General features: G+C 46.6%; 2 protein-coding genes across 4 annotated transcripts; one reads left to right on the forward strand and one right to left on the reverse strand.

The window, feature by feature from the left end:
• The first annotated feature begins 202 nt into the window (after positions 1-202).
• Positions 203-33,374, forward strand: TTLL9 (tubulin tyrosine ligase like 9). Of its 3 annotated transcripts, XM_069751020.1 has the most exons (15): positions 203-322; positions 6,430-6,476; positions 8,672-8,764; positions 10,515-10,626; positions 10,711-10,896; positions 15,881-15,949; positions 16,030-16,120; positions 16,292-16,332; positions 16,461-16,548; positions 16,641-16,699; positions 17,749-17,945; positions 19,048-19,161; positions 23,535-23,659; positions 23,743-27,825; positions 32,192-33,374. In XM_069751020.1, the coding sequence occupies exons 1-14, from the start codon at positions 308-310 to the stop codon at positions 23,817-23,819; spliced, it is 1,314 nt and encodes a 437-aa protein (XP_069607121.1). In that variant the 5' UTR covers positions 203-307; the 3' UTR covers positions 23,820-27,825; positions 32,192-33,374. The 3 variants fall into 3 exon arrangements, with proteins under 3 accessions (XP_069607121.1, XP_069607122.1, XP_069607120.1); XM_069751021.1 differs by lacking the exon at positions 32,192-33,374 and having other exon boundaries at positions 8,672-8,769; positions 23,743-24,053; XM_069751019.1 differs by lacking the exons at positions 203-322; positions 32,192-33,374 and adding an exon at positions 4,662-5,139 and having other exon boundaries at positions 8,672-8,769; positions 23,743-24,055.
• On the reverse strand, positions 17,041-41,418 carry PDRG1 (p53 and DNA damage regulated 1). Its single transcript, XM_069751022.1, has 6 exons — positions 41,233-41,418; positions 24,826-24,901; positions 24,529-24,603; positions 24,253-24,333; positions 24,054-24,161; positions 17,041-19,135 (listed from the first exon to the last, which is right to left on the reverse strand). The coding sequence occupies exons 1-5, from the start codon at positions 41,320-41,322 to the stop codon at positions 24,079-24,081; spliced, it is 405 nt and encodes a 134-aa protein (XP_069607123.1). The 5' UTR covers positions 41,323-41,418; the 3' UTR covers positions 17,041-19,135; positions 24,054-24,078.
• Positions 41,419-72,089: the final 30,671 nt, after the last annotated feature.

Genomic DNA, 72,089 nt, shown 5'->3' on the forward strand with positions numbered 1-72,089 from the left:
GGTAGAACCTCTGTGGTGTGCGGCTGCAGAGTGCTCCCAGTGTGTACAGGTAGAACCTCTGTGGTGTGCGGCCGCAGAGTGCTCCCAGTGTGTACAGGCGCTGACTACACAACTACGCACTGCCCACCAACACAATGTCTGCCACTGCCGGGCGGCGACACATTTCCGGGCAAAGCGCGCACTTCCTGTTTCGCAGGCACCTACACGTCACGTGTTCTTCTCCAGTCGTCATGGGAACAACTAAACCTCTGCTGTGTTTTGCGTCTGTTTACAGTCCCGTAGTTGCGGTCAGCGCCAGCAGCCAGCAATGTCCAGAGGAAAGGTCAGTGCGGACAGGTGGGCCTGCGGGGTCTCGGTGCCCCTACTATAGGTGATGCGGCACCTGTATAACGCTCCAGCACGATGTGTGTCCGCCGCTCCTGCTCACGTGACCATATGTTAGGTCTGGGGAGCGGAATAATGCGATCAGCCATAGAATCCCCAATAGTGGAGCGGATGTGATAGATAATAGTGTCACCGACAGTGCCCCCAAAACAGAGTCAGCCACAGTGCCCCCCCAACAGTGACATCCACAGTACCCACATAAGTGACAATCACAGCGCCCCCATAACATTGACAGCTACATCGCTCCATAACAATGACAGCTACAGCGCCCCCATAACAATGACAGCTACAGCGCCCCCATAACATTGACAGCTACATCGCTCCATAACAATGACAGCTACAGCGCCCCCATAACAATGACAGCTACAGCGCCCCCATAACAATGACAGCTACAGCGCCCCCATAACAATGACAGCTACAGCGCCCCCATAAAAATGACAGCCACAGCGCCCCCATAACAATGACAGCTACAGCACCCCCATAACATTGACAGCTACATCGCTCCATAACAATGACAGCTACAGCGCCCCCATAAAAATGACAGCCACAGCGCCCCCATAACAATGACAGCCACAGCGCCCCCATAAAAATGACAGCCACAGCGCCCCCATAACAATGACAGCTACAGCGCCCCATAACAATGACAGCTACAGCGCCCCATAACAATGACAGCTACAGCGCCCCATAACAATGACAGCTACAGCGCCCCCATAACAATGACAGCTACATCGCTCCATAACAATGACAGCTACAGCGCCCTATAACAATGACAGCTACAGCGCCCCCATAACAATGACAGCTACAGCGCCCCATAACAATGACAGCTACAGCGCCCCATAACAATGACAGCTATATTGCCCCATAACAATAACAGCTACAGCGCCCCCATAACAATGACAGCTACATCGCCCCATAACAATGACAGCTACATCGCCCCATAACAATGACAGCTACGGCGCCTCCATAACAATGACAGCTACGGCGCCCCCATAACAATGACAGCTACGGCGCCCCCATAACAATGACAGCTACGGCGCCCCCATAACAATGACAGCTACGGCGCCCCCATAACAATGACAGCTACAGCACCCCATAACAATGACAGCTACAGCGCGTCCATAACATAGTAACATAGTAACATAGTTAGTAAGGCCGAAAAAAGACATTTGTCCATCCAGTTCAGCCTATATTCCATCATAATAAATCCCCAGATCTACGTCCTTCTACAGAACCTAATAATTGTATGATACAATATTGTTCTGCTCCAGGAAGACATCCAGGCCTCTCTTGAACCCCTCGACTGAGTTCGCCATCACCACCTCCTCAGGCAAGGAATTCCAGATTCTCACTGCCCTAACAGTAAAGAATCCTCTTCTATGTTGGTGGAAAAATCTTCTCTCCTCCAGACGCAAAGAATGCCCCCTTGTACCCGTCACCTTCCTTGGTATAAACAGATCCTCAGCGAGATATTTGTATTGTCCCCTTATATACTTATACATGGTTATTAGATCGCCCCTCAGTCGTCTTTTTTCTAGACTAAATAATCCTAATTTCGCTAATCTATCTGGGTATTGTAGTTCTCCCATCCCCTTTATTAATTTTGTTGCCCTCCTTTGTACTCTCTCTAGTTCCATTATATCCTTCATGAGCACCGGTGCCCAAAACTGGACACAGTACTCCATGTGCGGTCTAACTAGGGATTTGTACAGAGGCAGTATAATGCTCTCATCATGTGTATCCAGACCTCTTTTAATGCACCCCATGATCCTGTTTGCCTTGGCAGCTGCTGCCTGGCACTGGCTGCTCCAGGTAAGTTTATCATTAACTAGGATCCCCAAGTCCTTCTCCCTGTCAGATTTACCCAGTGGTTTCCCATTCAGTGTGTAATGGTGATATTGATTCCTTCTTCCCATGTGTATAACCTTACATTTATCAAACAGGTCCCAATACTGACCCCTGCGGTACCCCACTGGTCACAGCGACCCAGTTAGAGACTATACCATTTATAACCACCCTCTGCTTTCTATCACTAAGTCAGTTACTAACCCATTTACACACATTTTCCCCCAGACCAAGCATTCTCATTTTGTGTACCAACCTCTTGTGCGGCACGGTATCAAACGCTTTGGAAAAATCGAGATATACCACGTCCAATGACTCACCGTGGTCCAGCCTATAGCTTACCTCTTCATAAAAACTGATTAGATTGGTTTGACAGGAGCGATTTCTCATAAACCCATGCTGATATGGAGTTAAACAGTTATTCTCATTGAGATAATCCAGAATAACATCCCTCAGAAACCCTTCAAATATTTTACCAACAATAGAGGTTAGACTTACTGGCCTATAATTTCCAGGTTCACTTTTAGAGCCCTTTTTGAATATTGGCACCACATTTGCTATGCGCCAGTCCTGCGGAACAGATCCTGTCGCTATAGAGTCCCTAAAAATAAGAAATAATGGTTTATCTATTACATTACTTAGTTTCCTTAGTACTCGTGGGTGTATGCCATCCGGACCCGGAGATATATCTATTTTAATCTTATTTAGCCGGTTTCGCACCTCTTCTTGGGTTAGATTGGTGACCCTTAATATAGGGTTTTCATTGTTTCTTGGGATTTCACCTAGCATTTCATTTTCCACCGTGAATACCGTGGAGAAGAAGGTGTTTAATATGTTAGCTTTTTCCTCGTCATCTACAACCATTCTTTCCTCACTATTTTTTAAGGGGCCTACATTTTCAGTTTTTATTCTTTTACTATTGATATAGTTGAAGAACAGTTTGGGATTAGTTTTACTCTCCATAGCAATGTGCTTCTCTGTTTCCTTTTTGGCAGCTTTAATTAGTTTTTTAGATAAAGTATTTTTCTCCCTATAGTTTTTTAGAGCTTCAATGGTGCCATCCTGCTTTAGTAGTGCAAATGCTTTCTTTTTACTGTTAATTGCCTGTCTTACTTCTTTGTTTAGCCACATTGGGTTTTTCCTATTTCTAGTCCTTTTATTCCCACAAGGTATAAACCGCTTACACTGCCTATTTAGGATGTTCTTAAACATTTCCCATTTATTATCTGTATTCTTATTTCTGACGATATTGTCCCAGTCTACCAGATTAAGGGCATCTCTAAGTCTAAGTTCACATTAGCGTTGCGCCGCTGTTGCGTCGGCGACGCGCCCCTATGTTTAACATAGGGGACGCGTGCGTCTTTTTGGTTGCGTTTTTCGCCACGTGCGTCGTTTCCGACGCTGGCGTCGGACGCACGAAAACGCTACAAGTTGCATTTTCTGTGCGTCCGATTTTGGTAAAAAACGACGCACGCGTCGCAAAACGCGCGCGTTTTTGCGCGCGTTTGCGCGCGTTTTTCGATGCGTCGCGCGTTGCGTCGCCGACGCAGGGCAGCGCAACGCTAGTGTGAACGTACCCTAAGCTGGTCAAACTTTGCCTTCCTAAAGTTCAGTGTTTTTGTGACTCCCTGACAAGTCCCCCTAGTGAAAGACAGGTGAAACTGTACAATATTGTGGTCGCTATTTCCTAGATGCCCGGCCACCTGCAGATTTGTTATTCTGTCAGGTCTATTAGATAGTATTAGGTCTAAAAGTGCTGCTCCTCTGGTTGGAGTCTGCACCAATTGTGAAAGATAATTTTTCTTGGTTATTAGCAGAAACCTGTTGCCTTTATGGGTTTCACAGGTTTCTGTTTCCCAGTTAATATCCGGGTAGTTAAAGTCCCCCATAACCAGGACCTCATTATGGGTTGCAGCTTCATCTATCTGCTTTAGAAGTAGACTTTCCATGGTTTCTGTTATATTTGGGGGTTTGTAACAGACCCCAATGAGAATTTTGTTACCATTTTTCCCTCCATGAATTTCGACCCATATGGACTCGACATCCTCATTTCCTTCGCTAATATCCTCCCTTAAAGTGGACTTTAGACAAGACTTTACATAGAGACAAACCCCTCCTCCTCTCCGATTTTTACGATCCTTTCTAAACAGACTGTAACCCTGTAAGTTAACTGCCCAGTCATAGCTTTCATCTAACCATGTCTCGGTTATTCCCACTATGTCAAAGTTACCTGTAGATATTTCTGCTTCTAGTTCTTCCATCTTGTTTGTCAGGCTTCTGGCGTTTGCGAGCATGCAGTTTAGAGGATTTTGTTTTGTTCCAATCTCCTCACTGTGGATTGTTTTAGAAATGTTCTTACCTCCCTTCTGAGTATGTTTTCCTGGGTCTTCTTTGTTCAAGTCTAATGTTTTTCTTCCCGTCCCCTCTTCTTCTAGTTTAACGCCCTCCTGATGAGTGTAGCGAGTCTTCTGGCGAATGTGTGTTTCCCAGGTTTGTTGAGGTGTAGTCCATCTCTGGCGAGGAGTCCATCGTACCAGTAATTCACACCGTGGTCCAGGAATCCGAATCCTTGTTGTCTGCACCATCGTCTTAGCCAGTTGTTTGCATCAAGGATCCTGTTCCATCTCCTGGTGCCATGCCCGTCTACTGGAAGGATAGAAGAAAAAACTACCTGTGCATCCAGTTCCTTTACTTTCTTCCCCAACTCTTCAAAGTCTTTGCAGATTGTCGGTAGGTCTTTCCTTGCCGTGTCATTGGTGCCAACATGTATCAGAAGAAATGGGTGGACGTCCTTGGAGCTGAAGAGCTTTGGTATCCTATCGGTCACATCCTTGATCATCGCACCTGGAAGGCAGCATACTTCTCTTGCAGTTATGTCCGGTCTGCAGATGGCTGCTTCTGTGCCTCTCAGTAGTGAGTCTCCCACCACCACCACTCTTCGTTGCTTCTTGGCTGTACTTTTTGCTGTCACTTGTTGCTGTATGCCCTTTTGTTTTTTGCTTGCTGGTATTGCTTCATCCTTAGGTGTGCCATCTTCATCCTCTACAAAGATTTGATATCGGTTCTTCAGTAGTGTGGTTGGTGATTTCTCCATGGTCTTCTTGCTTCTTTTGGTCACATGCTTCCACTCATCTGCTTTTGGAGGTTCTCTGACACTTTTTTCACCTTCTGTGACCAGTAGAGATGCTTCTGTTCTGTCTAGAAAGTCTTCATTCTCTTTGATGAGTTTCAAAGTTGCTATTCTTTCTTCCAGACCCCGCACCTTTTCTTCTAAAAGGGCCACTAGTCTACACTTCTAACAATGACAGCTACAGCGCCCCCATAACAATGACAGCTACAGCGCCTCCATAACAATGACAGCTACAGCGCCCCATAACAATGACAGCTACAGCGCCTCCATAACAATGACAGCTACAGCGCCCCATAACAATGACAGCTACAGCGCCCCCATAAAAATGACAGCCACAGCGCCCCCATAACAATGACAGCTACATCGCCCCATAACAATGACAGCTACAGCGCCTCCATAACAATGACAGCTACAGTGCCCCCATAACAATGACACCTACAGCGCCCCCATAACAATGACAGCTACATCGCCCCCATAACATTGATAACCACAGAGCCCCCATAACAGTGAAAGCCACTGAACCCATATAATGGTGCTTGCAATAGTGCCCCCATAACAGAAATATGTGCACTACCCCATACCAAGCACAGCCACATTACTCCCTTGACAGAGGTAACCATAGTGCCCCCATAACAGAGCCCGAACAGAGAATGAAGGGCAGCAGCTTTCTTGTATATACTAATTCAGTTTTTCATCATTCTCGGATCTCTGCCTACTGTCAGTGAATAGGAACACACTTGTGAATAACTCTTCTGATCTAGTCCTTCCCTCACAGCTGATGGACTCGTTACAGTGTCTCAGGGTCCGGAGCAGCGTGGAGCCGGGCTTCCAGGAGAGGATTTGGGCTTGTGCTGCTGTGTTTAGCACAGACCTTTACCTGTTCTGATACACTGTATAAACCCCATCACTCTGTTATCAGGACACAGCAGAACGTCCTGCACACTGACAGCAAGCAGTGATCCTGAAAATGGCGAAGAAATGATACAGCAAGTCTATGAAAAACCTTCTTTATACAATGGCTATGAGACCGAACCGGTTCTTTCTGACGTCCTTTTACTTTTCATTTGCATCAGGTCCCTACAAACAAGAATCAATATGGCTACCAGCGGCAGAAGGAGCGGTGAGGATGGAAAAATGCTGTAATCCTTCCATATCAGGGGGAACACAACTCTCACCATCACATCAGTCCATATCAGGGGGAACACAACTCTCACCATCACATCAGTCCATATCAGGGGGAACACAACTCTCACCATCACATCAGTCCATATCAGAGGGAACACACTCTCACCATCACATCAGTCCATATCAGAGGGAACACACCTCTCACCATCACATCAGTCCATATCAGAGGGAGCACAACTCTCACCATCACATCAGTCCATATCAGAGGGAGCACAACTCTCACCATCACATCAGTCCATATCAGAGGGAACACAACTCTCACCATCACATCAGTCCATATCAGGGGGAACACAACTCTCACCATCACATCAGTCCATATCAGAGGGAACACAACTCTCACCATCACATCAGTCCATATCAGAGGGAACACACTCTCACCATCACATCAGTCCATATCAGAGGGAACACACCTCTCACCATCACATCAGTCCATATCAGAGGGAACACACCTCTCACCATCACATCAGTCCATATCAGAGGGAACACAACTCTCACCATCACATCAGTCCATATCAGAGGGAACACACTCTCACCATCACATCAGTCCATATCAGAGGGAACACAACTCTCACCATCACATCAGTCCATATCAGAGGGAACACAACTCTCACCATCACATCAGTCCATATCAGAGGGAGCACACTCTCACCATCACATCAGTCCATATCAGGGGGAACACAACTCTCACCATCACATCAGTCCATATCAGAGGGAACACACTCTCACCATCACATCAGTCCATATCAGAGGGAACACAACTCTCACCATCACATCAGTCCATATCAGAGGGAACACACCTCTCACCATCACATTAGTCCATATCAGAGGGAACACAACTCTCACCATCACATCAGCTTGCCCTTGTGACAACCTTGTAGGACGGCAGTTTTATCTCCGTGATGCATCATGTAAAAGCTCCATATCTTCCCCTTCAGGCTGGAGCTGATGTACGAGGAAGACTAAATTCACACATCTGTATTCATGATCCGAGTTTCAGCCATAATTTCTGGCCCGGCTCAAGATTTCCAGGCCTATCAAGCTTTAGGCTGCCGTCACACTATCAGTATTTTACCTCTGTATTTGTAGCCAAAACCAGCAGTGGGTGATAAATACAGAAGTGGGGCATATGTTTCTATTATACTTTTCCTCTGATTGTTCCACTCCTGATTTTGGCTACAAATACTGAGGTAAAAAACTCACCAAACACTGATAGTGTGACCGTGGCATTAAGTTCAGCTTAGGAGACCAGCGATTGGGATGGAAACTGAGGCTCGATCACCTGATAATACAGAGCTATAAATCTATAATAGGCGCCATTATAACTTTAGTGGTCGGAAACGGGCCCCTCACCTCTTGGGCCCCTGGGTGGCTGCACCAATGATATGTCTGCCTCTGCCTAAGATGTATGGAGAGGACAGGTTACGGACTCTAGGGGGAAAGGTGAATGAATCAGGCAGCAGATTGGAGGGGGTAAAAGTGTTAGGAGGTCGACCACAGAGGAGGAAGTTGCAGTAATCTAGGCGGGAGATGATGAGTGCTTGCACAGGCAATCTTTGCAGATTTGAGAAATGTTTTTAGACAGCAGTAGGTGGTAAGGGTCTGGTTGTGCATTCCCAGGTCACCGTGAACAACGGACTTGTGAAACTGAGAAAATGTGAAGCCATTTAAGGGGCTTTTCCCTTTTCAGAAAATCCCAATCCCAGTCAGTTAGCAGCTTATAACTAAGCTCAGCGACTCTGCTAGTGTACACAGAATGCCCCCATTATAGGCGATGGGCTCACTGATTGGCGGCCATGCTGTCTTCATGATGTCAGCACTGCGGCCAAATCCAGACATCAGGAGCAGTGGCAGAGACTCAGCGCAGAACATGGGGAGGGTGAGGAAGGCACTTTTTTTAATAGAACAAACTTCACACAGTTAGTTAGGGGAAAGATGCATTGTAACAAATCCTCAGCAGTGAGATAGAAGCAACACTGTTCCCTTTGAATGACAGCAAGCATAGATCTTGAAAAGTGTGAAGAATTGAGAAACATAGTGTAAATTTGCAGAACCTCCATTATACACCGATGACACTCTAGAGAAAACTGGAACAACCCTTTAAGGTCCAAAAATGTGTCTGTTTTCGTGCAGAGAGCCCAGATCCTGCATCCGGTACAAGTGTGGCCTCATCAACACCATCGCGGATGTGCTGAGACAGAGGCCTGGATGGACGGAGGTGAAGGAGTAAGGTTTGGGTGTACTCTGCTGTAGTCTGTCATTGCTCACATTAGGCTTGTGTGAAGCCTTCAGAAAGCTCCATGTAGAGTGGATAGTCTGGCATTGTCTTATGCTGAGTATGCTGGATTAACCCTTTACCTACATAGGACCAGTGCGGACTACTACTGCTGCTGGGTTTAGTACGAGATTGTCATTTTTACTTTGTGCAAAAATCCTGAAGTATTGTAGCACATAGAGCAAGCAATCGTAAGATCGCAGGCTCAAGTCCCCTAGGAGAACTAAAAAAAGGCAACATAGAAATATCCTCATGTGAAGAACATGGGGGAATATAATTTCATGCCAATCGACTGCATCATATCCGGTCTGAGATTTTATAGACCTCCTTCAAAGTGTGAAGCTGAGTGAGACAAGACACCTTGCTCAGCAAGTGGTCTAGCTTAAAAAACTCCAAGTGGAAAAGCTCACCCTCCCCCTACCCCCACCCCCCCAGCAGACCAGCTGGTACTGAGGCCTTTCTGACAGGATGAACCCCTGCTAGGAGCCCAAGCTGCTTAACTGCTTCAAAGACCCCCCATACATAAGGGAGCTGTAATTTCATAAGATGTTATGGAGTTATCATACGTCCTAGTCATATACCTTTTTTTTAGATCTCGGGAACAAGCCGAACGCCTGCCGGGGTCTCGACCCATTTTAGTACCCTAGGGTGGGGAGGTTAGTAGAATGGCTAGTAGAAGCCAGGTAGCAAAGTCATGTTGGTATCCAAACGTAAAGGGGGCCTGGACGGATCCTATGACCCGTTGAGAAGTTATGATCCATGATTGGTTTTGGAGTTTCGGCTACCAGACCTAAGAGGAGGGAAACTAGGACCATCCCAGAGGCAGGAGTGACAGACCAAGGGGTTAATTGCGCGTGGGAGGCTGTGGCCCTTGGTCTCTTCTAAGGAAGGTCACGCCATGTGTATCGTGTTGGAAAAAACCAGAAACCTTTGCCGCCCTACACTTCCCAAGTGGCTGACCTTTGTATCATCTGCTTATACTTATTGTACTACCTCCTCTATTTGCTTTTCTTGACCGCTGTATATGTATATCCGTTGTGTGCATTGTCTCTAGATCCCAGCAGGTGAGAACAATCTGCAGATGCAGGGTGGTGTATCACAGGTAACGCTATCCCCCAGTAGATATGAAACCATGCGAAGTCGCCGCTGCTGTGGGCTAAGAGGGAGGTATGCGCAGTCAGCCTGATGAGTGGAGGGAGCACGTGAGATTGTTCTCACCTGCTGGGATCTATATACCTTCAGGCCTCTTTTCTGATAGCACCATCTGGGCCATATTCCCCTGTGTCCATGGACCGATACTATCACCTGAATTTCATATAGCTCCAGGCTTTTTTCTGATGCAATGTAGTTTCAATTATTGGGGCTCCTTCAACATACTAGTTATCTAGCACACTGATGAAGGTCCAGTTATGACCGTAACGTTTGTGTTACTGTATGTATAATAAACCCCAATTTTGCATCACAACACGTCCGGAGTGTGCCAGTCACTTATTATCTATATACTGTGCTGTAACATAATCGCATGTTTCATGTGCAGTTAATAAATGTGCTTGATGTTTTCCTGAGTATATAACATTTTTTTTTCAAAAATGGCACCCGCTGCACCTGCGCAGTAGCAGCTATCGGTGTCTATAGAGGTGATCCGATAGCAATATCTCTGTATATCTCTCATTTTGCTGCACTTCACAATCCATTTTACAGCGATGGAGAGTGGGATTTCTACTGGTGTGATGTCGGCTGGCTGCGCGAGAACTTCGACCACATTTACATGGAGGAACACGTGCGCATCTGCCACTTCCGCAACCACTACGAGGTGACGGTCTGACTCTGCAGTGTCGCAAATTTGCCCATGAGCACGACAGCCGCCATATTCACATTCTGCCGTCTCTTCTACTAGCTGACCAGGAAGAACTTTATGGTGAAAAATCTCAAGCGCTTCCGGAAGCAGCTGGAACGAGAATCCGGTCGCCTTGAGGCCTTAAAATGCGACTTCTTCCCCAAGACCTTTGAGCTTCCAGCAGAATATCATCTGTTTGTAGAAGAGTTCCGCAGAAACCCCGGCATCACGTGGATTATGAAGCCTGTAAGTGGGGCAGTAAAGGGGTCCTCACACACAAACCCCACCCATTCAGATCCACGGGACAGTCTCAGAAACGTCTCCAGTAAACTGCTGCATGTAAATATTTCTTTAAATGGAATCTCACCATCTTTTTGCCACCTAATCTGAGAGCAGCACAATATAGAGACAGACCTTGATTCCAGCAATGTGTCGCTAACTGGGGTGCTTGCTGCAGTCTTGATAAAACGACATCAGATTATTATTAGAGGACTAGTAAACCTGCTGCCATGTAGTCCAACCACAACCACCCAAAGATTGGCAGTTTCTGCCTATGCACAGTGTAAACAGAAAGCTGTTAATCAGTGTTTGTTTTTTTATCTTTTGCCCTGTGAGCATCCAGGTTTACATAGCTGAATGGGTGGTCCTATTCTTATCTGCTAAAACTACATTTCCCAGAAGCACCCTGCTTCTCCTCAGTGCTGCAGGCCCCTCCATGCTTCCTGATAGAGATGGATCTCCACATGGGCAATTTTTTATTTATATGAATGAAGTGACCATTAACCCCTTTACCCCCAAGGGTGGTTTGCACGTTAATGACCAGGCCAATTTTTACAATTCTGACCACTGTCCCTTTATGAGGTTATAACTCCGAAACGCTTCAACGGATCCTGGCGATTCTGACATTGTTTTCTCGTGACATATTGTACTTCATGATAGTGGTAAAATTTCTTTGATAGTACCTGCGTTTATTTGTGAAAAAAACGGAAATTTGGCGAAAATTTCGCAATTTTCAAACTTTGAATTTTTATGCAATTAAATCACAGAGATATGTCACACAAAATACTTAATAAATAACATTTCCCACATGTCTCCTTTACATCAGCATAATTTTGGAACCAATTTTTTTTTTTGTTAGGGAGTTATAAGGGTTAAAAGTTGACCAGCAATTTCTCATTTTTACAACACCATTTTTTTTTAGGGACCACGTCTCATTTGAAGTCATTTTGAGGGGTCTATATGATAGAAAATGCCCAAGTGTGACACCATTCTAAAAACTGCACCCCTCAAGGTGCTCAAAACCACATTCAAGAAGTTTATTAACCCTTCAGGTGTTTAATAGGAATTTTTGGAATGTTTAAATAAAAATGAACATTTAACTTTTTTACACAAAAAATTTACTTCAGCTCCAATTTGTTTTATTTTACCAAGGGTAACAGGAGAAATTGGACCCAAAAAGTTGTTGTCCAATTTGTCCTGAGTACGCTGATACCCCATATGTGGCAGTAAACCACTGTTTGGGCGCATGGGAGAGCTCGGAAGGGAAGGAGCGCTATTTGACTTTTCAATGCAAAATTGACAGGAATTGAGATGGGACGCCATGTTGCGTTTGGAGAGCCACTGATGTGCCTAAACATTGAAACCCCCACAAGTGACACCATTTTGGAAAGTAGACCCCCTAAGGAACTTATCTGGATGTGTGGTGAGCACTTTGACCCACCAAGTGCTTCACAGAAGTTTATAATGCAGAACCGTAAAAATAAAAAATCATATTTTTTCACAAAAATTATATTTTTGCCCCCAATTTTTTATTTTTCCAAGGGTAAGAGAAGAAATTGGACCTCAAAAGTTGTTGTCCAATTTGTCCTGAGTACGCTGATACCCCATATGTGGCAGTAAACCACTGTTTGGGCGCATGGGAGAGCTCGGAAGGGAAGGAGCGCAGTTTGACTTTTCAATGCAAAATTGACAGAAATTGAGATGGGACGCCATGTTGCGTTTGGAGAGCCACTGATGTGCCTAAACATTGAAACCCCCCACAAGTGACACCATTTTGGAAAGTAGACCCCCTAAGGAACTTATCTAGAGGTGTGGTGAGCACTTTGACCCACCAAGTGCTTCACAGAAGTTTATAATGCAGAACCGTAAAAATAAATCATATTTTTTCACAAAAATTATATTTTTGCCCCCAATTTTTTATTTTTCCAAGGGTAAGAGAAGAAATTGGACCTCAAAAGTTGTTGTCCAATTTGTCCCGAGTACGCTGATACCCCATATGTGGCAGTAAACCACTGTTTGGGCGCATGGGAGAGCTCGGAAGGGAAGGAGCGCCGTTTGACTTTTCAATGCAAAATTGACAGGAATTGAGATGGGACGCCATGTTGCGTTTGGAGAGCCACTGATGTGCCTAAACATTGAAACCCCCCACAAGTGACACCATTTTGGAAAGTAGACCCCCTAAGGAACTTATCTGGATGTGTGGTGAGCACTTTGACCCACCAAGGGCTTCACAGAAGTTTATAATGCAGAGCCATAAAAATAAAACAAAATTTTTTTCCCACAAAAATTATTTTTTAGCCCCCAGTTTTGTATTTTCCCTAGGGTAACAGGAGAAATTGGACCCCAAAAGTTGTTGTCCAATTTGTCCTGAGTACGCTGATACCCCATATGTGGGGGGGAACCACCGTTTGGGCGCATGGGAGGGTTCGGAAGGGAAGGAGCGCCATTTGGAATGCAGACTTAGATGGATTGGTCTGCAGGCGTCACATTGCGTTTGCAGAGCCCCTAATGTACCTAAACAGTAGAAACCCCCCACAAGTGACCCCATATTGGAAACTAGACCCCTCAATGAACTTATCTAGATGTGTTGTGAGAACTTTGAACCCCCAAGTGTTTCACTACAGTTTATAACGCAGAGCCGTGAAAATAAAAAATCTTTTTGTTTTCCCACAAAAATTATTTTTTAGCCCCCAGTTTTGTATTTTCCCAAGGGTAACAGGAGAAATTGGTCCACAAAAGTTGTTGTCCAATTTGTCCTGAGTACGCTGATACCCCATATGTTGGGGTAAACCCCTGTTTGGGCACACAGGAGAGCTCGGAAGGGAAGGAGCACTGTTTTACTTTTTCAACGCAGAATTGGCTGGAATTGAGATCTGACGCCATGTCGTGTTTGGAGAGCCCCTGATGTGCCGAAACAGTGGAAACCCCCCAATTATAACTGAAACCCTAATCTAAACACACCCCTAACCCTAATTCCAACGGTAACCCTAACCACACCTCTAACCCTGACACACCCCTAACCCTAATCCCAATCCTATTCCCAACTGTAAATGTAATCTAAACCCTAACCCTAACTGTAGCCCCAACCCTAACCCTAACCCTAGCCCTAACCCTAGCCCTAACCCTAGCCCTAACCCTAGCCCTAACCCTAGCCCTAATCCTAGCCCTAATGGTAAAATGGAAATAAATACATTTTTTTTATTTTTCCCTAACTAAGGGGGTGATGAAGGGGGGTTTGATTTACTTTTATAGCGAGTTTTTTAGCGGATTTTTATGATTGGCAGCCGTCACACACTGAAAGACCCTTTTTATTGCAAAAAATATTTTTTGCAATACCACATTTTGAGAGCTATAATTTTTCCATATTTTGGTCCACAGAGTCATGTGAGGTCTTGTTTTTTGCGGGACGAGTTGACGTTTTTATTGAAAACATTTTTGGGCACGTGACATTTTTTTATCGCTTTTTATTCCGATTTTTGTGAGGAAGAATGACCAAAAGCCAGCTATTCATGAATTTCTATTGGGGGAGGCGTTTATACCGTTCCGCGTTTGGTAAAATTGATAAATCAGTTTTATTCTTCGGGTCAGTACGATTACAGCGATACCTCATTTATATCATTTTTTTATGGTTTGGTGCTTTTATACGATAAAAACTATTTTACAGAAAAAATAATTATTTTTGCATCGCTTTATTCTCAGGACTATAACTTTTTTATTTTTTTGCTGATGATGCTGTATGGCGGCTCTTTTTTTGCGGGACAATATGACGCTTTCAGCGGTACCATGGTTATTTATATCTGTCCTTTTGATCGCGTGTTATTCCACTTTTTGTTCGGCGGTATGATAATAAAGCGTTGTTTTTTGCCTCGTTTTTTTTTTTTTTTTTCTTACGGTGTTTACTGAAGGGGTTAACTAGTGGGACAGTTTTATAGGTCGGGTCGTTACGGACGCGGCGATACTAAATATGTGTACTTTTATTGTTTTTTTTTTTTTATTTAGATGAAGAAATGTATTTATGGGAATAATATTTTTTTTTTTTTTTCATTATTTTGGAATATTTTTTTTTATTTTTTTTACACATTTGGAAAAATTTTTTTCTACTTTTTTACTTTGTCCCAGGGGGGGACATCACAGATCAGTGATCTGACAGTTTGCACAGCACTCTGTCAGATCACTGATCTGACATGCAGCGCTGCAGCCTTCACAGTGCCTGCTCTGAGCAGGCTCTGTGAAGCCACCTCCCTCCCTGCAGGACCCGGATCCGCGGCCATCTTGGATCCGGGGCTCGAGCAGGGAGGGAGGTGAGGAGACCCTCGCAGCAACGCGATCACATCGCGTTGCTGCGGGGGGCTCAGAGAAGCCCGCAGGGAGCCCCCTCCCTGCGCGGTGCTTCCCTGCACCGCCGGCACATCGCGATCATCTTTGATCGCGGTGTGCCAGGGGTTAATGTGCCGGGGGCGGTCCGTGACCGCTCCTGGCACATAGTGCCGGATGTCAGCTGCGATAAGCAGCTGACACCCGGCCGCGATCGGCCGCGCTCCCCCCGTGAGCGCGGCCGATCGGCTATGACGTACTATCCCGTCCAGGGTCAGATAAGCCCAGGGCACCTCGACGGGATAGTACGTCTAAGGTCACAGAGGGGTTAAATAGATAAGATCACCCTAAATGGTAAGATTAGTGTTCGTGTCCTATCTGTGGACGTATTTAAAGAGGTTCTCGACTTTGGACAATACCTACCTACTGGAGACCTTTAGTAATATACAGTATATGGAACCCTGTGAATAAGTGGTAATTTCTGTGCAGCTCCAGGGTATGAGGCTTTACACAGTGCCATTCAATCAGTAGACTGTCAGGGTAATGCGGGACAGACAAGGCTTCCAAGAGATGGGCTGAACTGCTGATATTGCCATACTGTCTCATGAGACGCATGTATAATTGTCTTTTCCCATAGGTGGCCAGGTCACAGGGGAAGGGGATTTTCCTTTTCCGGAAGCTGAAGGACATCATGGACTGGAGGAAGGTGATTGTGGGATCCTGTAGACAGGGAAGATGATTTTTACTTCGTAAAATGTGATATCCACTCATTTCTGTATTATTCAGGATGGCAGCCGCTCAGATGAGCAGAAAGACGAGCTTCCTGTAGAAAATTATGTGGCTCAGCGCTATATCGAGAATCCATATTTAATAGGAGGCGAGTTATGCTTCTGCTTGTAGCGTGGACCCTTACTGCTCCCCACCATACCGGACGTGTGCCTACTTACCATTGGGGTCTGCCGCACATACACGAGATCTTCTGCATACAGTCTACTGGAAATTACATAGGCTGTTGTACACACTACATATGTGTCTGCTTCATTTACAGGGAGAAAATTTGACCTGCGGGTATATGTCTTGGTGACATCGGTAAGATCTGTTCCTTGGCATAAGATTTCTTCTAACTATTGTGCAGACATGATGTGTTTTCTGTAAACTGCGGTCCAGAACATAGATGGAGAGCGATTTTTGGTAATATGGCGTCTCTTTCCCTGCAGTACATCCCCCTCCGGGCCTGGCTTTACCGAGACGGTTTCGCCCGATTCTCGAACACGCGCTTTACACTCAGCAGCATCGACGACCAGTGTATCCTTATACTGAGATCGTCTTACCGGATTTATGTTCCATACCATGAGTTAGCTACTTGCCTTTATTAACTTTTTAACTACCCGATATAGATATTCACTTGACCAATGTGGCAATCCAGAAAACTGCTCCAGATTATGATCCAGAGAAGGTAAGAAAAGCTATTACCTACACATTTAAAGGGAATCGATCACCAGATTTGCCACCTAATCTCAGGGCATAATGTAGAAACAGACCCTGATTCCAGTGATGTAATCACTTAATTGGCTGCTTAGTGTAGTTTTGATAAAATCACTGTTATCAGCAGGAAATCATTAGCGGACTAGTAAGCCTACTGTCAGGTAGTCGTCCATATTAATGAGCTCTGTATAACACTGCCTCCAACACAGATTCTCAGCTTTCTGTGTACCCTGTACATAGGCAGTAAGCTGCCAATCAGTGGTGTGGGCAGAGTTATACAGAGTAAATTTAGATAAATGGTAGATAAGCAACAGATAAAACGGATTTTATTAAAATGACAGCAAGAAGCCTAGCAAGTAATACAAGATAAAAGAGCGTTCAGAGTTACATAAAGGAGTTTATTTTATTAAAAAAAAAAAACAAAAAACCCTTTTTTGTTATTACTTTATTCACCTTCACCGGGTCCAGTGCAGAGTCTCTGCTGCTATGCCCAGTGTCCGTTATTGACTGCAGCACTGACGTCACATTGATAGCGTTGCAGCCTATGTGGATGGCACAAGCCACTGAGATCACTGATTGGCTGCAGCGGTTTCAGTGCCGCAGAGAATATCAGACATCAGGAGCAATGCTGGACCCAGAGAGTGTGAGTAATTTTTTTTTTTTTAAAAGAACAAACTACGCCTGCGGACAGGTGTTGCCCAGGCACGCCATACTCATAGGATAGGTTATCAATATCAGGCAGGGATTCCATGTGATCAGCTGTTATATACTGCCCGATGTAAACACCTTGGTGCAGGTCATGTTCAAAAGAAGAGAAACTGATCTGCAGTATGCGGCAGCTACTTTCGAAGTGTTTACATATGGAGCAAATAACAGCTGATCGGTGGGGTTGCCATATCCCAGTATTCCTTTTAAGTTGCACTTGTTTGTTGCATGCTGAGACCTGTAGTTTCACAAGGAAGAGAGAGTGAGTGGGGTAATGATTGACCTATTACAGAAGCCATGACCTATCCCTCTTAGGGCTGTAAATGGATGATACAGCAGCTGCGGCAGTACCTGACGGCCAAACACGGTCCTACAGCGGTGGAGACTCTCTTTCAGAGCATGGACAATATATTCATCAAGAGCCTACAGAGCGTCCAGAAAATCATCATCAACGACAAGCACTGCTTTGAATTGTATGGATACGACATTCTGCTGGACGAGGACCTGAAACCGTGAGTAACAGCTGCTTCTTCTATGTAATGGTGTGTGTAAAAAAAAAAAAAAAAATTATATATATCTATATATATATTTTCGCTCTGGGGCAGAGCTCGCTCTCTATACTACGGATGCCAGCTGTATTATACCTGTATTATCCTCTAAGGCCACGTTCAGTATTTGGTGAGTTTTTTACCTCAGTATTTGTAGCAAAAACCAGGGGAGGAACAGTCAGAGGAAAAGTGTGCACACGTTGCGGATTTTGCTGCGGATCCGCAGCAGTTTCCCATGAGTTTACAGTACAATGTAAACCTATGGAAAACGAAATCCGCAGTGCACATGCTACGGGAAAAAAACGCGCGGAAACGCAGCGTTTTATTTTCCACAGCATGTCAATTCTTTGTGCGGGATCCGCAGCGTTTTTACACCTGCTCCAATAGAAAACTGCAGATGTAAAACCGCAGCGGAATCCGCAATAGAAAACGCGATAAATCCGCAGGAAAAACCGCAGCGGTTTTGCACTGCGGATTTATCAAATCCGCTGCAGAAAAATCCGCAGAGGACCATTCTACGCGTGCACATAGCCTAATAGAAACATATGCACCACTTCTGCATTTATCACCCACTCCTGGTTGTGGCTTACAAATACTGAGGTAAAATACTGACCAAATACTGAGGACCAAATACTGAGGTAAAATACTGACCAAACACTCAATGTGTGCACATGGCCTAACAGCAGCGACCAGAGCTAGCTTTGATTGCTGCTTTTTAACCAATTAGATGCTACTGTCAATTTCTGAAGATTAAAAAATAGGAATGGGTTCAAAACTAAGACACAGAAATGAAAAATGGTGGAAGCAGCCATTATGTAAGGGAAGAAAAAGACAAGGCAGGACCCCACACCTACCCCAAATATAGTGCTGCAATAGGATACAAGGAGGGGCAGACATCACTTTGTATGAGAAAACATATAGCTATATTGTCACATACATTATATTACATGTAAACATCCGTTCTGCGGTTCCCTTAGACAAAGTGACTGCACATACTGCTCTTGTATAGTGCTGCCTTCAGATCCTGCTTCCCGCCATCTTCTCACGTTCTTCCTGTACTTTGCAGGTGGCTGCTGGAAGTTAATGCTTCTCCCTCTTTGACCGCCAGCAGTCAAGAAGATTATGACCTCAAATGTCGTCTCTTGGAAGACACCCTGCATGTGGTAGACATGGAAGGCAGGTAAAGAAGCAAGTCACAAAATATTCTGCGCAGGAAAGATCTCTGCTTGCTGTCGGTGACTAAAAAGACATTATACAGGCCGAAAATCCATCTCTATGGCCTGCTCACACAGCAACACTTTCTTACAATGTATCAGTAGAGAGCTGAACTTTAGCTGCAATGTTACACTGTAACAAACCCTGAGCTTGTGACAGCACTGGTTGTTCAAAAAGTTTGACAAGTTGAGAAATTCCCTAAAACACTGAAAACTTCTGAACTGACAAAATGAAAATAAATTGTTTACTTGTGCGTTAGGTTCCACTTAAGGGGTTAATATCAGAAGCTTCTACACACCCAAACCTATATATCTGTGTAGCCCTTTAAAAAGAAAAGCAAGTTGATCTCTTTATGGCCCCAAAACGATGCTCCAGCATTGAGAAATCATTCTGAGGTTCTGTATATTCGTACACTGGGGCATGACGATGCACTTACAGCTCCTTGGCCTGCCTAGCGCCACTCTCCTGTGGCTGACAGGTCCCTGGCTCCGATCCTCTGCAAGAATACAGGATGAGGCCGAGGCGCTGTAAGTGCATCATCACACCCCAGTGCACTTCCAGGCAGCTATAACACCACAGAACTTTACTGTGTGATTTCTCGCTGCTGAATCATGGTTTTGAGGTCATAAAGGGATCAACTTGCTTATCTTTTAAATGGCTACACAATCATATGGTTTAGGGTATAGAAGTTTCCTTTGAAAAGAAAAAGTCTGCAGTGAATACTCTCTGGCCCCAAAAAGTCATGTGACTGCAAATATGCAATTTGCATACTTCCGACAAGACATGTGCAGCCTCGCTCGTCTAGTTGGCACATAACCGCACATATGCAAATCGATTACTTGTGGTCACACACTCACCGCCAGCACCAGAGAATCCTCACAGCATGCAGGGTGCACACTGTGGGAATTCAGAAGTCTACAAATACAATGACTGCAGATTTGGAGCCTAACATTGGACACCCCCTTTAACGCCTTTCTGACACCAGGCATAATGATACGCCGATGTCGGATACCCTCCCTTTGATGTTTGCTCCAGTGTTGAGCCCACATCTTTCTGGCACATGTCAGCTGTTTTGAGTCGCCACCGCCAGAGCTGCCGCCTCACCAACCACCCGAGCTGCCGCCTCACCAACCACCCGAGCTGCCACCTCACCAACCACCTGAGCTGCAGCACCCCCGACCTCCTGTCTCCTCCCCATTATCCCGTAGAATGTAAGTCTGCAAGGACAGGGTCCTCTCCCCTCTGTACCAGTCTGTCATTGTAAATTTGTTTACTGTTAACGACATCTATAACTCTGTATGTAACCCTTTTCTCATGTACAGCACCATGGAATTAATGGTGCTATATAAATAAATATAATAATAATAAAACAGCTGACATGTGTCACTAACAGCTGCGGGAGGAATTGCGATCCTCCCGCAGCTGAAAACTCATTAAATGCCGCCGTCAAACTCTGACAGCAGCATTTAACATGTGCTCCCGGCAAGTGCGCCGGAAATCCGCCCATCGGTGACCCCCATCACGTGATCGCGGGTCACCGATGGGTTGGCATGACAACCAGAGGTCTCCTGCAGACCTCTATGGTTGTCACCGCCAGATTGCTATGAGTGCCGCCCGGTGGACGGCACTCATAGCAAGTGAGGTATTCTGCTACATACAAGTGATCTGATCATTGCCTGTATATAGCAGAGCCGATCGGGTTATGGCAGCTCCCATGGAGTCTATTGAAGCATGCCAAAAGTTTTTAAAAATATAAAAGTTCAAATCACCCCCCTTTCGCCACATTAAAAAAAAAAAAAAACTACACATATTTAGTATCACCGTGTTCAGAATCGCCCGATCTATCAATAAAAAAAGGATTAACCTGATCGCTAAACGGCGTAGCTAGAAAAAAAGTCAGAATTATGTTTTTTTGGTCGCCACAACATTGCATTAAAATGCAATCCCAGGCAATCAAAAGAACGTATCTGCACCAAAATGGTATTATTAAACTTGGTACACGCAAAAAATAAGCCCTCACCCAACCCGAGATCACAAAAAATGGCGGATTTTTTTTTTTTTTACACCACTCAGATAAAAAAAAAGAACCTAGACATGTTTTTCCCCTTATCTTCCAGTACATGATATGTTAAAACCAATGGGGTCGTTCCAAAGTACAACTCGTCCCACAAAAAAACAAGCCCTCACATGGCCATATTGGCGGAAAAATAAAAAAGTTATGGCTCTGGGAAGGAGAGCAAAAAACGAAAACGCGAAACCAAAAATACCTGATCATGAAGAAGTTAAGTAGAGCTTAGGCGCATATGTATAAAAGTCCATTCCATACGAGGCAGATGCCAGCCCAAAAAATGATACCAATAAAAACTACAGCTCATGACACATAAAAAAACAAACAAACAAGCCCTCATATAGAAATAGAAACTATACACGTTTAGCTGTAATTATACGCACCCGGAGAATCCCGTTACGGCACAGCAAGTTCCATATAAACGATACATAATGGTGGAATTGCATTATCTATTTATTTTTTTAACATTTCACCACACTTGGAATTTTTTCCCTGCTTTGCAGTACATTGTGGGGTCAAATATGTTTAGCATTACAACTCGTCTTACAAAAAACAAGCCCTCATATGGCGGTGTAGATTGGAAAAAAAATAAAATAAAATGGTTGCATTGTTAAAGGGATATTCTCAAGGTGTCTCTTGAGCAGTTCAATGCAATCTCCTCCATACAAGTTCCTCACTTGATGGTTCCTAGCAGGATAGGCTCTCCTGTTTGTTGTGAATAGTAGAGCTGTAGTATTAGTAGAACTATAAAGCTCAGCACAACCTGTACGATCAGTGGTTCTTTCTAAAGGTACCTTCACACTGAACAAAATTACAACGATAACGATAGCGATCCGTGACGTTGCAGTGTCCTGGATAGCGATATTGTTGTGTTTGACAGCAGCAGCGATCTGGATCCTGCTGTGACATCGCTGGTCGGAGCTAGAAGGCCAGAACTTTATTTCGTCGCTGGATCACCCACTGACATCCCTGGATCGGCGTGTGTGACGCCGATTCAGCGATGTCTTCACTTGTAACCAGGGTAAACATCGGGTTACTAAGCGCAGGGCCGTGCTTAGTAACCCGATATTTACCCTGGTTACCATTGTAAATGTAAAAAAAACCCAAACACATACTCACATTCCGGTGCCTGTCACGTCCCCCGCCGTCAGCTTCCCTGCACTCCTCCTGCATCCTGTGTCAGCGCCGGCCGGCCGTAAAGCAGAGCACAGCGGTGACGTCACCACTCTGCTTTACGGCCGGCGCTTACACAGGATGCAGGAGAAGTGCAGGGAAGCGGACGCCGGGGGACGTGACAGGCACCGGAATGTGAGTATGTGTTTTTTTTTTTACATTTACAATGGTAACCAGGGTAAACATCGGGTTACTAAGCGCGGCCCTGCGCTTAGTAACCCGATGTTTACCCTGGTTACCCGGGGACTTCGGCATCGTTGGTCGCTGGAGAGCTGTCTGTGTGACAGCTCTCCAGCGACCACACAAGGACTTTCCAACGATCACGGCCAAGTCGTATCGCTGGTCGTGATCGTTGGAAAGTTGCGGAGTGTGACGGTACCTTAAGTCTACACTGCTATCATTACATTTACACACAGGGTATTTGAACAAGCACACCACTCAGACAGTGAGAGCAGCGATTAGGGGACCTGCTCTGAAAGCTGCTGACTGGTGATTTATAACTATATGTCTTCAGAAGATGAGCAGATAACTGCTGCATAGAAATCGCCTGGAGAGGTGACTGGGAGACGTTAGTAGTTAACCTCGCTCCTTGACTACTGGGCACTCTTGGCCAGGGTATGGAGGAGGTCAGGCTCCATGCAAAGAGCTGTACAATATAAAACCTCTCATTGCAGGAGAATGACGCTAGATAGAAAAAGCAAATCAATTGCAAACTTGCTGATTTTTATGCTAACTAAAGCAATTCAAGAACTTGAGAACACCCCTTGAAGGGGTTTATCACCTTTTAACTACTCTCCCCCCCCCCATCCCTGGCATTCCACATCTTTTCATTCTGGTCTTCTGGCTTTGGGGCCAGTCCTACTAGCCATGAGGTGTACCCACCCAACATACTTTGTAACACCCAGCATAACCCAATCACTGCATGACTAATAAACTTCCATGCAAAAATTCCCTAGCGCAGCGTGACTTTTCCATATTCACACATGGATGACGTGTTCCCCTCTTGATGTCACGCACATGGCAGGTTCATTGTTTCGCTCATATCTGGCGCCGGATGTACGTCACATATAAAGCGTCCCATTATCTCTTTTCTGTAGACTAACCGGGAGGGAGAAGCGGGTCGGGGGCTTTGACCTCATGTGGAACGACGGCCCTGTATCCCGAGACGACAGCCAGCTAGACTGCATCAGCAATGGAAGCTTTATTACAAACACACACTTAGGTAAGAGACTCCACTTGCTTCCATATATAAAAAGCCCACCACTCTGCTGCCCGCCCGTGTTTAACTATTTATCTCCCCTTCAGGCTGCATCAACAACAGGAAGAAGAACTTGAGGCAGTTGATGAAAGTCTCCAGCAAGAAGTCTTCCACCACTCAATAAACTCCATGATTTACCTGCCCTGTGGTCTGTTGTATTTACAGAACTATGGCAAGTGGCGCTGCCCATGACGAGCAGATGCTATGGTCTGGTCACCACGGTCAAGAGTCCTATATTTTTTTATATATACCAGAAGTCAACCTATAATGACGGAATAACCCACGCTGTAATTAGAAGCCATATGGCGCCATGATAAGTGCTGCAAAGGAAGACTTTTATAAATCCTCCATCACTCACAGACCGCTGCGTTCTTCTTTTACACTCATACATTCAATACTTTATTGATCGCCTTCATTTCATCCGGATCCAGAGGGGTCAGGTTAAAGCCTTTCAGCTCTGGTTTACCTGCGGGTACAAAAAAGGGACCACAAATGGCAGGTTGGAAAGCAGGGAAGACACAGATCCCGTTTCCCTTGCGCCGTCGCCCTGTATTTACCTTGCGCCTCATATAACTCGTTCACCTTTACTTTTAGCTGAGAGCGAAGATTTTGGATCTCCACGTCCAGCTGTTCCTGATCTGCAAGACAAGTAACACTCAGACGTTCCTATACGGACCGGCCGAGGGTCTCCAGACCCAAACTCAACAACCTTATAGGTATATCAGGAGACCAGCGGCCAGTCCGTACATCACACACCATGCACGGATGTCTGAGCTAGGCCCTAGACTGGGATTATCATCCAATATTAACCCTCTCAGCCCCCTCCCACTCACCTTTCTCGATCATCTGCTTGGTTTTATCTTTTGGAAGCTTAATAAACATGTTACCGAAACAAACGGTCACCGGCCCTGCGGGTACAGAACAAGGGAGAAGATGGCAGTGTCAGTTCACTTAGGAGCCGCAAGGCAGGTAATACCTCACTTATAGCAGCGCCACAAGATTTTATGATCTGGCAACTGGAAGATTTGCTTATCTGCCTTGCTACAAAATTAGTTTCATGGTGGATTAGAAGTCATTGTCCCAGACCCTGGATTATCGGAGTTTTTACTTACAAAGTAACATTCACCGACCTGAATGAGAGGGGTCTCTGCTGAGCGCTCGTAGGGCCTCTCTATTCTGATTCCTTTTAAGATCGAGATCCACAATCTGAAAGATGAAGGATTAGACAATGTTCACATTGTGCCCACCTCAGACCTCCTGGACAAGGGTCCTAACTGACAGAACACCAAGGATAAACCCTTACAAGACTATTGGATCACTGATAAATCCTTGAGGTTATCAAAGTGAATTGTTGGGTCACAACATGCGACTGCAACCCTGATGCTCAAGGCTAATGGACATGTCATCAAGAGCCATAATGAGGGAACCTTACCAGCGATGGTCCCTGAATTCTGATCGTCTAAGGGATTCTCAAACTTCAGTGGCCGCACCTGTGTGACCATGGTGCCCAGCTCCTGACACCCTACGCTGTATCACGGGCACATGCCGCCGCTAACATTAGGCCACGCTCCATTCGGGGGGCTACTTGATTTCTGATTTGGGGATATACTAACTGTCCCGCTGTTATATCTCACAGTGCAGTTTGCTGTTGTCTATTTGCAAACTGGTATGATCTTGACTGGCACCAATATAATTTAGGGCGGTACATCGCCGCTGGTACTGGTATTCAGGGGCATTCTGCTGGCGCTATAGGTATTTAGCGGGCACTCTGCTGGCGCTATTTAGTGGGCACTCTGCTGGAGCTATAGATATTTAGGGGGCCCTAGCCTGCAGCTATAGATATTTAGGGGGCCCTAGCCTGCAGCTAGATATTTAGGGGGCCCTAGGCTGGAGCTATAGGTATTTAGGGGGCCCTAGGCTGGAGCTATACGTATTTAGGGGGCCCTAGGCTGGAGCTATAGATATTTAGGGGGCACTTTGCTGGAGCTATAGGTATTATGTGAGCACTCTGCTGGAGCTATAGGTATTATGGGGGCACTCTGCTGGAGCTATAGGTATTTAGGGGGCCCTAGCCTGGAGCTATAGGTATTTAGGGGGCACTCTGCTGGAGCTATAGGTATTTAATGGCCACTCAGCTGGAGCTATAGGTATTTAGGGGGCCCTAGGCTGGAGCTATAGGTATTTAGGGGGCACTCTGCTGGAGCTATAGGTATTTAGGGGGCCCTAGGCAGGAGCTATAGGTATTATGTGGGCACTCTGCTGGAGCTATAGGTATTTAGTGGGCCCTAGGCTGGAGCTATAGATATTTAGGGGGCACTCTGCTGGAGCTATAGATATTTAGGGGGCCCTAGCCTGGAGCTATGGATATTTAGGGGGCACTCGGCTGGATTTATAGATATTTAGGGGGCCCTAGCCTGGAGCTATAGATATTTAGAGGGCCCTAGGCTGGAGCTCTAGGTATTTAGGGGGCCCTAGGCTGGAGCTATAGGTATTTAGGGGGCACTCTGCTGGAGCTATAAATATGTAGGAGGCCCTAGGCTGGAGCTATGGATATTTAGGGGGCACTCTGCTGGAGCTATAGGTATTTAGTGGGCCCTAGGCTGTAGCTATAGGTATTTAGGGGGCCCTAGGCTGGAGCTATAGGTATTTAGGGGGCACTCTGCTGGAGCTATAAATATGTAGGAGGCCCTAGGCTGGAGCTATGGATATTTAGGGGGCCGTAGGCTGGAACTATAGGTATTTAGGGGGCACTCTGCTGGAGCTATAAATATGTAGGAGGCCCTAGGCTGGAGCTATGGATATTTAGGGGGCCGTAGGCTGGAGCTATAGATATTTAGGGGGCCCTAGGCTGGAGCTATAGATATTTAGGGGGCCCTAGGCTGGAGCTATAGATATTTAGGGGGCCCTAGGCTGGAGCTATAGATATTTAGGGGGCCCTAGGCTGGAGCTATGGATATTTAGGGGGCCCTAGGCTGGAGCTATGGATATTTAGGGGGCCGTAGGCTGGAGCTATGGATATTTAGGGGGCCCTAGGCTGGAGCTATGGATATTTAGGGGGCCCTAGGCTGGAGCTATGGATATTTAGGGGGCCCTAGGCTGGAGCTATGGATATTTAGGGGGCCCTAGGCTGGAGCTATGGATATTTAGGGGGCCCTAGGCTGGAGCTATGGATATTTAGGGGGCCCTAGGCTGGAGCTATGGATATTTAGGGGGCACTCTGCTGGAGCTATAGGTATTTAGGGGGCCCTAGGCTGGAGCTATAGGTATTTAGGGGGCACTCTGCTGGAGCTATAAATATGTAGGAGGCCCTAGGCTGGAGCTATGGATATTTAGGGGGCCCTAGGCTGGAGCTATAGGTATTTAGGGGGCACTCTGCTGGAGCTATAAATATGTAGGAGGCCCTAGGCTGGAGCTATGGATATTTAGGGGGCCGTAGGCTGGAGCTATAGGTATTTAGGGGGCACTCTGCTGGAGCTATAAATATGTAGGAGGCCCTAGGCTGGAGCTATGGATATTTAGGGGGCCGTAGGCTGGAGCTATAGGTATTTAGGGGGCACTCTGCTGGAGCTATAAATATGTAGGAGGCCCTAGGCTGGAGCTATGGATATTTAGGGGGCCGTAGGCTGGAGCTATAGATATTTAGGGGGCCCTAGGCTGGAGCTATGGATATTTAGGGGGCCGTAGGCTGGAGCTATGGATATTTAGGGGGCCGTAGGCTGGAGCTATGGATATTTAGGGGGCCGTAGGCTGGAGCTATGGATATTTAGGGGGCCCTAGGCTGGAGCTATGGATATTTAGGGGGCCCTAGGCTGGAGCTATGGATATTTAGGGGGCCCTAGGCTGGAGCTATGGATATTTAGGGGGCCCTGGAGCTATAGGTAATTAGGGAGCACTCATGCCAGCAATGTTCTCATTAAGAGGGGCACTGTGGATGCAGACACTTGGGCTGTCGCACTGAAGCCCTAGTCACTACTACCACGGTAAATGCTAGAGTGTATGGGCTCCTTCCAGGTGTGACGTCATTTCCGGGGGGCGTGTCCTATTGGGAAGGGGCGTGTTTTCAGTCACATCATGAAGGCGGCAAAGCAAAGCAGCATGATTCTAGCTTGTGGACGCCATGGCACATGGAGGTTAGTGGTTTCAGGGTGAAAAAATGCTACTTGCTGCTCGCTATTGGGGGGGAGGTTCTGTGGTGGGCGACCTGCTTGTCTGTGTGGGGGGCACCGCTGCTGCTGTGGGGGACCCCCGTGGTGGGCTTTGTGGGGGGGGGCACCGCTGCTGCTGTGGGGGACCCCCGTGGTGGGCTTTGTGGGGGGGCACCGCTGCTGCTGTGGGGGACCCCCGTGGTGGGCTTTGTGGGGAGGGGGCACCGCTGCTGCTGTGGGGGACCCCTGTGGTGGCCTTTGTGGGGGGGGGCACCGCTGCTGCCGGCCGGCTGTTGTGGGGGGGCCACCTCTGCTGCTGTGGGGGACCCCCGTGGTGGGCTTTGTGGGGGGGGCACCGCTGCTGCTGTGGGGGACCCCCGTGGTGGGCTTTGTGGGGGGGCACCGCTGCTGCTGTGGGGGACCCCCGTGGTGGGCTTTGTGGGGGGGGCACCGCTGCTGCTGTGGGGGACCCCCGTGGGGGGCCACCGCTGCTGCTGTGGGGGACCCCCGTGGTGGGCTTTGTGGGGGGGGCACCGCTGCTGCTGTCGGGGACCCCTGTGGTGGGGGGGCACCGCTGCTGCTGTGGGGAATCCCCGTGGTGGGCTTTGTGGGGGGGGCACCGCTGCTGCTGTGGGGGACCCCCGTGGTGGGCTTTGTGGGGGGGCACCGCTGCTGTTGTGGGGGATCCCCGTGGTGGGCTCTTGGGGGGGCACCGCTGCTGCTGGCTGTTGTGGGGGACCCCCGTCGTGGGCTTTTTGGGGGGGGCACCGCTGCTGCTGGATGTTGTGGGGGACCCCTGTGGTGGGATGTTGTGGGGGCACCTGCTGCTGCTGGCTATTGTGGTGGGACACCTGTGGTGGGATTTTGGGGGGCACCTGCTGCTGCTGACTATTGTGGGGGACCCCTGTGGTTGGATTTTGGGGGGCACCTGCTGGCTGTTGGGGGGGACCCCTGTGGTGGGGTTTGGAGGTGACCTGCTTACGGGGTGGACCCCTTTTAGTGGGGGACCCCTGTTGTGGGATTTGAGGGCTATCTGCTTGTGGGATGTGGGGGGAGACCTGCTGCAGGCTATTGGGGGACCCCTGTGGTGGGACGTGGGGAGGCGACCTGCCTGTGCTGGGACGTGGGGAGGCGACCTGCCTGTGGGGAGGCGACCTGCCTGTGGGGAGGCGACCTGCCTGTGGTGGGACGTGGGGAGGCGACCTGCCTGTGGTGGGACGTGGGGAGGCGACCTGCCGCTTACGGAGGGATCCCCTTTATTGGGGGGCGACCTGCTTATGGGTTGGGTTTGGGGGGCTGATGAGGGCTTAGGCTGGGTCGGGGGTGGACGTCCGATGAGGGCTTAGGCTGGGTCGGGGGTGGACGTCCGATAAGAGTTTAGGCTGGGTCGGGGGTGGACGTCCGATAAGAGTTTAGGCTGGGTCGGGGGTGGACGTCCGATAAGAGTTTAGGCTGGGTCGGGGGTGGACGTCCGATAAGAGTTTAGGCTGGGTCGGGGGTGGACGTCCGATAAGAGTTTAGGCTGGGTCGGGGGTGGACGTCCGATAAGAGTTTAGGCTGGGTCGGGGGTGGACGTCCGATAAGAGTTTAGGCTGGGTCGGGGGTGGACGTCCGATAAGAGTTTAGGCTGGGTCGGGGGTGGACGTCCGATAAGAGTTTAGGCTGGGTCGGGGGTGGACGTCCGATAAGAGTTTAGGCTGGGTCGGGGGTGGACGTCCGATAAGAGTTTAGGCTGGGTCGGGGGTGGACGTCCGATAAGAGTTTAGGCTGGGTCGGGGGTGGACGTCCGATAAGAGTTTAGGCTGGGTCGGGGGTGGACGTCCGATAAGAGTTTAGGCTGGGTCGGGGGTGGACGTCCGATAAGAGTTTAGGCTGGGTCGGGGGTGGACGTCCGATAAGACTTTAGGCTGGGTCGGGGGTGGACGTCCGATAAGACTTTAGGCTGGGTCGGGGGTGGACGTCCGATAAGACTTTAGGCTGGGTCGGGGGTGGACGTCCGATAAGAGTTTAGGCTGGGTCGGGGGTGGACGTCCGATAAGAGTTTAGGCTGGGTCGGGGGTGGACGTCCGATAAGAGTTTAGGCTGGGTCGGGGGTGGACGTCCGATAAGAGTTTAGGCTGGGTCGGGGGTGGACGTCCGATAAGAGTTTAGGCTGGGTCGGGGGTGGACGTCCGATAAGAGTTTAGGCTGGGTCGGGGGTGGACGTCCGATAAGAGTTTAGGCTGGGTCGGGGGTGGACGTCCGATAAGAGTTTAGGCTGGGTCGGGGGTGGACGTCCGATAAGAGTTTAGGCTGGGTCGGGGGTGGACGTCCGATAAGAGTTTAGGCTGGGTCGGGGGTGGACGTCCGATAAGAGTTTAGGCTGGGTCGGGGGTGGACGTCCGATAAGAGTTTAGGCTGGGTCGGGGGTGGACGTCCGATAAGAGTTTAGGCTGGGTCGGGGGTGGACGTCCGATAAGAGTTTAGGCTGGGTCGGGGGTGGACGTCCGATAAGAGTTTAGGCTGGGTCGGGGGTGGACGTCCGATAAGAGTTTAGGCTGGGTCGGGGGTGGACGTCCGATAAGAGTTTAGGCTGGGTCGGGGGTGGACGTCCGATAAGAGTTTAGGCTGGGTCGGGGGTGGACGTCCGATAAGAGTTTAGGCTGGGTCGGGGGTGGACGTCCGATAAGAGTTTAGGCTGGGTCGGGGGTGGACGTCCGATAAGAGTTTAGGCTGGGTCGGGGGTGGACGTCCGATAAGAGTTTAGGCTGGGTCGGGGGTGGACGTCCGATAAGAGTTTAGGCTGGGTCGGGGGTGGACGTCCGATAAGAGTTTAGGCTGGGTCGGGGGTGGACGTCCGATAAGAGTTTAGGCTGGGTCGGGGGTGGACGTCCGATAAGAGTTTAGGCTGGGTCGGGGGTGGACGTCCGATAAGAGTTTAGGCTGGGTCGGGGGTGGACGTCCGATAAGAGTTTAGGCTGGGTCGGGGGTGGACGTCCGATAAGAGTTTAGGCTGGGTCGGGGGTGGACGTCCGATAAGAGTTTAGGCTGGGTCGGGGGTGGACGTCCGATAAGAGTTTAGGCTGGGTCGGGGGTGGACGTCCGATAAGAGTTTAGGCTGGGTCGGGGGTGGACGTCCGATAAGAGTTTAGGCTGGGTCGGGGGTGGACGTCCGATAAGAGTTTAGGCTGGGTCGGGGGTGGACGTCCGATAAGAGTTTAGGCTGGGTCGGGGGTGGACGTCCGATAAGAGTTTAGGCTGGGTCGGGGGTGGACGTCCGATAAGAGTTTAGGCTGGGTCGGGGGTGGACGTCCGATAAGAGTTTAGGCTGGGTCGGGGGTGGACGTCCGATAAGAGTTTAGGCTGGGTCGGGGGTGGACGTCCGATAAGAGTTTAGGCTGGGTCGGGGGTGGACGTCCGATAAGAGTTTAGGCTGGGTCGGGGGTGGACGTCCGATAAGAGTTTAGGCTGGGTCGGGGGTGGACGTCCGATAAGAGTTTAGGCTGGGTCGGGGGTGGACGTCCGATAAGAGTTTAGGCTGGGTCGGGGGTGGACGTCCGATAAGAGTTTAGGCTGGGTCGGGGGTGGACGTCCGATAAGAGTTTAGGCTGGGTCGGGGGTGGACGTCCGATAAGAGTTTAGGCTGGGTCGGGGGTGGACGTCCGATAAGAGTTTAGGCTGGGTCGGGGGTGGACGTCCGATAAGAGTTTAGGCTGGGTCGGGGGTGGACGTCCGATGGGGGGTTTGTGCTGGGTGGGGTGTCCGCGTCTGATGGGGGTGTGTGCTGGATGGGGGGGTCCACGTCCTGTGGGGGTTTGGCCGTCCGGTGGGGGTTTATTATTGGGTGGGCGTGGTGTGCGATGGGAGTAATGCTTGGAGGAGGGGTGGACGTCCGATGGGGGTTTATGCTGGGGGGTTAAGCTGGGGTGGCATCCGATTGGGGGGGTGTCTGATGGGATTTATGGTTGGGGGCAGGGGGCGTCATATGGGGATTTACGCTTGTGGGAGGGAATGTCTGGTGGGCTTTGGGTTTATCCTGTGGGGTCCGCTGGTTAATGTGAGGTGGAGGTTTCTGACTGGAGGAGTGAGGTTATGCTGTGTGGCCTTCTGGTTGATGTGGGGGAGCTAATGCTTCATTGGGGTACACAAAAAAAAAAATGGGTGTATGCTGCTTATGCTATGCAAAAAAAAAATTTAGGTATTTCCTGTAGAGGAGGGTACACCACCAACTAGCACGAAGCTAATCCGTTTTAACTTAATGTCAGTAGGAGGAAGACATGGGTCTAGACCGCCCAGCCCAGTTTAGGCCTTAGGTTTTGGGAGGTTTTTTTGTTAACGATTTTTCTTTTTAATTTTTTTTTTTTCTTCCCAGATATGGCTTTTGAGGGCGACAGTGGAATTGTCACTCTAATCTCCCACCTAGAATTGTCACTACCATATCATCTGTGGTCTACGAGGCAAGGCCCTAACACATCAAGAGTGTTTGGGGTTCCCCGGAGGACCGTTCATGCCACGAATCGCCCTACCCTCTCGCCTCTCTGCGTCCAGGTTATTCCATGCCCGTCTTCATCATCGCTCTGCGAAAAAGGATTTGTGATCTTAAGGACTGGTATATCCTACGAGGCAGTAAGGGGGCTACTTAAAAAAACAAAAACAAAACACAGGACAAATATGTCCTAGTTTTCCCCTGAGCAATGTGGACGTCTCCTGAGGAAACCTTCCTATTCATGCAGCCTCCACGTTTTCCAGAGGCTCCAGTGACCTTGCTCTTAAAATATCCAGGCTTTGGTCTAGGCCTTCTCTGGTGGCCGGTCCACACCGCCAGCGCCCTGAACAATCATGCACGCCAACTTTCTAGTGCGTCCTACTCTGCGCCTATCAGTTTAAGAGTACTTCGCTTCTGCAACAGAGGACTAAAGTCTGCCTCCCAAGAGATCTGTTCAAATTTGGTTGTTTTGGAAATGTTCTGTCCAAAAAAAAAAAACGACGGGACAACTTCCTGACCCGCCAGGAAAAGACGAGACCTTCCTTTAGGCCAGCTCCCTCCTGGCATCCATGAACCCACCAGCACTGGTCTGCTAGGCCTGGATCTAGCAGACTCTCTTCGACATGATGGGGCATTCCCACCTTGGATGTTTCTCAGGATCGGCTGCCGTGTCCTTCACAATTCAAGGCCGGTATTATGATCTCAGGTCCGGGACACCGAAATCTCAGACACCGGAGGCAGGCCTGAGAGGGGGGGGGGCTTCAGAGCCGCATACCCTACCGACAGTCCTGCCCGCATGCACCAACAGCATATTACATTTTTACAATACTTTAGAAATGCATAAAATGAAACAAGCAAAGGCATAAAATGAAACAAGGAAAGGCATAAAGTTTTTCTATGCAAAAAAAGGCAGTTTTATAAAATTAGAAATATTTATATATCTATTGTTAAAATGATATTTATCCAGTATTTCTATAAGTAAAAGTCTGAGATTTCTGTGAGAAATGGTAATTGTTTACCTCTTAAACCAGTTCTGAATGTAAATAAAACATTGCTCTGATTAAGTCTCCACATTGTATTTGTCTTTCATTTCATGCGTAGGGCAGGACAAGCCCATGATGTATCTGTGTAAAGCTAGGTTCACATTGCGTTAATGGGTTAACGCTAACGGACTGCGTTGCACGGCGAAAATGTCGAAATTAACGCCGTGCAACGGGTCCGTTAGCGCACCCATGGACAGCAATGTTACTTTTAGCTGAAGCGCATCACTAGCGCATGCCATTTTCGGCACGCGCTAGCGATGTGCCGTTCTTTTGAGGCCCGTTCCTCGCTACCGCAGATCAGGGATCTGCGCTAGCGGGGAGGGTGAACGCCGACCCTCTAGAAACATTGCGTTAGCGCAATCCGCTAGCGCTATGCGCTTAACGGATTGCACTAACGCAATGTGAACCTAGCGTAAGACGTAAGGCGCTATAATAACAGCCTTGGGCTGGTTTAACACCAGCATTCGGCAGGGCTGCTGATGGCAGCCTTCTTCCTCCGTTAAGCCCCGCCCAATGCCGCACCTCTTCCTTCAGTTCCGCCTACGTCTGCATGCGTCCTGCATACCCTATCTTTAACATTGGGTACGCAGGCCAAGCGGATGCCTCCGCATGCGTTGTTTTAATGCTGCGCCGACCGCAACAAAATGCAACATGTTGCGTTCGACGCAGTTCAGTGCATCGTCAAAACGACACGTGCCTGTGTACCCAATGTTAAAGATAGGGGATGCATGCAGACGTAGGCGGAGCTGAAAGAGGTGTAGCAGTGGGTGGGGCTTAACGGAGGAAGAAGGCTGCCGAACGCTGGTGTGAAACCAGTCTTAGACAGGTAAACCACTTTTGAAACAATGTTCACTTGTACAAGCATTTAACCCCTCAGTGACGGGGCCAATTTTTTAAAATCTGACCAGTGTCACTTTATGTAGTAATAACTCTGGAATGCTTCAACATATTCCATTGATTTTGAGGTAGTTTTTTTTCCTGACATATTAGACTTTATGATAATGGTAAACTTGGGCTAATGATAAACTTGGGTTAATGTTTTGCTTTATTTTGTAAAAATATCAGAAATTTTAAAAAATTGAAATTTTCAAATTTTGAATGATTTTCCCTTTAACCCCTTACCGGCATCGGACGTACTATACCGTCCGATGCTGGCTCCCCAGCTTTGATGCAGGGCTCCGCGGTGAGCCCGCACCAAAGCCGGGACATGTCAGCTGTTTTGAACAGCTGACATGTGCCCGTAATAGGCGCGGGCAGAATCGCGATCTGCCCGCACCTATTAACTAGTTAAATGCCGCTGTCAAACGCAGACAGCGGCATTTAACTACCGCTTCCGGCCGGGCGGCCGGAAATGACGTCATCGCCGACCCCCGTCACATGTCCGGGGGTCGGCGATGCGTCTCCATTGTAGCCATAGAGGTCCTTGAGACCTCTATGGTTACTGATTGCCCGTCGCTGTGAGCGCCACCCTGTGGTCGGCGCTCACAGCACACGTGCAATTCTGCTACATAGCAGCGATCAGCAGATCGCTGCTATGTAGCAGAGCCGATCGTGCTGTGCCTGCTTCTAGCCTCCCATGGAGGCTATTGAAGCATGGCAAAAGTTTAAAAAAAAAGTTTAAAAAAATGTGAAAAAAAATAAAAAAAACATAAAAGTTTAAATCACCCCCCTTTCGCCCCAATCAAAATAAATCAATAAAAAAAATATCAAATCTACGCATATTTGGTATCGCCGCGCTCAGAATTGCCCGATCTATCAAATAAAAAAAAGTATTAACCTGATCGCTAAACAGCGTAGCGGGAAAAAAACTCGAAACGCCAGAATTACGTTTTTTTTGGTCGCCGCGACATTGCATTAAAATGCAATAACGGGCGATCAAAAGAACGTATCTGCACCGAAATGCTATCATTAAAAACGTCATCTCGGCACGCAAAAAATAAGCCCTCAACCGACCCCAGATCACGAAAAATGGAGACGCTACGAGTATCGGAAAATGGCGCAATTTTTTTTTTTTTTTTTTTTTAGCAAAGTTTGGAATTTTTTTTCACCACTTAGATAAAAAATAACCTAGTCATGTTTGGTGTCTATGAACTCGTGATGACCTGGAGAATCATAATGGCAGGTCAGTTTTAGCATTTAGTGAACCTAGCAAAAAAGCTAAACAAAAAACCAATGTGGGATTGCACTTTTTTTGCAATTTCACCGCACTTGGAATTTGTTTCCCGTTTTCTAGTACACGACATGCTAAAACCAATGATGTCGTTCAAAAGTACAACTCGTCCCGCAAAAAATAAGCCCTCACATGGCCAAATTGACGGAAAAATAAAAAAGTTATGGCTCTGGGAAGGAGGGGAGCGAAAAACGAACACAGAAAAACGAAAAATCCCCCGGTCATGAAGGGGTTAAGGCCGGAGTCACACTAGAGAGGAATACGGACGAGTGCTATGCGAGAAAAAATAATTGCATAGCACTCGGACCAATGTTAATCTGTTGGGCAGCTCCCATCACTTTTTTTTTTTTCACGGCCGTATTATATGTGCGAGTGAAATTGCACTATGCTGCGATTTGCACCGTATATCAGCCGAGAATCCCCAATGAAAGTCTGTTTATGCAAGAAAAACTCATACCACATGGGCCATCAGTTTGACTTGCGAGAAATACGCAATGGTGTCCTTTTAAAGGCTGCAATTCAGGTGCAGTGTACAGTAAAATCACACTGACAGCTTACAATATTTACACATAGTTAATTTGTCGGCTTCTGTCAAATCATTGCAGGATAGGAGACATGGTTTACATACAGTAAACCATTGCAGAACGGTTAGATTTATGTAGGTCAGTGACTAATACGGTGAGTAGTATGTGTGTGTGTAAAATTTGGGACCTGTATGTATTTAATAAAAATGTTTTCACTGAAAAAACTGGCGTGGGCTCCCACACAATTTTCTGTGCCACAGAGGGAAAGTCAGTGACTGAGGACAGATATTATAGCCTAGAGAGGGACCATGGTTATTGCCACCCCAGAAAAGGTGCATCTGTAAGATGCGCCAATTCTGGCACTCAGCCTCTGTTCTCACTGCCCTGTAGCGGTGGCATATGGGGTAATAAGGGGTTAATGTCACCTTTGTATTGTAAGGTGACAGTAGGCCAGCTTACTAATGGAGAGGTGTCTGATAGATGCCTCTCCATTACTTACCTGTGGGCTTGATGTTACTTGACAATAAAATGGTGACATCCACCCTACAAATCTGAGCCCCACTGCTACAGGGCAAGTGGGAAGAGCGAGGCTAAGTACCAGAATTGGCAGATCTATAAGATGCGCCATTTCTGGGATGGCTGAGAGCTGATGGTTTTTAGCCTCTGGGGCTGCCAATATCCATGGCCTCTTCACAGACTATTAATATCAGCCTACAGCTTTTATAGGGGGACCCCATGTCAATATTTTGTGTCCCACTGTAAAATAGCCAGTAAAGGCTAAGCAAACAGCTGTGAGCTGATATTAATAGCCTGGGAACCTTTATGGTTATTGGCTCCTTTCCAGAATATTAACATCAGCTGTCAGCTTTCCCTCTGCTGGTTATGAAAATTATGCCGTGCTAGATATAGACACTGACATTCACAGCAGCGCGTCCGCCCCGATGCTCTTTTCTGACTCCTTTCTCAGGCCCCCAAAAAAGTGTTAACTAAGTACCCTTTATTTTCTTGCACTGTAGCCGTTCACTTACTACAGGGTATTCAAACATTGTTTCTGCGCCGCCCCCCCCACATAAAGTACGACCACTATCTATATGCCTTTATATACAGCATTCTAGAATGCTGTGTATATATAGTAGGCCCACTGCCTGTATACCCTTATATACAGCATTTTATAAAGCACAACCACTATCTGTATGCCCTTAAGACTTGCCTAGCCCCATACAATGGGCTTTGCTAGTCTTAATCCGGGGCCTTCTCCTCTTCTATCACCGTCCTTCTTTCTTTGAGTCGATGACGCGTCCTATGTCATCCACACGGTGTCTTCCATCGTGCTCCTGTGCATCGCACTTCTTTCTGCCCGTTGCAGTACTTTGCTTTGTGCTCGGCAGAGAAGTGTTCCTGCACAGAAGCGTGATGAGGGAGGTTGTGTGGATGATGTAGAACACATCATCCACGGGAAGGACTGTGCCGGATGAAGACCAGCGCCAAACATAACACCGGACCGCCCCGTAGGTGAGTATAAGAAGTTATTTACATTATGCACGTTGGCTTAGGGACATACCGTATATACTCGAGTAGAAGCTGACCCCCCCCCCTAATTTTGCCACAAAAAACTGGGAAAACTTAATGACTCGAGTATAAGCCTTAGGGTGGAAAATGCAGCAGATACTGGTAAATGTCAAAAATAAAAATAGATACCAATAAAAGTAAAATTAATTGAGACATCAGTAGGTTAAGTGTTTTTGAATATCCATATTGAATGAGGAGCCCCATATAATGCTCCATAAAGTTTATGATGGCCCCATAAGATGCTCCATATTAAAATATGCCCCATATAATGCTGCACAAATGTTAATAATGGCCCCATAAGATGCTTCATAGAAACTTTTGCCCCATACAATGCTGCATAAAGGTTGATGGCCCCATAAGATGCTCCATAGATTTTACTCCATAGATTATGCCCCATGAGATGCTCCACACATTATGCCCCATTTGCTGTTGCTGCGAATAAAAAAAAAAAAAAAAACACATACTCGCCTCTCTTCGCTCAGGCCCCCGACACTTTCCACTGCTGCGCGCTGCTCTGTCTTCCATCCTCTGCACTGACTGTTCAGGCAGAGGGCAGCGCGCACACTAACTACGTCATCGTGCCCTCTGACCTAAACAGTCACAGCCAGAGGACAGAGCGGCCCGCAGCGGTGGAAAGGGGAGAGGTGAATATCGCGCAATGCTCACCTCCCCCGTCATACTCACCTGCCCCCGACGCGGTCCCTGGCAGCTTCTCACTATCAGATGGTCTCCGGGAGTCGGCAGCGTCTTCCTATGTTCAGCTGTCACGGACAGCTCATTAAAGTAATGAATATGCATCCATATTCATTAATGAGCGGTTCCACGTGACCGTTGAACAAAGGAAGAGCTGCCCGGAGACCATCGGACATGCAGGGACCGCGCCGGGAGCAGGTGAGTATGTGACAGCCGCCGCTCCCCCTCCCCCGCCGACAATGACTTGAGTATAAGCCGAGAGGGTCACTTTCAGCCCAAAAAAGTGGGCTGAAAATCTCGGCTTATGCTCGAGTATATACGGTATGTACGGTACAGCACTGTAGAAGGGTGTGTATAAGGGCATATAGGTTCTGGTGGTACAATATATGGGGAAAACCTGGTGACAGGTTCCCTTTAAGAAACCTATGGAACTAGGTAAAAAATAGCATTTTTTGGATGGTGAAAAACTTGTAATTTAAATATTGATGAAGGCTGAGCTGCAGGTGGTCTGTGTCTCTTCATAAGTTTAAGGCCGGGGTCACACTAGCGTAGAATACGGACGAGCGCTATGTGAGAAAACATCGCATGGCACTCGGACCAGTGTTGATCTATGGGGCAGATCACATCTGTGATTATTTTTTCATGCCGAATCGGCATACGAGAACAATCGCAGCATATATACCTGACAGGGGCCCATACATTCTGATATCATCAGTAATATATACCTGACAGGGGCCCATACATTCTGATATCATCACTAATATATACCTGACAGGGGCCCGTACATTCTGATATCATCAGTAATATATACCTGACAGGGGCCCATACATTCTGATACCATCAATAATATATATACCTGACAGGAGCCCATACATTCTGATATCAATAATATATACCTGACAGGAGCCCATACATTCTGATACCATCATTAATATATACCTGACAGGAGCCCGTACATTCTGATACCATCACTAATATATACCTGACAGGGGCCCATACATTCTGATACCATCAATAATATATATACCTGACAGGAGCCCATACATTCTGATATCAATAATATATACCTGACAGGAGCCCATACATTCTGATACCATCATTAATATATACCTGACAGGAGCCCGTACATTCTGATACCATCACTAATACATACCTGACAGGGGCCCATACATTCTGATATCATCACTAATATATACCTGACAGGAGCCCATACATTCTGATATCAATAATATATACCTGATAGGGGCCCATACATTCTGATATCATCAATAACATATACCTGACAGGGGCCCGTACATTCTGATATCAATAATAATATATACCTGACAGGGGCCCATACATTCTGATACCATCAATAATATATATACCTGACAGGAGCCCATACATTCTGATACCATCACTAATATATACCTGACAGGAGCCCATACATTCTGACATCAATAATATATACCTGACAGGAGCCCATACATTCTGATACCATCATTAATATATACCTGACAGGCCCATACATTCTGATACCATCACTAATATATACCTGACGGGCCCATACATTCTGACATCAATAATATACACGTGACAGGAGCCCGTACAGTCTATATCTACAATAATATATACCTGACAGGAGTCCGTACAGTCTGTATCTACAATAATATATACCTGACAGGAGTCCGTACAGTCTGTATCTACAATAATATACACCTGACAGGAGCCCGTACAGTCTGTATCTACCATACTATATACCTGACAGGAGCCCATACAGTCTGTATCTACAATAATATATACCTGACAGGAGCCCGTACAGTCTATATCTACAATAATACATACCTGACAGGAGCCCGTACAGTCTATATCTACCATAATATATACCTGACAGGAGCCCGTACAGTCCATATCTACAATAATATATACCTGACAGGAGCCCGTACAGTCTATATCTACAATAATATATACCTGACAGGAGCCCGTACAGTCTATATCTACAATAATACATACCTGACAGGAGCCCGTACAGTCCATATCTACAATAATATATACCTGACAGGAGTCCGTACAGTCTGTATCTACAATAATACATACCTGACAGGAGCCCGTACAGTCTATATCTACAATAATACATACCTGACAGGAGCCCGTACAGTCTGTATCTACCATACTATATACCTGACAGGAGCCCGTACAGTCTGTATCTACCATACTATATACCTGACAGGAGCCCATACAGTCTGTATATACAATACTATATACCTGACAGGAGCCCGTACAGTCTATATCTACAATAATATATACCTGACAGGAGCCGGTACAGTCTGTATCTACCATACTATATACCTGACAGGAGCCGGTACAGTCTGTATCTACCATACTATATACCTGACAGGAGCCCATACAGTCTAGTGTCTTCACCAGTGAGCTGACTAGACTGTATGGGCTGCAGTCAGGACCTGGCAGGAGCCCATATATTCTGCTGGTTTTAATAATTTATACCTTGAAGGAGCACATACAGTCTAGTGTCATGTATTTACTGCAGTCAGGGCCAGGCAGCCGCCCATAAAGTCTGCTATCTTCAAGAATATATACCTGACTGCAGCCCATACACTCTAGCATCTTCAGTAGTGAGCCTGCTACACTGTATGGGCTGCAGTCAGGCACCTGGAAGGAGCCCATACAGTTTAGCATCTTCAGTACTGAGCAAGCTACAATGTATGGGCTGCAGTCAGGACCTGGAAGGAGCCCATACACTCTAGCATCTTCACAGTGAGCCGGCTAGACTGTATGGGCTGAAGTCAGGTGACCTGGAAAGAGCCCATACACTCTAGCGTCTTCAGTACTGAGGCGGCTAGAGTGTATGGGCTGCAGTCAGGAAACCAGGAAGGAGCCCATACACTCTAGGCTCAACCCTACTACCACAGTCGGTGCTGCCCGGGTTACCTGCCGCCTGTCCACCAACACATCTTCGGCTTTCTTTTCCACCTCCTGCAGATAAGCCAGCACTGCCTCCGGTTCCCCGTACTTCTCCATGTTTTCACCCGGCTTATGCACGCAGCAGCGCAAAATATTTACGTCACATTTTAAGCGCAGCCGAATTTCAATGTTACAAAAAAACGTCAACAAAATGGCGATGGAGACAACTCATACAGTTCACTTGCGCCTCTTGTGACGAAAAAAAAACTTGATTTTTTTTTTTTTTAGGGGGACGTGCGCCCTCTAGCGGTCACTTCACATAATCTCCATTTCACTAAGAATAATGTTGTTTCTTAGCAGGACGCGCCCTCTGGTGATGAGACGCGGTAATAACATACGGGTAATCAGCACTGTACCCCAGTTTTTACAGCCTAAGCTGCATCTCTCTATTTGCGGAGTTTGGGTATACTATTCACATGATTTAGAACATCCAGTGTTCATTTTTGCAACGGCCTCTTAAAGGGAATATATATATAGATATACAATTATTGTTAATAATATATATATAATTAAACAAACTATTTTTTCACAAAGCATAGTAAATGCAGACTTGCTAATATACCAACTGAGGTATCATCAATCTAATACATGTGTTCTATACACTGCTTCTGCACAGCACCCTGCATGACTGACTATTTTACTTAAATATCACCATTAATTCCACAGCACTTTACAGACATTATCATCACTGTCCCCATTGGGGCTCACAATCTAGATTCCCTATCAGTATGTCTTTGGAGAGTGGGAGGAAACCCACGGAGAACATACCAACTCCTTGCAGGTGTTCTCCTTGGTGGGATTTGAACCCAGGACCCCAGTGATGTAACACTACAGTGCTAACCACTGAGCCACAGTGCTGCCCATCTGCCATCTACATCAGTATAGCTGCATGTGAGGTTTTATATCATTATTAGCTGGTTTATAGCAGAGCTCAACTCTCCTGCACACTTCCACAATGGAGCTAGAAATAATTAAGCAGTGCAGAGCCGAGACACAAGCTTAGCTGTGTTTGCTGCAGAGAGATCAGTAATGTGAAAATGCAAATGCTCTGTTGATGCCTATGCAAAACTGGAGGAAAGTGGATTAAAATCTGCACTGCTGGTGGCCCAATAATGAGCAGGACACAAGATCTGTGGAAAAGCAGTTTATTTGTCAACACGTTTCAAAGAGACACACTTCTTCATCATCAGGACAGACCACACTCAGCAGCGAGCTTGTGGGACTGGGGAGAGTGGGCAGCCATTTACTGTAATGGATAGGTCCGTTGGGGGGGTCGCGTGAGATGGGAGGAAGATGATGAGTTCTGTTTTGTCCATATTAAGTTTTAGAAATCTAGTGGAGAAGAAGGATGAAATAGCAGACAGACATTGAGGGATTCTGGTTAGTAGGGAGGTGATATCTGGTCCAGAGATGTAGATCTGTGTGTCGTCAGCATAGAGATGATACTGAAAGCCGTGAGATTCTATGAGCTGTCCCAGGCCAAAGGTGTAAATGGAGAAGAGCAAGGGCCCAAGAACTGAACCTTGTGGGACTCCGACAGATAGGGGGCGAGGTGAGGAGGAGGTGTGTGAGTGGGAGACGTTGAATGTCCGGTCTGTTAGGTATGACGAGATCCAGGATAAGGCCAAGTCTGTGATGCCAAGGGATGAGAGGGTCTGTAGTAATAGGGAATGGTCCACTGTGTCAAAGGCAGCCAACAGGTTCGGGAGGAGGAGGACAGAGTAGTGTCGCTTGCTCTTGGCGGTTAAGAGGTCATTGGTGACCTTAGTTAGGGCAGGTATAGAAGAAGATCTTGTGAGGATCGGAGGTTGCGTGTAGGTAAGTACCGGGAGACGAGGTCACAGATGTATGGAGGAGACAGGTTGTGGATGGCCTTGTATATCATGATTAGGGTTTTGAACTGGAGTCTCTGGGTAATAGGGAGCCAGTGCAGGGATTGACGGAGGAGGCCGGGAATAGCGGGGGGACAGGTGGATTAGTCGGGCAGCAGAGTTTAGAATCCATTGGAGGGGTGCAAGAGTGTTAGAGGGGAGGCCACAGAGCAGGAGGTTGCAGTAGTCGAGGCGAGAGATGATGAGGGCATGGACTAGGGTTTTTGCAGATTCTTGGTTGAGGAATGTGTGGATCCAGGAGATATTTTGGAGTTGGAGTTGGCAGAAAGTGGAAAGGGCTTGGATATTTGGTTTGAACGAGAGATCAGAGTCAAGCATTAACTCAAGGTAGCGAGCTTGCCTGGCTGGGGTGAGTGGGCAGCGATGTATAGTTCTGTTAGTAGGGGTTGCGCTTATTGTCTGTCCAGTCCCTTTGTCTATCTCTATCTGTTGATGCATATGGCAGAGAATTATTTTCTGTCATATGCATCAAGAAAGCAGCAATTGAAGTTTCACATCACCAAACACAGCACAGACCTGCTTATGGCAGCTCTGCACAAGCTTAGTTATTACAAGTTCCGTTGTATCTATACTGATGTAGATGGCAGAAGATAAAGTTGGTCAGGCAGAGAGCTGTATAAGAGCACACAGTGTAAGGAGGCATAGCGTGTATTGTAAAGGTAGAATATACTCTGTCAGGGGGAGGTGCATCAGGGCTATGCTGGTAGGATGGAAACTACACTGTGCATGACTAACCAGAAGCTGTAAAACTATGCTTAATTGGAAAGTGCAGTAGAATATGTTGGCGCTATATAAGTGAAAAAATAATTATCATTATACTTTCTTTCATCCAGGACTAAGGTTCAGATCACAATTTTGGCCCAGTGTCTAAATACCACGGCCAAGCACACCCAATAGCTAGGGTGCATTCTCACCCCCCCCCCCCCACACACACACACACATTCGAGCTATGCCATCTAGCTCTCTATCAGGATGAAGGTGGCATTTCTGATATGGCCCATACCCTGGAGCCATCTGTCAGTGACCTGTGCTCTTGTCATGAGAAATGTGGAGTGACAGAACTCAGGAATGGGGAAAGTGACAATATAGACAATATGGTGGAGGTAATCTGCGGATGGGGGAGGCTGTCAGTTTAATTGATGGCAGGGTTTGTATGTGAAATAATTTTACTAATGCAGCCGCCCGCCATACTGTTTACTGTTTCTCAGAAGATGGTCAACCAGTTTTTTTTCAATTTAGTTTCAACAATCCAAATCCACCGACTCATGTAGTCAACCAAATTTTATTAACTCTATGTAAAGGCGTAGAACAGATCAGTATGGTGACATATTACACAATATAAAGGAACATGATAGAGAAGTAACAGGTTTATCATCTGCTCATTGAAGGGAAACTGTCATCCCCAATTTTTGTTTTTCAACGATTGATAAAATGTAAAATAATGACCACACAGACTTCTGATGCGCTCTGCAGACACAGCAGTCAGGCTATGTGCACACGTTGCAGATTTCCTGCGGATCCGCAGCGTTTTTTACTGCGCAGAAACGCTGCAGATCCGCAAGTGATTTACAGTACAATGTAAATCAATGGGAAAAAAATGCTGTGCTAATGGTGCAGAAAACTCCGCACTGAAAACGCTGCGGGTTAAAAGAAGGAGTATGTCATTTATTTGTGCGGATCTGCAGCGTTTCTGCACCCATTGACTTGTATTGAGTCGGGCACATCCGCATCAAAACCGCAGATCTAAAAAAGATATGCGGTTTTGCTGTGAGAAACGCTGCAGATCGGGAGGGGTGTGGGCGGAGTGTGGGCAGAGACTGTGTGTGTGCGGGGAAGATGTGCGTGTCTGTGTGCGGGTGTTTGTGTGGGTCTGCGGGGCGACCGCGGTGGTCTGCGGGGATCACGGGGGGTCTGTGCGTGGCTGCGGGGGGTCTGTGCCGGGCTGTGGGGGGTCTGTGTCGGGCTGTGGGGGGTCTGTGCTGGGCTGTGAAGGGTCTGTGCCGGGCTGTGGGGGTCTGTGCCGGGCTGTGGGGGGTCTGTGCCGGGCTGTGGGGGGTCTGCGGCGGGCTGTCGGGGGTCCTTGGGTGTGTGTGCGCTTGCAGGCATCGTCCGATGGGACTACAAGTCCCATCAGGCGATGCCTGCTACTGTGACAGTGATTGACACATTAGCCATTAATGGGACAGTAGTAGTCCCATCATCCGGCTAATATGTTGAATGTAAAAAAAAAACATGAACATACAACATACTACATACATACAACATACATACAACATACTACATACATACAACATACTACATACATACTACAATACTACATACATACAACATATATACTACATACATACAACATACTACACACATACTACATACATACAACATACATACTACATACATACAACATACATACTACATACATACTACATAAATACAACATACATACTACATACATACTACATACATACATACATACATACATACTACATACAATACATTCATACATTACATACAATACATACATACAGACATACAGTACATATAACATAGATTACATACTCACCATCACTTGCCACTTTGTTCCCGAAGCCAGTGTCACCTGTAAAAAATATTAAAATAACAAACAAACAATATACTCCCTGATCCGCAGAAATCCACAAGTGTCCCACGACGATTGTTGTGAATTCTGCTCTTGGGTTCCCTCCAGTGGTGGTAGGTGGGAATGCAGTTGTCTCTGAGTCACAGTCCTGGCCAGGTGTATCTGCTAATTGCTGTTCTGACTGGGATATTTAAGTGTGCAGGATTCATTAGCCCTTGCCAGTTGTCAATGTTTCTTTGGAAGTATTGGATCTCTGCCTGGCCTCACCTGCTTAGCTGCCAATTTCAGCAAAGATAAGTGTTCTGTTTTTGTATCTGTGGCACACTGCTGTGTGCTTGTTTCAGTTTATTCCTGCTCTGTTTGTAGGATTCACTGGAGTTGCAGACATACGCTCCTACATCTTTAGTTGGATGTAGGAAGTTTTTTGTATATTCTGCTGTGGATTTTTTGAAGGGTTTTAATACTGACCGCACAGAACTCTGTCCTATCCTGTCCTATCTAGCTAGAGTGGCCTCCTGTGCTAAATCCTGTTTTTTCTGCCTGTGTATGTTTTTTCCTCTCCGACTTACCGCCAATATTTGTGGGGGGCTGTCTATCCTTTGGGGATTTTCTCTGAGGCAAGATAGTATTCCGATTTCCATCTTTAGGGGAATTTAGTCCTCCGGCTGTGACGAGGTGTCTAGGTGTGTTAGGTACACTCCATGGCTACTTCTAATTGCGGTTTTAAGTTCAGGTTTGCGGTCAGTATAGTGGCCACTTTCTCCAGTGAAAGTTCTCATGCTGCTCCAAGGTCACCGGATCATAACAGTACAACTGGCCACAAATGAGTTAATTGCATCTCAGAAGAAGGGAGGAAAGGTCTTGAGCCATTTTTTTTTTCTTCAGTCTGTTTTGTCTTCTCCCTCTTTATCTCTGGGTGGCTGAAGAGCCTTGTGCTAGCATGAGTGTTCAGGAATTAGCTTCTCGTGTAGACCAGCTTGCTGCTAGAGTACAGGGTATTTCTGATTACATTGTTCAGACTCCTGCTTTAGAACCGAAGATTCCTACTTCTGATTTGTTTTTTGGTGACAGGTCCAAATTTTTGAGTTTTAAAAACAACTGTAAACTGTTTTTTTGCATTGAAACCTCGATCCTCCGGTGATTCCATTCAACAAGTTAAAATCATCATTTCCCTGCTGCGTGGTGATCCACAGGATTGGGCATTTTCCCTGGAATCTGGGGATCCTGCTTTGCTTAATGTAGACTTGGCAATACAAGTCTATGGGGAAAAAACGCATCCTGTGGGCACATTTGCAGGTTCCGTTTTTTCCCAAAACGACGGATTGCGACGTATGTCACAAGACGCAAGTGTGAAAGAAGCCAAACTATCCATATATCTATCTACATCTATCCATCTCATTCCTGACATTGGTATTGTCGACTACCCCCTGATTAAGTTCCTTCCCAAGGGATCACCGACCCCTTTTTCTTCCCAACCTCCGAATAACGACATGAGTCTCAAGTTGGATATAATTGGCCACAGCGGCCTTTATTATTACAAACAAAACATATAACTATAAACAGCTGGGAAGGGGTCCTTGAAGCTAAAATCTGGTGTCACCCATAGTATGAACAAGTGGACAAGAGACCAACCGTAGATTACTCTCAGCCGTTACCCCACAGGCTCGAGAGCACCAAAATACCCCGAAGGGTTACCATTGTCCACTTCCAACTTAGGAATCTGGCCCACCATTACCAAGATTCCCACAGATCACCAGACCCGCAACCAAAACTTAAACCAACTGGAGAGTCCGTATCCCGACGGACCCCCCAGGCCAATTTAGCACCAACTCCAAGGACCCCTCCCCCCGCCTACAGCCACTATGACCCGAAACATAAGGACAAACCACACCCATGAACACAACAAAAAAGGGGAGGGCGGGCGGGACTGCTCCAGATTCTGTAGAGGGGGAAGTGAACCGCTCCACCCCCCGCTCCCATCATCCCCTTCGCCAACCACTACCCCTCCCCCTGGAACGAACCACACGCCCCCACCCTTTGTTCCCTGCTCCAAACCCCCTGTCATGGCGGCTTCCACGTACGCCGCCCGGGGGGGAGGGGCGGGCGGCTCGCTCCAGCCTGTCTTGACATTGGTGTTGTCGACTACCCCCTGATTAAGTGCCTTCCCAAGGGATCACCGACCCCTTTTCCTTCCCAACCTCCGAATAACGACATGAGTCTCAAGTTGGATATAATTGGCCACAGCGGCCTTTTATTATTACAAACAAAACATATAACTATAAACAGCTGGGAAGGGGTCCTTGAAGCTAAAATCTGGTGTCACCCATAGTATGAACAAGTGGACAAGAGACCAACCGTAGATTACTCTCAGCCGTTACCCCACAGGCTCGAGAGCACCAAAATACCCCGAAGGGTTACCATTGTCCACTTCCAACTTAGGAATCTGGCCCACCATTACCAAGATTCCCCCAGATCACCAGACCCGCAACCAAAACTTATACCAACTGGAGAGTCCGTATCCCGACGGACCCCCCAGGCCAATTTAGCACCAACTCCAAGGACCCCTCCCCCCGCCACCATGAGGATACTTGACCCCCTCAAGTATCCGAAACCCCACCAACCTTAACCGCTATGGCCCGCTCAATTCCAGACTGCAACCCCAGAGCCCACAAATCAATGCCTACCGCGTTCAGATGAACCCCGTCACCCAAAAGAAATTGGTCACCACCACGCTCCAACTCAAAATGGCGCACGGCCATACCTCCGTTTCGCACAACAAAACCCGACACGGCCCGGTTCACCTTAATCCGGGCTCTATTTATCTTGTCCACCGACCTGGCGTGCCTCCAAGATGTACGAGGAACAATCTCGGACCACACGATCGACATCTCCCGAAACGAAACCCATAACCGAAGCATGTCGTGTTTAATGTCCCGTATCAACTCTCGACAAGGACGAATTCCAAGGTCGTTTCCCCCAATGTGCAGAACCAAAATGTCAGGAGGCCTATCCAGACGAATGCCATTGTGTACCTCCTCCAGGACTCTGTTCCAACTTAAACCCCGAAACCCCAACCACCTGATGACTGCCACGTCCCTGGAAAACCCGAGCTGTCTTCCATCCTGTCTGACATCGGCCCGACTCGCGCCCCAGTACACATATGAGTGGCCGACGATCCACACCAACAGCGAGGATGAACCTGAAAAACATAAACAACTTAGACAAACGCCCACACGCACAAAATATCAAACCGTTCCCAGATGCTCAAGGCCTCACATAACTCCGATAGCGGCCGGATTCCCACCGCCCAATCCTTTGCACCACCTCTGGAGCCAATCCGTTTCGCGCCGCCTCGGTGGCAGCCCCAATCCGGAAAGAATGGGAGGCGAACCTGGCAGAATCTACCCCGATGGCCTTTAAACACTGCCGAAAAACCGCTACAAACTGATATTTGGACAGGAAAGACCCATCCTCGTGACACAACAACGGCCCGTCGCCACGCGGATGCAACCTATCGAAAGCCTGCCAGCAACGAATAGGACACATCACAGAACCAGGAACTGCGCCCAAAACAACTTTTTTACCCCGCCCCATCTGATCCGTCTTAGACTTCCGAATCCAAAACTGCATTGACCCCTCGGAAACAAAAACGTCCACCGCCCACAGGCCCCCTTGACGAACCGTAGTGGGCGACACCAACTCCCCAATCCTCAACGCTCCGTAGAAGGCCAACGAAAAAGCTAAGCGAAACAGCGCAACCTCAAAACTGGAAACGCATACGTCACTCAAACGTGCCTCCAACCGCTCCAACATTTCAAAGGACACCGGGCGCCTACAATCTCCTCGGCTGCCTGATCTTCTCAGCCCCTTCGCAGCCTGCTTTACCAGAAAGGACTTTGTCGCGTCCTGAAAACCCCGAAGCCTGAAACCAAAGGCTAAAGCCGCAATCGTCCTATCCACCTTTGCTGCCGACCATCCCTGATCCGCCCCATGTCTCAACCACAGCAACAATGCCCCCACCTGGTCAAAACCCGTACTCCCGACACCGCAAGCCGCCAGCCAACTCTCCCAACTGTTCCATACCGCCTGATAAACCAACCACGTACTCGGGGCAAAGGACGCTTGGATTAAAGGCTCTGCAGCCCGGACACCACGTTCCAGAGTTCCGCCGGGCATTCCAGGCCCGTCTCCTCGGCATCCGGCGCCAGCGACCGAAAACGCTCCCACTGGAAACGAGACAAAGAATCGGCAATGCAATTATTAACACCAGGCACATGCGAAGCTGTGAAATAAGCATTCAGGTGTAAACAAGACAAAACCAACTGCCGAAGAACTCTGATCACCGGGGGAGACGCCGTCGTCAAACTGTTAATGGCGCACACCACGGCCATATTATCACAGTTAAAGCGCACCCTTTTGTTCCGAAATTCGTCGCCCCAAAGCTGCACCGCCACCAAAATCGGAAAAATTTCCAACAACGTGATGTTCCGCACCAAACCTGTTTCAAACCAGGCTTCCGGCCACCTGGCCGCACACCAACGGCCCCCAAAAAAGGCCCCAAAATCAATACCGCCTGAAGCGTCAGTGAACAAGTCTAAATCAGCATTGCCCACTGCCTCCTCCATCATCAACGAACGCCCATTGTAACAAGACAAAAAACGGTCCCAAACCTCCCAAGCCTTGTGCTCAGCTGACAAACGCACAAAATGATGCGGGGCGGTGACCCCGGCCGTAGCACTGGCCAATCTACGTGAAAAAATTCTCCCCATGGGAATAATTCGACACGCAAAATTCAACTTCCCCAAAAGCGACTGCACCTCACGTAGTGGCAATTTTTTCACACGCCTAGCTCGCGCCACCTCATCCCTCAGTCCCAACACCTTGTCCACCGGCAACCTAAACTCCCACTTCTCAGAATCGATGACAATACCCAAAAAAGACAAGCTCGTACACGGGCCCTCAGTCTTGCCCGGTGCCAACGGGACCCCGAAGCGCTCCGCCACCCAAACAACTGTCCTTAACAGGACCTCACAACATTGAGACTGCTCAGGGCCTATACACAAGAAGTCATCCAAATAATGAATTACCGAGTCCAAACCGGACACATCCCGCACCGCCCACTCCAGAAAGGAACTGAAAGCCTCGAAATAAGCACACGACAGTGAACAGCCCATCGGCAAACATCGATCAACGTAGAACGCGCCGTCCCAATAACAGCCTAACAACCTCACGCTATCGGGATGAACGGGCAACAAACGAAAGGCCGACTCAATATCAGTCTTGACCAACAACGCTCCCTTACCGCAAATGCGCACCCACCTGGCTGCCTCATCAAATGAAGTATAAACCACCGAACAGAGCTCCGGATCAATCCCATCATTAACCGACCTCCCCTTTGGGTATGACAAATGCTGAATGAGCCGGAACTTATTCGGCTCTTTCTTGGGCACAACGCCCAGGGGTGACACAACCAAATCACCCAACGCCACCTCTTTGCCTAACTTTTCAGACGCCACCGAAGCATGCAACCCGGCCGATTTCAGGTTCTTCAGCGTCGGCCGTATCGCAAAACCCGGAGCCGGTATAGAAAAACCAACATCAAACCCAGCCCGGAGTAACTCTGCCCCCTCCCTATCGGGATACCTATTTAGATAGGGGGCCATCGCGTCCAACCTCACCGGAGTCGCCCCCTTTGGGATTACCCTCTGGCCTCCCTTTCTTCTTAAAACATTTGGAGGCTCCATGGGAGGCGCCATTGCAGTGCGAGCACAAATGCTTGAACTTGCAAGTCGCCCCGAACTTACATTGGCCCTCGTTGAACTGCCAACACACGCCATGCTTCTGACTTCCGGATTGACCCGCCTGACCCCCGGCTCCCGCAGAGGAGCCCTGTCCAAAGCCTTGGCCGGAAGATCCGGCCCCCCCTGAAAGGATTGACCGAACTTCGTCGGCGCCATTACACGTAACCACAAACCGATGTCCTTCTGATCCCATCTGATCACTGGACGAACCGCCTTCCGCTGCCGGAACTGCTCATCGTATCGTAACCATGCTTGACCACCATAAGCCCTATGCGCCTCCCCTATGGAATCCATATAACAAAACAAGGCTGAGCAATTCTCGGGAGCCTTTTCGCCAATAACACTTGCCAAAATCGCGAATGCCTGAAGCCAGTTCACAAACGTCTGAGGAATAAGTCGCCAACGCCGCTTCTCCTCATCCTCCTTCTTACTATCCTCTTTTTTATTCTTGTCCAAGTTAAATTTCTCCAATGGTAACAGTGAAAATATCTCCACGTACTCATCTTTCCAAATCTTCTCGCGCACTTCCTTCTTCAAATGCGCCCCCAACGGCCCTTCAAAGCACACATACACCTCACCACGTGCCTTATCATCCAGCCGAATACCCCCTTCCTTCTCCTTTTCCGTCTCTACTGACACCTACTCTGGTCACCCGAACCGCTACCTAACAACGTTAACCCCGATTCGGCCGATCCAACCCAAGCTGACAAAGGGGACGGCCCTGCCCTTCCGCTGTTCAACCGTGACAACAACTCCCGCACCCCCGACAACAACTCGCCCACCCCTTCCCGAATCGTATCCGCACGTACCGTGACTCCCTCACCGCGCTCCACGCACCCCCCAACCCGATCAACCGAAGTCATAATCGGCGTCGACCACGCCGGGGACAAACAAAACATAGAGTGGTTCTCACCAGGCTGCAGGGGCGCAGCAGTCCCTACAGCCGCCGCCGTCGTCGCCGTCCCGCCGTCTCTTGCCTGCGAAGCCGTCTGTGCGTTCACCCGGACGTGGACCTCGCTCCTCACCGATCCAGCTGCTCCGCCACCAGCAGAGGGGACCGTGCCGACTCCATCACTCCGGGAGGCCGCCAGGAATCCGTCGGGCCCCGACCTGGACCCGCTGACCACAGCGCCGCCATCTACCGCCGTCCCCTGGAGTGGTGCGGGCCCGATCGCAGCTGCATGGGGGGAATGGCGTACCCTGGCTGAGCCTGGCAGCCCCGCCGAGTCTGGGGCGCCGCCTGCTGCTGGAATGCTCCCCCGCCGTCTCGTGGTGCCGCCGGAACCAGGCCGCCCGGGACGGGCATAACCGCCGCGGCCCGCCGTGCTCACGCCGCGTCCTGCAGCTGCTCTGACGCGCATGGGCCCACCCCCCCGGGTAGATGAGGGAGAGGGCCCAACTGCCGCCGCAGGCCCCAGCGCGGCAGCTGGATTCCTCCCGGACCGCGGCCTGCTGGGGCGCTTGCAAGCAGGCACGCGGCCCGGAGGGTCCCGTGAGGGGCTCCTGCACCGCCGCTGGGGCGCCGGGGCAGCATCTGGTGATAGCCGCTGAGGGGGGCGCACACGCCTAGAGCGCCGCTCACCGGGCCCAGCCGCCAATGGATCGGGGGAAACAGCGCCGCTGCCGCTGGCGCCTCCCAGGATGCCCGCCAATTGCGCCTCCAGCCAGCCGGGCGGCTACGCCGCCGCCGCCGCTCGCAGTTGTGACAGTACCTGGTCGATGTCTGCCATATTCGACGCAGGTACCAGCGCTCGTGACTGCTCCAGATTCTGTAGAGCGGGAAGTGAACCGCTCCACCCTCCGCTCCCATCATCCCCTTCGCCAACCACTACCCCTCCCCCTGGAACGAACCACACGCCCCCACCCTTTGTTCCCTGCTCCAAACCCCCTGTCATGGCGGCTTCCACGTACGCCGCCCGGGGGGAGGGGCAGGCGGCTCGCTCCAGCCTGTCTTTCTATCTATCTATCTATCTATCTATCTATCTATCTATCTATCTATCTATCTATGTATTTCAGGCCAGCGTCACACTTGGCGTAGGAAAATACGGTCCGTTTTTTACTGGCACAATACGTAGAAATGTTCCCAAAACAGTGTTCTGTATGTAATCCGTTGGTAAGACTTTCATTGGCGGAATTTTTGCGCAATACGCTGACAAACGCAGCATGCTGCTATTTTCTACGCCCGTAAAATGCGGCTGTGAAATATACGGCAGATAGGAGCTGCCCCATAGAGAATCATTGGTCCGTGTGCAATGTGTTGTTTTTGCGCCTCTCATACGTCCGTAAAACTCTCTAGTGTGATGCCGGCCTCATTCCTTCTATCTCATTCCTTCTATCTATCTATCTATCTATCTATCTATCTATCTAACTATCTATCTATCTAGCTATGTGTAATGGAGTGTGGGTTGGACAAATGTAAAAGAGGAGGTTGGACAAGAAATTACATCACAAATTTTTATTTTTTTTGTCAATAATAGATCTACAGGTCCTTCTCAAAAAATTAGCATATAGTGTTAAATTTCATTATTTACCATAATGTAATGATTACAATTAAACTTTCATATATTATAGATTCATTATCCACCAACTGAAATTTGTCAGGTCTTTTATTGTTTTAATACTGATGATTTTGGCATACAACTCCTGATAACCCAAAAAACCTGTCTCAATAAATTAGCATATTTCACCCATCCAATCAAATAAAAGTGTTTTTTAATAACAAACAAAAAAACCAACAAATAATAATGTTCAGTTATGCACTCAATACTTGGTCGGGAATCCTTTGGCAGAAATTACTGCTTCAATGCGGCGTGGCATGGAGGCAATCAGCCTGTGACACTGCTGAGATGTTATGGAGGCCCAGGATGCTTCAATAGCGGCCTTAAGCTCATCCAGAGTGTTGGGTCTTGCGTCTCTCAACTTTCTCTTCACAATATCCCACAGATTCTCTATGGGGTTCAGGTCAGGAGAGTTGGCAGGCCAATTGAGCACAGTAATACCATGGTCAGTAAACCATTTACCAGTGGTTTTGGCACTGTGAGCAGGTGCCAGGTCGTGCTGAAAAATGAAATCTTCATCTCCATAAAGCATTTCAGCCGATGGAAGCATGAAGTGCTCCAAAATCTCCTGATAGCTAGCTGCATTGACCCTGCCCTTGATGAAACACAGTGGACCAACACCAGCAGCTGACATGGCACCCCACACCATCACTGACTGTGGGTACTTGACACTGGACTTCAGGCATTTTGGCATTTCCTTCTCCCCAGTCTTCCTCCAGACTCTGGCACCTTGATTTCCGAATGACATGCAAAATTTGCTTTCATCAGAAAAAAGTACTTGGGACCACTTAGCAACAGTCCAGTGCTGCTTCTCTGTAGCTCAAAAGTGGCTTTACCTGGGGAATGCGGCACCTGTAGCCCATTTCCTGCACACGCCTGTGCACGGTGGCTCTGGATGTTTCCACACCAGACTCAGTCCACTGCTTCCTCAGGTTCCCCAAGGTCTGGAATCGGTCCTTCTCCACAATCTTCCTCAGGGTCCGGTCTCCTCTTCTCGTTGTACAGCGTTTTCTGCCACATTGTTTCCTTCCAACAGACTTACCATTGAGGTGCCTTGATACAGCACTCTGGGAACAGCCTATTTGTTGAGAAATTTCTTTCTGGGTCTTACCCTCTTGCTTGAGGGTGTCAATGATGGCCTTCTTGACATCTGTCAGGTCGCTAGTCTTACCCATGATGGGGGTTTTGAGTAATGAACCAGGCAGGGAGTTTATAAAAGCCTCAGGTATCTTTTGCATGTGTTTAGAGTTAATTAGTTGATTCAGAAGATTAGGGTAATAGGTCGTTTAGAGAACCTTTTCTTGATATGCTAATTTATTGAGACAGGTTTTTTGGGTTATCAGGAGTTGTATGCCAAAATCATCAGTATTAAAACAATAAAAGACCTGACAAATTTCAGTTGGTGGATAATGAATCTATAATATATGAAAGTTTAATTGTAATCATTACATTATGGTAAATAATGAAATTTAACACTATATGCTAATTTTTTGAGAAGGACCTGTATATTTAGCTTTCAAAAACGCATCGAAAACCGCAGCAAAAACGCAACAAAACCGCACCTGCGTTTTCTGGCAAGGGAAGAATCTGCAGCAGAAATTCCTAAGGGTATGTGTCCACATTCAGGATTGCATCAGGATTTGGTCAGGATTTGAGCATTGTAAGGACATGCTGCGTTCTGAAAAGACGCGCCGCATGTCCGTTTCCGCGGGTCTGCTGCATGCGTCTTTTAATGCATAGTGGAGACGGGATTTCATGAAATCCCCTCCACTATGCTGTAACATCTGGACGCTGCGTGTTTGACGCTGCGGCTCTACGCAGCGTCAAACACGCAGCGTTTCCTGAACATGGAAACATACCCTAAGGCAAATCCGCAATGTGTGCACATAGCCTCAGAGATCAGAACACGGCAGCAGGATGATTACGCTGCGGTGCTCTGAACACTGCAGTGATAAGTACAGGCCTGCTCTCATCGCTCAGAGAAGCCCTGCGGTGGTAACTTCTTCCAGTGATGAGAACAGCTCAATAGTCTGGGATTAAAAGTACAACACCAGTCTGGCGACCTGTGCTCACCACTGCTGCCCGACCTGTACTCGTAGGTTCTGCACCACGGTGCCCCCTGTCACCGAAGAATACTGTGGTCAGTGACAGGGGCACTTCTCTGGACTACAAGAAAATGGTGCCCAACTCCTCCCACAGCTGTGACCTGGACAGCCCAGGGGGTGTGACCATTTCACAGCTGAGGCAGCCACAATGTAGGAGATGGGGTCGAAAACCGACCGCAGTCGCCTATGTCCATGAGCTGCCATATTTGAGGTGGGTGCTCAGACACACACTAGCAAATTAAAATGGCTGCCCCCCAGCAGCTGCAGAAAAACATTAATAATACATGTTAAAACAAGATATGCCATTTTGTTTGAGAGATAATTAATTATATAATCAATAATTATTAATACAATTAAAAAATTGCATCACATTCCCTTTAAGGCTACGTGCACACTTGAGTATTAGCTGCAGACTTTTCCAGCGTGTTGGCAGGAAAAATGCTGACAAAAATATATGTGTTTTTAATGTGATTTTTTTTACACATTTTTAATTGCGTCTTTTGCCCATTTATTTGGATAGGTGAAAAACGCTGAAAGAACTGACCTGCTGCAGAGCTGAAAACAGCTGGGATGGTGTAAATCCGTAAAGAAAAAATAAGCATCGTGTTCAGATTTCAGAAATCTCATTCACTTTGCTGGTCCTGCAAAACGCTGAGATTTTTATTCTTGAAAAACGTGGAAAAAACTCACAAGCCCTTACTGAAATAGTGGATATCTATTGCTCTCTGTTATCAGCCATTTCTGAGCGTTAGCAGTGACATATACAAGTGCTTCTCACTAAATTAGACTATCATCCAAAAAATTAATTTATTTCAATTCTTCAATACAAAAAGTGGAACTTTTATATTATATAGAGCCATTACAGAGTGATCTATTTCAAGTGTTTATTTCTGTTAATGTTGATGATTATGGCTTACAGCCAATGAAAACCCAAAAGTAATTATCTCAGTAAATTAGAATACTTTATAACACCAGCTTAAAAAAAAAAGATGTTAAAATACAAAATGTTGGCCTACTGAAATGTTCAGTAGATGCACTCAATACTTGGTCAGGGCTCCGTTTGCATCAATTACTGCATCAATGCGGCGTGGCATGGAGGCGATCAGCCGTGGCACTGCTGAGGGGTTATGGAAGCCCAGGTTGCTTTGATAACAGCCTTCAGCTTGTCTGCATTGTTGGGTCTGGTGTCTCTCATCTTCCTCTTGACAATACCCCATAGATTCTCTATGGGGTTTAAGGTCAGGCGAGTTTGCTGGCCAATCAAGCTCAGTGATACTGTTGTTTTTAAACCAGGTATTGGTACTTTTGGTAGTGTGGACAGGTGCCAAGTCCATAATCATCAACATTAACAGAAATAAACACTTGAATAGATCACTCTGTTTGTAATGACTCTATATAATATACTAAATGGTGGCCCGATTCTAACTCATCGGGTATTCTAGAATATGTATGTAGTATAAATCCCGCGCCAACATCGCTGATTGGTCTCGGCCGGTCACGACCAATCAGCGAAGCGTGGTTCAAATCCCACGCCAATTCGCAGCTGGACTATGCCTGTCGCTGATTGGTCCCGGGCTGCTGGCGCGACCAATCAGCGACGCGGAATTTCCGTTACAGATAAACAGACAGAATTAGACGATTATATAGTAGACTAGATGGTGGCCCAATGTATGTAAGTATGTCGCGTTTAGCACAGCCACGTAGTACATAGCACTGCCACGTAGTATATAACACAGCCACGCAGTATATAACACAGCCACGTAGTATATAGCACAGCCACAAAGTATATAGCATCCACATAGTATAGAGCAGCCACGCAGTATATAGCACAGCCACGTAGTATATAACAGCCACATAGTATATAACAGCCCACGTAATATATAGCACAGCCCACGCAATATATAGCACAGCCCACGCAGTATATAGCACAGGCCACATAGTATATAACACTGCCCACGCAGTATATAACTCTATAACTCAGCCCACATAGTATATAACACAGCCCACGCAGTATATAACACAGCCACGTAGTTTATAGCAGCCACGTAGTATATAGCAGCCATGTTGTATATAACACAGCCCACATAATATATAGCACAGCCCACGCAGTATATAACACAGCCCACGTAATATATAGCACAGCCCACGCAGCATATAACACAGCCCACATAGTATATAGCAGCCACGTTGTATATAGCACAACCCACGTAATATATAGCACAGCCCACACAGTATATAACACAGCCCACGTAGTATATAACACAGCCCACATAGTATATAGCACAGCCCACGTAGTATATAGCACAGCCCACGTAGTATACAGTCATGGCCAAAAGTATTAACACTCCTGCAATTTTGTCAGATAATACTCAGTTTCTTCCTGAAAATGACTGCAAACACAAATTCTTTGGTATTATTATTTTCATTTAATTTGTCTTAAATGAAAAAACACAAAAAGAATTGTCCTAAAGCCAAATTGGATATAATTCCACACCAAATATAAAAAAGGGGGTGGACAAAAGTATTCGCACCGTTCGAAAAATCATGTGATCTTCTCTAATTTGTGTAATTAACAGCACCTGTAACTTACCTGTGGCACCTAACAGGTGTTGGCAATAACTAAATCACACTTGCAGCCAGTTGACATGGATTAAAGTTGACTCAACCTCTGTCCTGTGTCCTTGTGTGTACCACATTGAGCATGGAGAAAAGAAAGAAGACCAAAGAACTGTCTGAGGACTTGAGAAACCAAATTGTGAGGAAGCATGAGCAATCTCAAGGCTACAAGTCCATCTCCAAAGACCTGAATGTTCCTTTGTCTACCGTGCGCAGTGTCATCAAGAAGTTTAAAGCCCATGGCACTGTGGCTAACCTCCCTAGATGTGGATGGAAAAGAAAAATTGACAAGAGATTTCAACGCAAGATTGTGGGGATGTTGGATAAAGAACCTAGACTAACATCCAAACAAGTTCAAGCTGCCCTGCAGTCCGAGGGTACAACAGTGTCAACCCGTACTATCCATCGGCGTCTGAATGAAAAGGGACTGTATGGTAGGAGACCCAGGAAGACCCCACTTCTTACCCTGAGAAATAAAAAAGCCAGGCTGGAGTTTGCCAAAACTTACCTGAAAAAGCCTAAAATGTTTTGGAAGAATGTTCTCTGGTCAGATGAGACAGAAGTAGAGCTTTTTGGGCAAAGGCATCAACATAGAGTTTACAGGAGAAAAAAAGATGCATTCATAGAAAAGAACATGGTCCCTACAGTCAAACATGGTAGAGGTTCCCTGATGTTTTGGGGTTGCTTTGCTGCCTCTGGCACTGGACTGCTTGACCGTGTGCATGGCATTATGAAGTCTGAAGACTACCAACAAATTTTGCAGCATAATGTAGGGCCCAGTGTGAGAAAGCTGGGTCTCCCTCAGAGGTCATGGGTCTTCCAGCAGGACAATAACCCAAAACACACTTCAAAAAGCACTAGAAAATGGTTTGAGAGACAGCATTGGAGACTTCTAAGGTGGCCAGCAATGAGTCCAGACCTGAATCCCATAGAACACCTGTGGAGAGATCTAAAAATGGCAGTTTGGAGAAGGCACCCTTCAAATATCAGGGACCCGGAGCAGTTTACCAAAGAAGAATGGTCTAAAATTCCAGCAGAGCATTGTAAGAAACTCATTGATGGTTACCGGAAGCGGTTGGTCGCAGTTATTTTGGCTAAAGGTTGTGCAACCAAGTATTAGGCCAAGGGTGCCAATACGTTTGTCTGGCCCATTTTTGGAGTTATATACTCACCCTCCGTCGGCCCCCCGGATCCAGCCAGCGTTTACCGATGCTCCTCGCGACGCTCCGGTCCCATGAGTGCATTGCGGTCTCGCGAGATGATAACGTAGCGGTCTCGCAAGACCGCTACGCCATCATCTCGCAAGACCGCAATGCATGGACCGGTCAGCGGAGCGTCGCGAGGAGCGGGAAAAGCCTGGGCTGGATCCGGAAGGTGAGTATATAATGATTTTTAATTTTTTTAAATTATTTTTAGCATTAGATCTTTTTACTATTGATGCTGCATATGCAGCATCAATAGTAAAAAGTTGGTCACACAGAGTTAATAGCAACATTAACCCCTTTACCCCCAAGGGTGGTTTGCACGTTAATGACCGGGCCAATTTTTACAATTCTGACCACTGTCCCTTTATGAGGTTATAACTCTGGAACGCTTCAATGGATCCTGGTGATTCTGACATTGTTTTCTCGTGACACATTGTACTTCATGACAATGGTAAAAATTATTTGATAGTACCTGCGTTTATTTGTGAAAAAAACGGAAATTTGGCGAAAATTATGAAAATTTCGCAATTTTCCAACTTTGAATTTTTATGCAATTAAATCACAGAGATATGTCACACAAAATACTTAATAAGTAACATTTCCCACATGTCTACTTTACATCAGCACAATTTTGGAACCAAAATTTTTTTTTGTTAGGGAGTTATAAGGGTTAAAAGTTGACCAGCAATTTCTCATTTCTACAACACCATTTTATTTTAGGGACCACATCTCATTTGAAGTCATTTTGAGGGGTCTATATGATAGAAAATACCCAAGTATGACACCATTCTAAAAACTACACCCCTCAAGGTGCTCAAAACCATATTCAAGAAGTTTATTAACCCTTCTGGTGCTTCACAGGAATTTTTTGAATGTTTAAATAAAAATGAACATTTAACTTTTTTTCACAAAAAATTTAATTCAGCTCCAATTTGTTTTATTTTACCAAGGGTAACAGGAGAAAATGGACCCCAAACATTGTTGTACAATTTGTCCTGAGTATGCCAATACCCCACATGTGGGGGTAAACCACTGTTTGGGCGCATGGCAGAGCTCGGAAGCGAAGGAGTGCCATTTGACTTTTCAATGCAAAATTGACTGGAATTGAGATGGGACGCCATGTTTCGTTTGGAGAGCCCCTGATGTGGCTAAACATTGAAACCCCCCACAAGTGACACCATTTTGGAAAGTAGACCCCCTAAGGAACTTATCTAGAGGTGTGGTGAGCACTTTGACCCAACAAGTGCTTCACAGAAGTTTATAATGTAGAACCGTAAAAATAAAAAATCATATTTTTTCACAAAAATTATCTTTTTGCCCCCAATTTTTTATTTTCCCAAGGGTAAGAGAAGAAATTGGACCCCAAAAGTTGTTGTACAATTTGTCCTGAGTACGCTGATACCCCATATGTGGGGGTAAACCACTGTTTGGGTGGATGGGAGAGCTCGGAAGGGAAGGAGCGCCGTTTGACTTTTCAAAGCAAAATTGACAGGAATTGAGATGGGACGGCATGTTGCGTTTGAAGAGCCACTGATGTGCCTAAACATTGAAACCCCCCACAAATGACACCATTTTGGAAAGTAGACCCCCTAAGGAACTTATCTAGAGGTGTGGTGAGCACTTTGACCCACCAAGTGCTTCACAGAAGTTTATAATGCAGAGCCGTAAAAATAAAACAAAATTTTTTTCCCACAAAAATTATTTTTTTAGCCCCCAGTTTTGTATTTTCCTGAGGGTAACAGGAGAAATTGGACCCCAAAATTTGTTGCCCAATTTGTCCTGAGTGCGATGATACACCATATGTGGGGGGAACCACTGTTTGGGCACATGGGAGGGCTCAGAAGGGAAGGAGTGCCATTTGAATGCAGACTTAGATGGAATGGTCTGCAGGTGTCACATTGCGTTTGCAGAGCCCCTAATGTACCTAAACAGTAGAAACCCCCCACAAGTGACACCATTTTGGAAAGTAGACCCCCTTAGGAACTTATCTAGATGTGTGCTGAGCGCTTTGACCCACCAAGGGCTTCACAGAAGTTTATAATGGAGAGCCGTAAAAATAAAACAAAAATTTTTTCCCACAAAAATTATTTTTTAGCCCCCAGATTTGTATTTTCCCGAGGGTAACAGGAGAAATTCGACCCCACAATTTGTTGTCCAATTTGTCCTGAGTGCACTGATACCCCATATGTGGGGGGGAACCACTGTTTGGGCGCATGGGAGGGCTCGGAAGGGAAGGAGCTCCATTTGGAATGAGGACTTAGATGGAATGGTCTGCAGGTGTCACATTGCATTTGCAGAGCCCCTAATGTACCTAAACAGTAGAAACCTCCCACAAGTGACACCATTTTGGAAACTAGACCCCCTAAGGAACTCATCTAGATGTGTTGTGATAGCTTTGAACCCCCAAGTGTTTCACTACAGTTTGTAACGCAGAGCCGTGAAAATTAAAAAAAAAAATCTTTCCCCCCAAAATTATTTTTTAGCCCCCAGTTTTGTATTTTCCCGAGGGTAAGAGGAGAAATTCGACCCCAAAAGTTGTTGTCCAATTTGTCCTGAGTACGCTGATACCCCGTATGTTGGGGGAAACCAACGTTTGAGCGCATGGCAGAGCTCGGAAGGGAAGGAGCGCCATTTGGAATGCAGACTTAGATGGAATGGTCTGCAGACGTCACATTGCGTTTGCAGAACCCCTAATGTACCTAAACAGTAGAAACCCCCCACAAGTGACCCCATATTGGAAACTAGACCCCCCAGGGAACTAATCTAGATGTGTTGTGAGAACTTTGAACCCCCAAGTGTTTCACTACAGTTTATAACGCAGAGCCGTGAAAATAAAAAATCTTTTTTTTTCCCACAAAAAATATGTTTTAGCCCCGAGTTTTGTATTTTCCCAAGGGTAGCAGGAGAAATTGGACCCCAAAAGTTGTTGTCCTATTTGTCCTGAGTACGCTGATACCCCATATGTTGGGGTAAACCCCTGTTTGGGCACACGGGAGAGCTCGGAAGGGAAGAAGCACTGTTTTACTTTTTCAACGCAGAATTGGCTGGAATTGAGATCGGACGCCATGTCGCGTTTGGAGAGCCCCTGATGTGCCTAAACAGTGGAAACCCCACAATTATAACTGAAACCCTAATCCAAACACATCCCTAACCCTAATCCCAACAGTAACCCTAACCACACCTCTAACCCAGACACACCCCTAACCCTAATCCCAACCCTATTCCCAACCGTAAATGTAATCTAAACCCTAACCGTAACTTTAGCCCCAACCCAAACTGTAGCCCTAGCCCTAACCCTAGCCCTAACCCTAATCCTAACCCTAGCCCTAACCCTAGCCCTAACCCTAACCCTAGCCCTAGCCCTAACCCTAGCCCTAACCCTAACCCTAGCCCTAACCCTAACCCTAGCCCTAACCCTAGCCCTAACCCTAGCCCTAACCCTAGCCCTAACCCTAGCCCTAACTCTAACCCTAGCCCTAATGGGAAAATGGAAATAAATACATTTTTTTAATTTTTCCCTAACTAAGGGGGTGATGAAGGGGGGTTTGATTTACTTTTATAGCGGGTTTTTTAGCGGATTTTTATGATTGGCAGCCGTCACACACTGAAAGACGCTTTTTATTGCAAAAAATATTTTTTGCGTTACCACATTTTGAGAGCTATAATTTTTCTATATTTTGGTCCACAGAGTCATGTGAGGTCTTGTTTTTTTGCGGGACGAGTTGATGTTTTTATTGGTAACATTTTCGGGCACGTGACATTTTTTGATCGCTTTTTATTCCGATTTTTGTGAGGCAGAATGACCAAAAACCAGCTATTCATGAATTTCTTTTGGGGGAGGCGTTTATACCGTTCCGCGTTTGGTAAAATTGATGAAGCAGTTTTACTCTTCGGGTCAGTACGATTACAGCGACACCTCATTTATATCATTTTTTTATGTTTTGGCGCTTTTATACGATAAAAACTATTTTATAGAAAAAATAATTATTTTTGCATCGCTTTATTCTCAGGACTATAACTTTTTTATTTTTTTGCTGATGATGCTGTATGGTGGCTCGTTTTTTGCGGGACAAGATGACGTTTTCAGCGGTACCATGGTTAGTTATATCTGTCTTTTTGATCGCGTGTTATTCCACTTTTTGTTCGGCGGTATGATAATAAAGCGTTGTTTTTTGCCTCGTTTTTTTTTTTTTTTTTCTTACGGTGTTTACTGAAGGGGTTAACTAGTGGGCCAGTTTTATAGGTCGGGCCATTACGGACGCGGCGATACTAAATATGTGTACTTTTATTGTTTTTTTTTTTTTATTTAGATAAAGAAATGTATTTATGGGAATAATATTTTTATTTTTTTTTTCATTATTTTGGAATATTTTTTTTTATTTTTTTTTACTCATTTGAAATTTTTTTTTTTTACTTTTTTACTTTGTCCCAGGGGGGGACATCACAGATCAGTGATCTGACAGTTTGCACAGCACTCTGTCAGATCACTGATCTGACATGCAGCGCTGCAGCCTTCACAGTGCCTGCTCTGAGCAGGCTCTGTGAAGCCACCTCCCTCCCTGCAGGACCCGGATCCGCGGCCATCTTGGATCCGGGGCTGGAGGGAGCAGGGAGGGAGGTGAGACCCTCGCAGCAACGCGATCACATCGCGTTGCTGCGGGGGGCTCAGGGAAGCCCGCAGGGAGCCCCCTCCCTGCGCGGTGCTTCCCTGCACCGCCGGCACATCGCGATCATCTTTGATCGCGGTGTGCCGGGGGTTAATGTGCCGGGGGCGGTCCGTGACCGCTCCTGGCACATAGTGCCGGATGTCAGCTGCGATAAACAGCTGACACCCGGCCGCGATCGGCGGCGCTCCCCCCGTGAGCGCTGCCGATCGCATATGACGTACTATTGCGTCCTTGGGAAGTAAAGCCCACCCCACATGGACGCAATAGTACGTCTAATGGCAGAAAGGGGTTAACGGACTGCGTTACACCGCGGCATAACGCGGTCCGTTAATGCTGCCATTAACCCTGTGTGAGCGCTGACTGGAGGGGAGTATGGAGCGGGCGCTGACTGCAGGGGAGTAGGGAGCGGCCATTTCGCCGCCGGACTGTGCCCGTCGCTGATTGGTTGTAGCCGTTTTGCCGCGACCAATCAGCGACTTGGGATTTCCGAGACAGACAGAAAGACAGACAGAAGTGACCCTTAGACAATTATATAGTAGCTAGATGAGTCTCACTGTTTGTACTGAAGAACTGAAATAAATTTAGTGAGAAGCACTTGTATGTGTGAATGACAGTAGCGGCTCTTCTTATTACCCTGCTAGTACTAGAAGTCAGTGAGCCTTCTTCATCCTGGAATGGCTGATAAAAGGGAGCAGTAGAATGTATTAAGCTGTACATAACACGTTCACTCCAGACCTCCCACTAACAGCCTCTCGCCTCCATAATGAGGGCTTGTGTGACATCACAGGAATATCAGGGAAGGAGCAGTAATTCGGTAATTGGCCTGTGTGTGGCTCCCTGCAACCCCAGCACAATGACTGTAATTATCATCTTACTCCCTCCATTGTGTTGTAAGGAAAAGCAGACTAATAATAATGAGGAGCCAGACAAAGCACTGGGCCACATGCTCCAATATTACTGTCAGCGTCTCCCCCATATTAGTGTATAATCAGTGTGCCCCCCGATACAAGCACTGTCCACCCCAACATTGCCGTAAAATGTTACTGTATAATATGCCCCCCTATGTTACTGTACAGTCAGTGTGCCCCTCAATATTACTGTACAGTCAACATTTCCCACTATAGTACAGTGTCTCCCCTATGTGAGCTATGGGAAAATGATATCTAATTGATATTATTTTGATATCTGATGAAATTCCCTGTCAGATGCAGTGGGCCAAAGATACTCACTCCAAACTCAGCCCCGACCTTTGGCATTCCCCCTGGCCCAAGGGAAGTCAAATACACCTTATTCAGGAGGACCTCATTATCCAGCAAAGGCACTTCCTTGGACAGAGCAGACCAATGTTTTTCTTTAATTAGCCCAAGCAAATAGGCCTTTGAAGCTCTCTCCTTAGGGGAGACCATAGACCTTGTGTCTCCCAGCATCACGTTCCGCAATTACCACAGGGGTGTGAATTTTTGTGCAGGACCAGCCAACTGGAGTCCATTGTTTGACTCAAGCAGACATCGTGGCACCATAGATCCCAGACCAGCACAGGGCTCTAAGATGTTGAATCTGGAAAATGACCTATAATAACAGCATGCAATACCTCTGAGCCAAGCCAAGCACATAATCGGGATCAGCAATCCTTCCCCCACGCCCGTATCCTGCAGCCACCAGTAGAACTCTGCGTTATTGAATTATAAAGCATCGCTACCAGATATTACATACAGTAAGCATATTTGGTCTCCCTGCACAAATAAAATCCAGCAGAACCCAGTGGCGCTATCACAGTCTTAGGGTGGTTTCACACTTGCGTTTTTGTCTGCAGCGTTTTTTGCACAAAAAAAAGCATGCGTTTTTTTCCCTATATTTAACATTGAAAACGCATGCTTTTTTTGTGTACGTGTTTGGTCGCGTTTTCAATCGCATGCGTTTTTTTACTGCATGCGTTCATTTTCAAAAATGCAACTTGTAGTATTTTTGAGAGGCGTTTTTTGGACACAAAAAAAACGCATGCGTTTTCATGCGTTTTTTTGGGGTCAAAAAACACATTGGAGTCAATGGGAACGCATGCGTTTTTTGTGCATGCGTTTGCATGCGTTAAAAATGCATGCGTTTAAAAAAAAAAAAAAACATAAAAACACACTGATAAACCACCCCACACCATAAAATTGATAAAGGGAGCCTGGGAGCTTTCTAGGTAATTTCCCACGATCTATGAACATCCAGCAGAGGGCGCCTCACCGCAAATGAAGCTAAATATAGCTCATTGATCTATATTTAGACTCATTCCCCGGGGTTTTGCAGCGAGGAGTAGCATTGCATTAGCAAAGCTCCTTGCTGCAAAATGTTTTAACCCCTTCAGAAGGATTTACATCGTTGGACGTTACAGATCTGCGGAGGGTAAGTATATTGTTGGTTTATTATGTTATTTCTTTCACAGAACGAGGGTCTTCAGTGACTGGATTGGGCGTAGAATAAAATACTCAAACAACCATTGTTTTTATTTCATTAAAATAATTTTAAATAATGTGTTTGTGTTTTATTTAACCCTTTACTACAATTGGATTAATAATGGATAGGTGTCATAATTGACGCCTCTCCATTATTAATTAGGCTTAATGTCACCTTACAATAGCAAGGTGGCATTAACCCTTCATTACCCCATATCCCACCGCTACACGGGAATGGGAAGAGAGTGGCCAAGTGCCAGAATAGGCGCATCTTCCAGATGTGCCTTTTCTGGGGTGGCTGGGGGCAGATGTTTTTAGCCAGGGGGGGGGGGCAATAACCGTGGACCCTCTCCAGGCTATTAATATCTGCCCTCAGTCACTGGCTTTACTACTCTGGCGGAGAAAATTGCGCGGGAGCCCACGCCAATTTTTTCCGCCATTTAACCCTTTATTTTAAGAGCTAGAACGGCCAAATTTTGCAGATACACTCTACTGACATTAGTAGTGTGGAATCTGCAAAAAAAATGGAGAGAAGACATGGTTTACTGTATGTAAACCATGTCTCAAATCATGTCGGGTTTTAGGAAGGAGAAGGAAAAAGCCGGTAATTGAATTACCGGCTTTCAAGCTGTATAGCGCTGGAAAAAATATTAATATATATACATATATGTGTCTACTGACATATATATATATATATATATATATAGACAGTATATATATATATTTTTTTCTTTTTGGGACACATGGATCACTTCTATAGCGGTATGTTGGTTTTGCAAGCCTGCGAGAAAACCACGCAGTACGGATGCCATACGGATTACATACGGAGGATGCCATGCGCAAAAAACGCTGACACACCCTGCCTACGGAGGAGCTACGGACCACTATTTTCGGGACATTTCAGCGTATTACGGCCGTAATATACGGACCGTATTTTCATACGCTGAGTGTGAAGCCGGCCTTAGTCTTTCTACTGGCAGGAGGCCATTAGCTGACATGGCCAGAGCGTCACATAACAAAGATTTGGACCTGTGATCCATCAGCACCTACCTGTGGTCACATACCTCATAACAGGGTAATTGCAATCTATTTGTACTCTACCCTTGTACTACATGCCTGACTGTATATTTGTATATCTGCTTTTGTAAATATATACATGTAGCTTTCTAGTGCGCCTTAAATATAAAATTAATCTTGGGCTACTATTTTATCTCGATTCATGAATCCCCATGTCCGCACGCTCCGTTGATTATTATACGCTACTCAGGTTGGTTTCTTACCCGATATAAGCCTGCTGTCGGACGGGGCTTATATCGAACGAGAAACTGATGACAGCATACCGTTCTGTGTTAGTGAGGAGCCCAGTGATGGCCAGGAGGTTTATATATGTATTTCCCCAGCCTGGACTGGTGATGTATATCCCCCTCACTGGGAGCGCCTCGATAACTTGTACCTATAAGAAAAGCCTTTCTGTCAACTATTTGCCCTCGGTGCAGTTTCCTGACTGACCTGGGGCAAGTGGTGGCACTAGAGAGCCGATCCCTGCTGGGTCCTTCTCTCCCCTTCCCAGAGGTGAGTGAAGTTGACACATCCCTTCGCCTGTGCGATCCGTCACACCCTATAATCAGTGTTTCCCCCAACAATACTACTGTACAGTGTGTGCCCCATCATTACTGTACAAGCATTGTCCCCCCAACATAACTGTAAAATGTGTCACCATTGTTACTGTATATTGTGCCCTCTATATTACTGTATATTGTGCCCCCTATATTACTGTATATTGTACCCCCTATATTACTGTGTAATGTGCCCCCTATATTATTGTATAATGTGCCCCCTATATTACTGTATAATGTGCCCCCTATATTATTGTATGATGTGCCCCCTATATTACTGTATACAATAATATAGGGGGCACATCATACAGTAATATAGGGGGCACATCATACAATAATATAGGGGGCACATTATACAGTAATATAGGGGGCACATTATACAATAATATAGGGGGCACATTACACAGTAATATAGGGGGTACAATATACAGTAATAGAGTGGGCACATTATACAGTAATATAGGGGGCACATTATACAGTAATAGAGGGGATATACAGTAATAGAGGGGGCACATTATACAGTAATATAGGGGGCACATTATACAGTATAGGGGCACAATATACAGTCATATAGGGGGCACAATATACTGTAATATATGGGGGCACATTATACAATAATATAGGGGGCACATTATACAGTAATATAGGGGGCACATTATACAATATAGAGGCACAATATACAGTAATATAGGGGCACATTATGCAATATAGGGGGCACGTTATACAGTAATAGAGGGGATATACAGTAATAGAGGGGGCACATTATACAATAATATAGGGGACACATTATACAGTATAGGGGCACAATATACAGTCATATAGGGGGCACAATATATTGTAATATATAGGGGCACATTATACAATAATATAGGGGGCACATTTTAATGTGCCCCCATATATTACAATATATTGTGCCCCCTATATGACTGTATATTGTGCCCCTATACTGTATAATGTGACCCCTATATTATTGTATAATGTGCACCCTCTATTACTGTATATCCCCTCTATTACTGTATAACGTGCCCCCTATATTGCATAGTGTGCCCCTATATTACTGTATATTGTGCCTCTATATTGTATAATGTGCCCCCTATATTACTGTATAATGTGCCCCCTATATTATTGTATAATGTGCCCCCATATATTACAGTATATTGTGCCCCCTATATGACTGTATATTGTGCCCCTATACTGTATAATGTGCCTCCTATATTACTGTATAATGTGCCCCCTCTATTACTGTATATCCCCTCTATTACTGTATAATGTGCCCCCTATATTACTGTATAATGTGCCCACTCTATTACTGTATATTGTGCCCCCAATATTATTGTATATTGTGCCCCTATATTACAGTATATTGTGCCACCCATATTACTGTATATAGTGCCCTTATATTAGTGTATAATGTGCCCCCATATTACTGTATATTCTGCCCCATATTACTGTATATTGTGCCCCACATATTACTGTATATTGTATCCCTATATTAGTGTATAATGTGCCCCTATATTACTGTATATTTTGCCCCCATATTACTGTATATTGTGCCCCCCATATTACTGTATAATGCCCCCTCGATATTACTGTATATTGTGCCCCTATATTAGTGTATGATGTGCCCCCATATTACTGTATATTGTGCACCCCATATTACTGTATATTGTGCCCCTATATTAGTGTATAATTTGCCCCTATATTACTGTATATTTTGCCCCCATATTACTGTATATTGTGGCCCCCCATATTACTGTATAATGCCCCCTCGATATTACTGTATATTGTGCCCCTATATTAGTGTATAATGAGCCCCCATATTACTGTATATTCTGCCCCATATTACTGTGTATTGTGCCCCCCCATATTACTGTATATTGTGTCCCTATATTAGTGTATAATGTGCCCCTATATTACTGTATATTTTGCCCCCATATTACTGTATATTGTGCCCCCCATATTACTGTATAATGCCCCCTTGATATTACTGTATATTGTGCCCCTATATTTGTGTATAATGTGCCCCATATTACTGTGTATTGTGCCCCCCATATTACTGTATATTGTTCCCCTATATTAGTGTATAATGTGCCCCTATATTACTGTATATTTTGCCCCAATATTACTGTATATTGTGCCCCCCATATTACTGTATATTGTGCCCCTATATTAGTGTATAATGTGCCCCCATATTACTGTATATTGTGCCCCACATATTACTGTATATTGTGCCCCCCATACTACTGTATATTGTGCCCCTATATTAGTGTATAATGTGCCCCTATAATACTGTATATTTAGCCCCCATATTACTGTATATTGTGCCCCCATATTACTGTATAATGCCCCCTTGATATTACTGTATATTGTGCCCCTATATTCGTGTATAATGTGCCCCCATATTACTGTGTATTGTGCCCCCATATTACTGTATATTGTTCCCCTATATTAGTGTATAATGTGCCCCTATATTACTGTATATTTTGCCCCAATATTACTGTATATTGTGCCCCCCATATTACTGTATATTGTGCCCCTATATTAGTGTATAATGTGCCCCTATATTACTGTATATTTTGCCCCCATATTACTGTATATTGTGCCCCCCATATTACTGTATATTGTGCCCCTATATTAGTGTATAATGTGCCCCTATATTACTGTATATTTTGCCCTATATTACTGTATAGTGTGCCCCCCATATTACTGTATAATGCCCCCTTGATATTACTGTATATTGTGCCCCCATATTACTGTATATTGTGCACCCCATATTACTGTATATTGTGCCCCTATATTAGTGTATAATATGCCCCTATATTACTGTATGTTTTGCCCCCATATTACTGTATATTGTGCCCCCCCATATTACTGTATAATGCCCCCTCGATATTACAGTATATTGTGCCCCCCATATTACTGTATATTGTGCCCCCATATTAGTGTATATGTGCCCCTATATTACTGTATATTGTGCCCCCTATATTACTGTATATTGTGCCCCTATATTAGTGTATAATGTGCCCCCATATTACTGTATATTCTGCCCCATATTACTGTATATTGTGCCCCCCATATTACTGTATAATGCCCCCTCGATATTACTGTATATTGTGCCCCTATATTACTGCATATTTTGCCCCCATATTACTGTATATTGTGCCCCCCATATTACTGTATATTGTTCCCCTATATTAGCATATAAAGTGCCCCGATATTACTGTATATTCTGCGCCTATATTACTGTATATTTTGCCCCCATATTACTGTATATTGTGCCCCCCATATTACTGTATATTGTTCCCCTATATTAGTGTATAAAGTGCCCCT

The sequence above is a fragment of the Ranitomeya imitator genome, chromosome 2, assembly GCF_032444005.1.
Source record: "Ranitomeya imitator isolate aRanImi1 chromosome 2, aRanImi1.pri, whole genome shotgun sequence".
NCBI classification, from domain to species: domain Eukaryota; kingdom Metazoa; phylum Chordata; class Amphibia; order Anura; family Dendrobatidae; genus Ranitomeya; species Ranitomeya imitator.

Excerpts from the sequence above, each read along its gene's own strand:
- PDRG1 (XM_069751022.1), bottom strand. The coding sequence starts at position 41,322 with ATGGAGAAGTACGGGGAACCGGAGGCAGTGCTGGCTTATCTGCAGGAG. Across the intron at positions 24,902-41,232 it reads TGTTGGTGGACAGGCGGCAG|ATTGTGGATCTCGATCTTAA; the intron begins GTAACCCGGGCA and ends TTCATCTTTCAG. Across the intron at positions 24,604-24,825 it reads CAGAGACCCCTCTCATTCAG|GGCCGGTGACCGTTTGTTTC; the intron begins GTCGGTGAATGT and ends CTGTACCCGCAG.
- TTLL9 (XM_069751019.1), top strand. The coding sequence starts at position 5,100 with ATGTCCGGTCTGCAGATGGCTGCTTCTGTGCCTCTCAGTA. Across the intron at positions 6,477-8,671 it reads TACCAGCGGCAGAAGGAGCG|AGAGCCCAGATCCTGCATCC; the intron begins GTGAGGATGGAA and ends GTTTTCGTGCAG. Across the intron at positions 23,660-23,742 it reads TATTACAAACACACACTTAG|GCTGCATCAACAACAGGAAG; the intron begins GTAAGAGACTCC and ends TCTCCCCTTCAG.